At 36.3% G+C, this 60,875-nt stretch overlaps 5 protein-coding genes across 6 annotated transcripts; all 5 read right to left on the bottom strand.

Moving 5' to 3' along the window:
- Positions 1 to 9,645: 9,645 nt before the first annotated feature.
- Positions 9,646 to 10,605, bottom strand: LOC125146686 (putative olfactory receptor 56B2). Its single transcript, XM_047823422.1, has one exon. The coding sequence runs from the start codon at positions 10,603 to 10,605 to the stop codon at positions 9,646 to 9,648; it is 960 nt and encodes a 319-aa protein (XP_047679378.1).
- A 7,640-nt stretch (positions 10,606 to 18,245) lies between these two features.
- LOC125146496 (putative olfactory receptor 56B2) lies at positions 18,246 to 19,229 on the bottom strand. The gene has a single exon (XM_047823231.1). The coding sequence runs from the start codon at positions 19,227 to 19,229 to the stop codon at positions 18,246 to 18,248; it is 984 nt and encodes a 327-aa protein (XP_047679187.1).
- Positions 19,230 to 27,671: 8,442 nt separating this feature from the next.
- On the bottom strand, positions 27,672 to 28,631 carry LOC125146687 (putative olfactory receptor 56B2). The gene has a single exon (XM_047823423.1). The coding sequence runs from the start codon at positions 28,629 to 28,631 to the stop codon at positions 27,672 to 27,674; it is 960 nt and encodes a 319-aa protein (XP_047679379.1).
- A 7,750-nt stretch (positions 28,632 to 36,381) lies between these two features.
- LOC125146684 (putative olfactory receptor 56B2) lies at positions 36,382 to 37,534 on the bottom strand. 2 transcript variants are annotated; one of them, XM_047823421.1, is made up of 2 exons: positions 37,516 to 37,534; positions 36,382 to 37,319 (listed from the first exon to the last, which is right to left on the bottom strand). In XM_047823421.1, exons 1-2 carry the CDS (start codon positions 37,532 to 37,534, stop codon positions 36,382 to 36,384), a joined length of 957 nt encoding a protein of 318 aa, XP_047679377.1. The 2 variants fall into 2 exon arrangements, with proteins under 2 accessions (XP_047679377.1, XP_047679375.1); XM_047823419.1 differs by lacking the exon at positions 37,516 to 37,534 and having other exon boundaries at positions 36,382 to 37,338.
- Positions 37,535 to 48,163: 10,629 nt separating this feature from the next.
- LOC125177163 (olfactory receptor 52N4-like) lies at positions 48,164 to 49,129 on the bottom strand. The gene has a single exon (XM_047879250.1). It carries the CDS (start codon positions 49,127 to 49,129, stop codon positions 48,164 to 48,166), a length of 966 nt encoding a protein of 321 aa, XP_047735206.1.
- Between the last annotated feature and the right edge of the window lie 11,746 nt (positions 49,130 to 60,875).

The raw sequence follows: 60,875 nt of genomic DNA, 5'->3' as shown, positions 1-60,875 counted from the left end.
CCAATTTGCATTCCCACCAACAGTGCAAGAGGGTTCCCGTTTCTCCACATCCTCTCCAGCATCTATAGTCTCCGGATTTGTTCATTTTGGCCACTCTGACTGGCGTGAGGTGATACCTGAGTGTGGTTTTGATTTCTATTTCCCTGATAAGGAGCGACGCTGAACATCTTTTCATGTGCCTGTTGGCCATCCGGATGTCTTCTTTAGAGAAGTGTCTATTCATGTTTTCTGCCCATTTCTTCACTGGGTTATTTGTTTTTCGGGTGTGGAGTTTGGTGAGCTCTTTATAGATTTTGGATACTAGCCCTTTGTCCGATATGTCATTTGCGAATATCTTTTCCCATTCCGTTGGTTGCCTTTTAGTTTTGTTGGTTGTTTCCTTTGATGTGCAGAAGCTTTTTATCTTCATAAGGTCCCAGTAATTCACTTTTGCTTTTAATTCCCTTGCCTTTGGGGATGTGTCCAGTAAGAGATTGCTACGGCTCAGGTCAGAGAGGTCTTTTCCTGCTTTCTCCTCTAAGGTTTTGATGGTTTCCTGTCTCACATTTAGGTCCTTTATCCATTTTGAGTTTATTTTTGTGAATGGTGTGAGAAAGTGGTCTAGTTTCAACCTTCTGCATGTTGCTGTCCAGTTCTCCCAGCACCATTTGTTAAAGAGGCTGTCTTTTTTCCATTGGATGTTCTTTCCTGCTTTGTCAAAGATGAGTTGGCCATACGTTTGTGGGTCTAGTTCTGGGGTTTCTATTCTATTCCATTGGTCTATGTGTCTGTTTTGGTGCCAATACCATGCTGTCTTGATGATGACAGCTTTGTAGTAGAGGCTAAAGTCTGGGATTGTGATGCCTCCTGCTTTGGTCTTCTTCTTCAAAATTCCTTTGGCTATTCGGGGCCTTTTGTGGTTCCATATGAATTTTAGGATTGCTTGTTCTAGTTTCGAGAAGAATGCTGGTGCAATTTTGATTGGGATTGCATTGAATGTGTAGATAGCTTTGGGTAGTATTGACATTTTGACAATATTTATTTTTCCAATCCATGAGCAGGGAATGTCTTTCCATTTCTTTAAATCTTCTTCAATTTCCTTCATAAGCTTTCTATAATTTTCAGCATACAGATCCTTTACATCTTTGGTTAGATTTATTCCTAGGTATTTTATGCTTCTTGGTGCAATTGTGAATGGGATCAGTTTCTTTATTTGTCTTTCTGTTGCTTCATTGTTAGTGTATAAGAATGCAACTGATTTCTGTACATTGATTTTGTATCCTGCAACTTTGCTGAATTCATGTATCAGTTCTAGCAGACTTTTGGTGGAGTCTATCGGATTTTCCATGTACAATATCATGTCATCTGCAAAAAGCGAAAGCTTGACTTCATCTTTGCCAATTTTGATGCCTTTGATTTCCTTTTGTTGTCTGATTGCTGATGCTAGAACTTCCAGCACTATGTTAAACAGCAGCGGTGAGAGTGGGCATCCTTGTCGTGTTCCTGATCTCAGGGAAAAAGCTCTCAGTTTTTCCCCGTTGAGGATGATGTTAGCTGTGGGCTTTTCATAAATGGCTTTTATGATCTTTAAGTATGTTCCTTCTACCCCGACTTTCTCAAGGGTTTTTATTAAGAAAGGGTGCTGGATTTTGTCGAAGGCCTTTTCTGCATCGATTGACAGGATCATATGATTCTTCTCTTTTTTTTTGTTAATGTGATGTATCACGTTGATTGATTTGCGAATGTTGAACCAGCCCTGCATCCCAGGAATGAATCCCACTTGATCATGGTGAATAATTCTTTTTATATGCCGTTGAATTCGATTTGCTAGTACCTTATTGAGAATTTTTGCATCCATATTCATCAGGGATATTGGCCTGTAGTTCTCTTTTTTTACTGGGTCTCTGTCTGGTTTAGGAATCAAAGTAATACTGGCTTCATAGAATGAGTCTGGAAGTTTTCCTTCCCTTTCTATTTCTTGGAATAGCTTGAGAAGGATAGGTATTATCTCTGCTTTAAACGTCTGGTAGAACTCCCCTGGGAAGCCATCTGGTCCTGGACTCTTATTTGTTGGGAGATTTTTGATAACCAATTCAATTTCTTCGCTGGTTATGGGTCTGTTCAAGCTTTCTATTTCCTCCTGATTGAGTTTTGGAAGAGTGTGGTTGTTCAGGAATTTGTCCATTTCTTCCAGGTTGTCCAGTTTGTTGGCATATAATTTTTCATAGTATTCCCTGATAATTGTTTGTATCTCTGAGGGATTGGTTGTAATAATTCCATTTTCATTCATGATTTTATCTATTTGGGTCATCTCCCTTTTCTTTTTGAGAAGCCTGGCTAGAGGTTTGTCAATTTTGTTTATTTTTTCAAAAAACCAACTCTTGGTTTCGTTGATCTGCTCTACAGTTTTTTTAGTTTCTATATTGTTTATTTCTGCCCTGATCTTTATTATTTCTCTTCTTCTGCTGGGCTTAGGCTGCCTTTGCTGTTCTGCTTCTAGTTCCTTTAGGTGTGCTGTTAGATTTTGTATTTGGGATTTTTCTTGTTTCTTGAGATAGGCCTGGATTGCAATGTATTTTCCTCTCAGGACTGCCTTTGCTGCGTCCCAAAGCGTTTGGATTGTTGTATTTTCATTTTCATTTGTTTCCATATATTTTTTAATTTCTTCTCTAATTGCCTGGTTGACCCACTCATTCGTTAGTAGGGTGTTCTTTAACCTCCATGCTTTTGGAGGTTTTCCAGACTTTTTTCTGTGGTTGATTTCAAGCTTCATAGCATTGTGGTCTGAAAGTAAGCATGGTATAATTTCAATTCTTGTAAACTTATGAAGGGCTGTTTTGTGACCCAGTATATGATCTATCTTGGAGAATGTTCCATGTGCACTCGAGAAGAAAGTATATTCTGTTGCTTTGGGATGCAGAGTTCTAAATATATCTGTCAAGTCCATCTGATCCAATGTCTCATTCAGGGCCCTTGTTTCTTTATTGACCGTGTGTCTAGATGATCTATCCATTTCTGTAAGTGGTGTATTAAAGTCCCCTGCAATTACCACATTCTTATCAATAAGGTTGCTTATGTTTATGAGTAATTGTTTTATATATTTGGGGGCTCCGGTATTCGGTGCATAGACATTTATAATTGTTAGCTCTTCCTGATGGATAGACCCTGTAACTACTATATAATGTCCTTCTTCATCTCTTGTTACCGCCTTTAATTTAAAGTCTAGTTTGTCTGATATAAGTGTGGCTACTCCAGCTTTCTTTTGGCTTCCAGTAGCATGATAAATAGTTCTCCATCCCCTCACTCTCAATCTAAAGGTGTCCTCAGGTCTAAAATGAGTCTCTTGTAGACAGCAAATAGATGGGTCTTGTTTTTTTATCCATTCTGATACCCTATGTCTTTTGGTTGGCGCATTTAATCCATTTACATTCAGTGTTATTATAGAAAGATACGGGTTTAGAGTCATTGTGATGTCTGTATGTTTTATGCTTGTAGTGATGTCTCTGGGACTTTGTCTCACAGGGTCCCCCTTAGGATCTCTTGTAGGGCTGGTTTAGTGGTGACAAATTCCTTCAGTTTTTGTTTGTTTGGGAAGACCTTTATCTCTCCTTCTATTCTAAATGACAGACTTGCTGGATAAAGGATTCTCGGCTGCATATTTTTTCTGTCTAGCACCCTGAAAATCTCTTGCCAATTCTTTCTGGCCTGCCAAGTTTCAAAAGAGAGATCAGTCACGAGTCTTATAGGTCTCCCTTTATATGTGAGGGCACGTTTACCCCTTGCTGCTTTCAGAATTTTCTCTTTATCCTTGTATTTTGCCAGTTTCACTATGATATGTCGTGCAGAAGATCGATTCAAGTTACGTCTGAAGGGAGTTCTCTGTGCCTCTTGGATTTCAATGCCTTTTTCCTTCCCCAGTTCAGGGAAGTTCTCAGCTATTATTTCTTCAAGTACCCCTTCAGCACCTTTCCCTCTCTCTTCTTCCTCTGGGATACCAATTATGCGTATATTATTTCTTTTTAGTGTATCACTTAATTCTCTAATTTTCCCCTCATACTCCTGGATTTTTTTATCTCTCTTTTTCTCAGCTTCCTCTTTTTCCATAACTTTATCTTCTAGTTCACCTATTCTCTCCTCTGCCTCTTCAAGCCGAGCTGTGGTGGTTTCCATTTTGTTATGCATTTCGTTTAAAGCGTTTTTCAGCTCCTCGTGACTGTTCCTTAGTCCCTTGATCTCTGTAGCAAGAGATTCTCTGCTGTCCTGTATACTGTTTTCAAGCCCAGCGATTAATTTTATGACTATTATTCTAAATTCACTTTCTGTTATGTTATTTAAGTCCTTTTTGATCAGCTCATTAGCTGTTGTTATTTCCTGGAGATTCTTCTGAGGGGAATTCTTCCGCTTGGTCATTTTGGATAGTCCCTGGCGTGGTGAGGACCTGCAGGGCACTTCCCCTGTGCTGTGGTGTATAACTGGAGTTGGTGGGCGGGGCCGCAGTCAGACCGGATGTCTGCCCCCAGCCCACCGCTGGGGCCACAGTCAGACTGGTGTGTGCCTTCTCTTCCCCTCTCCTAGGGGCGGGATTCACTGTGGGGTGGTGTGGCTCGTCTGGGCTACTTGCACCGTGCCAGGCTTGTGATGCTGGGGATCTGGCGTATTAGCTGGGGTGGGTAGGCAAGGTGCTCGGGGGCAGGAGGGGCAGGCTTAGATCGCTTCTCCTTAGGTGATCCACTTCAGGAGGGGCCCTGTGGCAGCGGGAGGGAGTCAGATCCGCTGCCGGAGGTTTGGCTCCGCAGAAGCGCAGAGTTGGGTGTTTGCGCGGAGCGAGCAAGTTCCCTGGCAGGAACCAGTTCCCTTTGGGATTTCGGCTGGGGGATAGGCGGGGGAGATGGCGCTGGCGAGCGCCTTTGTTCCCCACCAAACTGAGCTCTGTTGTCAGGGGGCTCAGCAGCTCTCCCTCCCTTTGTCCTCCAGCCTTCCCGCTTTCCGAGCAGAGCTGTTAACTTATGACCTCCCAGACGCTAAGTCGCGCTTGTTGTGGGAACACAGTCCGTCAGGCCCCTCCGCTTTTGCAAGCCAGACTCGGGGGCTCTGCTTGGCCGCGAGCCGCCCCTCCCCCCCGGCTCCCTCCCGCCAGTCCGTGGAGCGCGCACTGCCTCGCCGCCCTTCCTACCCTCTTCCGTGGGCCTCTCGTCTGCGTTTGGCTCCGGCGACTCCGTTCTGCTAATCCTCTGGCGGTTTTCTGGGTTATTTAGGCAGATGTAGATGGAATCTAAGTGATCAGCAGGACGTGCGGTGAGCCCAGCATCCTTCTAAGCCGCCATCTTGCCGCCGACCCCCCCAAGGTCATTTTAAAGACATGTCTCAGTTTCTAGTCAGTGCAGATGAGAGTTTTTAATCTCTATCTTGTGAAAGTAAGAGACCTGCTTGGGGTGCCTGGGTGGCTCAGTCGGTTAAGCAACCAACTCTTAATAGTGGCTCAGGTTCTGATCTCATGCTAGTGAGATTGAGCCCCATGTCAGGCTCGCACTGGCAGCATTGAGCCTGTGTGGGATTCTCTCTCTCTCCCTCTTTCTCTCCTGCTCGTGTTCTCTCTCTCTCTCTCTTTCTCTCTTTCTTTCAAAGTAAATAAATAAATTAAAAGAAGGAGACCTGCTTACCCTCCAGATTTTTGCTAATTAATGAACCCAAACCTTTAACAGGAACACAAACCAAATAAATATTAATGAAAAAAAAAAACTTGCCTGAAGAGAATAAGGTATGTTTTATTTTACACTTCGATAGAAAATGAGCTATATCATATCAGATATACATTATTTTTAAGCTTCAGAAATTTATTTTACTGAGTGACATTTTTTAAAAACTTTATTTATTTTGAAATCAAGAATCCAAGGCTTAACTGCCTGAGCCACACGGGCACTCCTTACTGAGCAACATTTACATTATTTCCTTATCCTGTATCAAGGGTTCCAGTGTACAAACAGACATTTTTGTTTTGGTATTCACTACCCTAAGGTTCCTAGCAAGCTAAAACATACTACATTGATAATAGTAACTTATCGTTTGGATGTACATCATGCTGAACTTTACATTTGCAGTCTATCTCTCTTGCTGAAGTTAGACACAATTCTACAGCTCCATGTGTGTTAGACAGGATATAGAGGTAGACAGACCTGAAACTTCTCCAGGTGGCTCCATGAGGTTCAGTGAATCTCTTAGGTATAGTCCTACAACTCTCAAAGTTCTTCCATACTACTAATATCTTCTGGAGCAGCTGCAAATCTAACACATCACGATGAGCTGGGTATTATGCTAATTGTGATATAAATTATAAGTCAATGGCTGTTAAATTTAAAGTGAAGAAAATGTACTTGCTCAGTCAAAAGTATTCATTTATAACTTACAGTGTACATCTTACATTATATTAAATGCTATTGACACAGAGATGAATAAGTCATTAATCTTTTCATGGAATGTTTCGTCCAGAGGTCCAGACAGTTGTACAACTGGCACATATGCTATAATATGAACTGCTGTGTTGTGAAAATTAAGAAGGTTCTTAGATAATCAAATGAAAGATCTTTTGACTTGATCTAGGGCAAGCCTGTGCATATCATTTAACTAGTTGATTAACAAAAATAATTAAATATCCCTTAATTAACAGATTACACTAACAGATTACCCCTAATTCCTGCTAGTATTAGTGACTTTCAATACATTTTAAAGTCAAGATTTGTGATATTAACAAAGGATTGACTGAAGGACATCTGATTTCTTATATTCATTTATATATCCACAATTTAACACTTAAATGAAAAAGAATACGAGAGAACTTTATACCAGGATTGCAGTGAGGTCAACATTGTGCCCTTATGAAATTGCGTTTACTGAAACTTCTTTTCTTGTTATTCCTTAGTCCTATGAGGCACACTATATGAAACAACAAACAGGAAAAATCCATTATTTTTGTTATAGAGATGCTATTGGGAGTTCCATAAGTTATAAAACTGCTTATATGGATTAGAACTCATGCAAAATATCACCTCTCCCATCTCAATATCAGGAATGTTGAGCCCATCCAGAACAACTTGTTTTGATTAAGCTTTTGTGAAACTTATAATTTAGAACTTTCTTTTTGTAGCCAAAATGATTGAAGGAAAATTTAAATCCCAATTGTAGCAATTTTTAAGCAACATGATATAAATTTCTTTCTTTTTCTTTTGATTTTATAGTTTTAAGTTTTTATTTAAATTCCAGTTATCTAACATATAGTGTAGTATGAGTTTCAGAAATAGAATTTAGTGACTCATCACTTACATATAACACAACGTGCTCCTTACAAGTGCCCTCCTTAATACCCTTCACCCATTAAACCCACCACCCTTTTCCCCTCCGGCAACCCTCAGTTTGTTCTCCACACCTAAGAGTCTGTTTTATGGTTTGCTTCTCTCTTTTTTCCCCCATTGTTCATCTGTCTCATTTCTTAAATTTCTTAAATTTCACATTTGGGTGAAAGCATAACTATAAATTTCTGTTTGTGAATTTTGTAGTTAGATTATATTTTCTTATTCATATTTTGCTTATGCCATATTTCCACAAATTCCTATCTTTTTCCTATTTTATCACCAGCATTTTTGCAATCTATGTCAATTCAACAGTTAAATGGGTGGTGAGGTAAATATATAAACAATAAACAGCAAGTGAAAAAACAGATTTCAGTTGCCTCTAAGATGACTTAGAGAGATCCCCAAATAAGATTGGACTGAATAACAGGATGCCTTTAAGTGGATGAAGCCCCCCTGAAAAAAAAAGTGAGTAGCCTGGTATAGAAGAATAAAAGGCTTAAAAACAAAAAAAAAAATTATCTCAAACATGACCATGGTCTTTTGGTTATGATCATTGAGAAAAATTTTTAAGGGTAGTGTAACCATGGCATCGGCAATATTAGAAACAGTCCTGATACTTTTTCATTCATAATGTTTGCTATACATTTTATAAGCAGTGAAATTATGAGAGTGTATCTACACCTCAATGTAAATTACATTAAATGTTTTTTTTCATTTTGCGTCTTCAGTGCTTACTGTCCCCTGTAACATTCCTCCTCATTCTGGAAACTGCTCTTTCAACAATTTATCAACATGGAACCCATGAAAATCATGTTACAAATCCACAAGCCCCAAAGTAGTGTAGCAATTCTAGATGCCCTGAATTCAAAATAGGAAAATATGAAGATGCTTTAATTATATACAGTTGTTAAAGTCTTGCCAAGTTACAAAGACCTCTATTAGTGTTGATATTCATATAAAGTTATTTTCTAGACACTTAGATTGCAGTATTTTAATAATCCATTAACAGTGTGTTATTCTCATGATTTTTATTTCTTTTTTTAAATTGTTTCTTAATGTTTATTTATTTTTTTTTTAATTTTTTTTTCAACGTTTTTATTTATTTTTGGGACAGAGAGAGGCAGAGCATGAACGGGGGAGGGGCAGAGAGAGAGGGAGACACAGAATCGGAAACAGGCTCCAGGCCCTGAGCCATCAGCCCAGAGCCCGACGCGGGGCTCGAACTCACGGACTGCGAGATCGTGACCTGGCTGAAGTCGGATGCTTAACCGACTGCGCCACCCAGGCGCCCCAATGTTTATTTATTTTTGAGAGACAGAACGTGAGCAGGTGAGGGGCAGAGAGAGGGAGACACAGAACCCAAAGCAGGCTCCAGGCTCTGAGCTGTCAGCACAGAGCTCGATGTGGGGCTCGAACCCACAAACTGTGAGATCATGACCTGAGCGAAGTTGGGCGCTCAACCGACTGAGCCACCCAGGCGCCCCTCATGATTTTTATTTCTTGTTACTTTGGTATCCAAGGACATTATTTAGTTTGTAACTGAGTGATGCATGAAGGGTATGGATCTTGGATAATGGTTAATTATTTCAGAAAGGATTTCCCAAAATAAATATGAACAATCAGAATGCTTCCCTGGACATTTGTAATGGGAAAAAATATTCCAATTGATACTGAAATGTATTGAACGAATAAATATGATTAATTTGGACAATCAGTATTTTCTTCCTTGTGAATTGAGAAATGGAGAAAGACATTTTTTTAAGTTTATTTATTTATTTTTATAGAGAACGAACAGGGAGGAGCAGGGAGAGACAGAGAGAGAGAGAATCACAAGCAGGGATTCCAACTTGGGGCTTGAACTCCTGAACTATGAGACGAACCATTAAATGAACCCTGAGATCATGACCCCAACCAAATCAAGGGATATTTAACTGACTAAGCCACCCAGGCACACCGCTGGAGAAAGACATTCTTAAACAAGAAAAAAAGAGTGTGAAATATGCAAAGAAAAGATAAACCTCATCAGAGAGGTCTGAGGAAGGTCAAGTAGTATATTTCACTTGTCTTTCCCTAGAATCCCTGGGAATGGAAGAATCGGAATGGTCCCCTTTTCAAGTAAGATGTTTGCTTGAAACCCAAACATTTCAAAACTAATTGTCACCTGGTTGTTTTTTAAGTTCATTTGTTACCACTAATTTGTTACATTAACTGAAAAACTGCCACAGTGCCCTTTTTCCATAGTACTTCTGTCATGCATAATGATTGGAAAAACATAAGGATAAATATTTGGGAAATTACCTAAGTGAGCCCCTTCTCCATGTTAGTTGCTTTTGATGTTCAACTTAAGAGCTTTATATAAGCCATGCCTGAGTTCCTTATTCTTGAGTGCATACACTATGGGGTTGAGGGCGGGAGGAATGACATTGTGTAGTACATTGAGTAGAACTGGGACAAGGGGAAACGTGATTGCTGCACTATGGGTGATGGAAATGACAACAATGACTGTGTAAAAGAACAAAATGAGGATGAGGTGGGAAGTGCAGGTACTTAGGGCTTTGGAAGCAGCTTCTGCTGAGTTCAGTTTCAGTACTGAGTGAAGTATCAAAACATACGATAAAAAAATCAAAGCCAGGTCACTCCCCATCAGTGTCCATGCCAGAAGTAGCTGGTAGATGCTGTTGATTGTCCTGTCATCACAGGATAAGCTAGTGACTCCAAGATTAGAGCACAGGCAGTGCTCAATTTGGTTCTGTGAGCAGTAGTGTCTCTGAGCAGCCAACACAGGCACTGGGATGGTAGCCAGGCTGTTTCTAAGTGCCATGAACACAGTTGCCTTGACCACAAAAGAATCAGTAACTATTGCTGGATAGCGTAGTGGTTTGCAAATGGCTACATATCTATCTATAGCCATGCAGACAAAGATACCTGACTCCATAACCACAAAACAATGTATGACATACATCTGAGCAAAACACTCAGGGAGACTGATGGCCTTGGCACTGAACCATAAGATGGCCAAAATCTTGGGCATGATGGTGGTAGCCAGTCCCATGTCTACCACAGCCAGGATGCCCAGGAAATGGTACATAGGTTGGTGCAGTGTGGCCTCCTGATTGATGATGATCAGGATAAGGATGTTGGCAGTGAGAGCTAAGAGGTAGAGCAGAGCCAGGGGCAGGGAGAGCCAGTGCTGCCAGGTGTGAATGCCTGGGAATCCCATCAGAATGAACTCAGAGACCTGGAACTTAGAGATGTTGGAATGTGTGAGATCCTGGAACATCCTCCACTAAGAGAAAAGCATATACAAAGTTAAAATTCTTAGTATTCTCTCTGACAGTATTTTTTTTAATATATGAAATTTATTGTCAAATTGGTTTCCATACAACACCCAGTGCTCATCCCAAAAGGTGCCCTCCTCAATACCCATCACCCACCCTCCCCTCCCTCCCACCCCCCATCAACCCTCAGTTTGTTCTCAGTTTCTCTGACAGTATTTTAAAAGATGTTACCCACCTTCATTGTTTTGAAATGCAGGAGTCTTCATTATTCTGATCCTGCCACTAACATTTATCAGACATTTCTTTTTTTTTAACGTTTTATTTATTTTTGAGACAGAGAGAGACAGAGCATGAACGGGGGAGGGGCAGAGAGAGAGGGAGGCACAGAATCAGAAGCAGGCTCCAGGCTCTGAGCCACCAGCCCAGAGCCTGACGAGGGGCTTGGACTCACTGACCGCGAGATGGTGACCTGAGCTGAAGTCGGACGCTTAACGACTGAGCAACCCAGGCGCCCCAATCGGACATTTCTAATGACACGAACCATGATAGCACATTCCATGTTTAACTCTGTTAATCATCACAAAATCTCCATAAGGCAGGTCACATTATTTCCACCTTCTTACAAATGAAGAATAAGGACATTGGAGTTACCAGAACCTTGGTCATTACCTTCCATCTTATAAGTTATGGAGACTGACAAGATGAAAGCAATCGGGTAACACAGCCTGGCCTCTTAAGCTTTATTTTGACAGAGTTGGTTTTTTTAGGAACCAAAGGTATAGATTCAGAGTAGAGGTTTTTATGCAGAGAAACCTTTTGGTAACAGATTAGGTGAAAGAATATAAGAATTATCCTTTTTTAAAAGTTCAAGTACTCAAAAATTTGTGAAATAATCATGAATATTATGTCATTATAATATATGAGGTAATTTAGTATATCCATTTTAAACAGGAAAACTGATATCTAAAAATGCAAACAAGCTGTCTAAAGCCAAGTTACTCTAAAAGAAATATACCTGGAAACTCAGTAGTTTGTGTCCACTTGATTCTGGCTTTGAGTGACTTTCCCCTAGTGGGACATACTTTTGCATCTTAAAGCTGTCCAGCCAGTCACACTATAATGAATAAAGCAGATGGGAAAAAAATAGAGTTTAAGATAAATGATTTGACAGAAGTGTTGCTATAATCAAATTACACTGTAACATTCTTATTTTAATCATTTATAATATTTTAATTAAAAACTGAAAGCAGATTTTCATTATCTGTTTTTACCAAAGATGTTCTATTTATTATTGTTTTCAGTGTTTCAAATATCAAGGGCATAATAAAACACAATAATTAATGTTAATGTAGACTGGTGGATATACTAATCTCAAACCATGTAATGACATGCTGTGTGCTTATAACATAGTGAAGAAAAATAAACTAAGTTATGTATTTGTATTAATATACCTATTCTGCTTCATATCTATTGTTTTTATAACTTCTAAGGTTGAATCATATTTTTGCTAGCTTGCTTATCTTTTAACTTTAGTTTGGGAACTATTCCTCAAATGTTATGCAACATTTGACTATTAACTTACACTTAATACAGAAGAGCCTTTGAAGGCTTACTTGAGATTCCAGGTGATGAGTACATATCATCAGTTGGTATCTTTTCCTTTGAGAGCTCTTATAGGGACTACTGCTTCTTTGTAGACATTCTTAGTGATCAGTGTTATATGTCTTTTCTCAGGGACTCTGAATTTGTTCAGAAAATAACCCACCAACTTACTTCCTGCAGGAATATATGACTGGTTTCTAGTTTGGAGTTGAGTAGTAGATGAACACTGGGTTTCTCACATTTAGTGTGAATATTGAATTCTACCCTCTCATTTTTTATGATGCCTCATCCTTGGCTTTCATCATATATATATATATATATATATAGTATTTGTTAAGATTTCTTCTCAAAATAAACTTCCAGTCTTCCAGTCATCATAAGGGAATACTTAATATTAAGGATAGCGGATGGATTAAAAATATCAAATTTTTTTTTGGTTTGCCAAAAAATCATGTTATTACATGTTTAAAGTTCACGTTAAAAAAACAAAACAAAACAAAATCTTTCCAGGGAAACTAGAACCAGAATTTGGAGGTGCTGTCCCCTGACCCCTTGGCCAAACCCCGCTCCATTAACTTAGTTTTATGCAATCAAATTCCCCAACAAGATTTGCATCTGTGCCTTGGAGATTAGTTTTTCCACCTACATTTCTCTTTTATCTTTATTCTCATGGAAGAATGAAAGATTAGATGCTTCAAAAAGCAACATTTTTTGGAAGTAGCAAAGCAGCACAAGGCAAACTAATTAATAAGAATGCTCCTTGAAGATGATTCTGGTGTCATCACAGATCAGGCAAAACTAGAGGGAAAGGGCAACTAAGCCAACTTTTTGTGGAGATCAGGAAAGTTTTCAAAGAGGAAAAGACAAATGCTCTTAGACCTGAAGCATGATTAGGATTCTGCCAGATCAGCTATCTGTTCTATTGCTGTTTGCTCTTTCCTACTCAGCTCACACTGGTAATTTTGGCATTTGATTTGGCACCCCTCCAATCTATTTTGTGTCCTCCCACCACCGAATCCAGCTGCAATCATCACCTTCTTCAGAAGAACAACTGTTTCTCAGAAAGGAGAGAGACCCACCCCTTAAATGTTCTTAATATCAAATAATTGGAAAAGTGGCAGGCTTTGTAGGTAAGGAGTATATCTCCTGATGGACCAATCTCTTTTTTCTATTCTAACATCATGGTATTGTAAGAGCCTACTGACGTTCTTGAATCAGCCAGAATTTAACCAAACCCTTAATATTTGTACATATTGTATTTACATTTGTATTTGCAGTGTCTAGCAAAGCATCATGCACATATTAGATATTACAGATGTTTTTGAGTAAATAAACAGATGAATGAAAATGATTTAAATTTCCTAATAGACTTTAAGAATTAGTATGCTGTTGTCCAAATATTATTCTTTGAAAAGCACAAAAGGAACCACCAGAAGAAACAGAACTACTTCTTATGAAAGAAACTTAAAATTGTAAAAAATTAAAAATCCTTTTTCATAAAATAGATTAAACAAAGGAAATCCCAAAAAAAGCAAAGAAAAAAATAAAGCAGAGAAAAAAACATGCATTTAGGATTGGGCAGTAAAGGTCAATTAAACTACACTATTAATTGGCCATATTACCTAGTGATTTTATATACACATATGCAATAAAAATATACATATATAATTTACATATGCATATATATATATATATATATATATAAAGCAATACACAAATTATGCACAGATATTTTGGGGAAACAAATATATACTAACACATCAAACACATAAAACAAAATTTGGCTGGAAATATTAACGTCACACAAAATAGAAAACAAAAACGGAAGTGGGATAAATGTCATCTTTGAGAAATAACAGATGGCATGCAATTAAAGTTGATTGTACCAAATTATTTAATCATCAAAGGTTTAATACATTTTTCTACACAGAAAATACTGACAATATCGTTTTCACTTTATTAGTAGATGTTAGAAAATTTTTGTTTTTATTTTTTTAAGTTTATTTATGTATTTTGAGAGAGAGAGAGAGAGAGAGAGAGAGTGCAAGTGGCAAAGGGGCAGACAGAGACAGAGAGAGGGAGAATCCCAAGCAGGCTTCAGACCACTAGTGCAGAGCCGGGTGCCAGGCTTGACCTCATGAACTGTGAGATCATGACCTGAGCCAAAGTCAGACGCTTAACTGACTGAGCCATCTAGGCGCCCTGAGGTAGAAATTTTTTAAAAGAGGAATTCGCTTAAATATTTAACAACTTTTTGGTTGTTTTTCAATTTCCTGTTTGGCAACACTGGTGTAGACTAGAAGCTAATCACTGAAAGACTAACAAAAGCCTTGTAATTTGTGTTAATGACAAAATAATAACATGAGTTTGCAGTATAAGAATCTGGATTTTTTTCATACCAATATTGTCATCAAGTTTCTGTCCAGCTTATACATTTCTACTTAATGTTTGTATACCACATTATGTCTTTCACTTTTTTTGAAATTATCATTAAGGAATAGAAGTATTACAATTCATATATGGGTACAGATACATAATTACCTACCCATAAAAATAAGTGATTACTATGAAAATAAGATAGACTTAGAAATGTATTATTGATAGATATTTCACTAGGGTGTACAAATTGTTAAAACTGTTGAAAAAATTGGATCATTCCTCATTTCTCCCTCTCAGTATTTTTAACCAGTCAGTTGTTGACATTATGTTTTCATGCAGCTGAAGAAAGTAGAAAAATTGGGGAAAGCTAGATACCCATAAATTAAGAATAGGAAGTATGTCTGAGATTAATTTTGCTCCTTTCTAAAGAATATGTTTCCTATATGTGATATAAATATCCTAGTTATGTTCCTCGTGTCTCTCTTTGATAGTTCTAGTGTTGGTTACTAAAACTGGTTTTATTTTTATGAGACATTTAGGTCCATCTTCAATACATTTGCAAAACTTTTGGTTAAAGATACTGGTTAACACCATGTAATATGGTATTAATGACAAATTATATCAGACTTTTTCCAAAACAAGATTAAATGATTTAAATATATTGTACTTTAATTTTTCTGCAAGAGAAACGGACTGATATCATGCTAAGGGTGGGTGGGCAGGGGTATTCAAGTAGTAACATTAACAAAGGAGTATTACCACTACTAAAGTACAATTTTATATGGTCTCTTGTCTGTTCTCTTTTCCAAACCCTATAAAGAGTAAGGTTGTTTTCTCACTCTGTGTAATCTCATGTCACTGTGTCAATATGACAGTGAGTTCCTTCAAGTAGGTTTTGCTATCTAGAATGGAAGAAACACAGTCACAAATAAATCTCTCTAGAAATGAAGCAAGTAAATTAGAATCTCATTCTGAGACAACAGGAGGGCAGGTAAAAAGCAAGAGTATTTTGACCAGGACTGAAAAATATTCTCTAGTTATTCTATTTCTTCTTGTCATGAAGGTAATTCATATGGGACTTCTAGAACCAATAATTCCTATTTATTTAGGAAAATAGCATAGATATTCATAATCATGTTGCAAATTTACACTAAATTGCAATGTGAGAATTGAGGAAATAAAAATTTTCAAGAAAACCCAATATTTTACAACACCTCTGCCTTCACATGGGTGGATGCAATCAAACCTGTGTTTCTGAGAATATAATAATCAATTCATAGGCACTCAAATCCTGTCTCTTCTTTATGAGAGCTTCCCTCAGTTCAACTTAGAACTAAGAAGAACAGCAAAAATCCTATTACTAGTCCCACTTTTTATATTCTTTTAATACCTTACTTTCTGGACAGCAAAAACAATGAGCTGAATGCAATCTGGTCTAGATGTTGAGGGTATTGGTAAAAAAAAATGACAATTCTACAATATATGTATATGTACAGCTCTAAACCTCTAAATCCCTTGATATCTATGCTGTTGAACTGAATCCTTAAAGAAAAAAAAAGGTGTGTTATATATCCCAAGGGGCTATTTTGCCACATTAGAGCATAGGTGCTCTATGAGACTCTGATATGGTGCTGATATGAGACTCTAGTCAAACCTTATCTGAGGAGGAAAATTAATGGAAACTTTACCTTCTTGTCACCTATAAGATGATATATAAATAAGAGAGTAATTTTATGTGCATGTATTTGTATCTGCTTGTGTAAGAGAATTATATATGGGGAAGATTGGAATAAACACAGCAACATCTACTGAATGCTACCAATTTTAATATTGATTGAAGAGTTGTGTTTCTTTCTCTGTTGGACCAGTAGGATGCATTTGACAGTATTTACAATGTGTCAGAATGTTGTAATCACTCTCATACACGTTCATTCATATGTTTATTTAATTTAAAAAAAAAATAAGGTTGATGATGAATATTTTGGCATTGTAGAAATTCATCAAAAGTCCCAGTTAACTAGCTGATATATTAAGTTAGAAATATTTAGGTGCCCAAATTTTGAGATAATAATGATGAAGGAGATAACTTGAACTCAAATTAAAAAGACTACAGGTAACTTCTTATACATTTCTTAATAAACATTTGTTATATACATTTTTGAAAAAAATTAGACACTATCATTTTAAAATATAAATCTTGCAATTTTCAATTGACATTATATAATAAGCAACTCAAACAAGATTATTCAGTAATATTATAATTAAATAAAAGTATTATCATACATAATTAAATGGTTTGTTTATCCATTTTTCTATTCTTAGACATATATGTTCTTTATATTACAGGATTGAAACAATAAGCACATATGTAGAGAACACTTTTGACAGTTTTATTTTATTTTATTTTTTATTGGGTGAAATCCACATACCATAAAATTAACCATTTTACCATTTGAAATGTAAATTAAATCGCTCTGAAACCATCAGCACTATATAATTCCAGAACATTTCATTACCTCAGAAGGAAACTCAATAAGCATTAATTGTCCTGTCTCTCCTACCCTGGGAAATAACCAATTTGCTTTCTAATTCAGTAGACTTACCTGTTCTGAACACTTCACATAAATGGAATCATACAAGATGTAGTCTTTTGTGTCTGGCTTTTTCACTTAGAATGTTTTCAAAGTTAATATCTATAACATCATGTATCAGTACTTTATACTAATAGATGATTAATTTTCTTGTGTGACTACATCTAATTCTCTTTTTCCATTTAAAAGCTGATGGACATTTGGGTTATTCTCATTTTTTTGGCAAATAATGCTACTGGGAACATTCATGTACAAAATTTATAGTAATACCTACTTTTAAGTAGTCTGTGTATATACTTAGGAGTTGCATTTTTGAATTATATGGTAAGTGTACTTAACTTTTTGTCTATTTTCCTGAGCTGTTTGCCACATCTCTTGCATGATTTTACATTCCCACCAGCAATACACAAGGATTCCACTGTAGCCACAAAATCCAACACTTGCTTACTTGATTAAGAAAAAGAAATTACAGCTATTTGAAAGGATGTAGGATGTCGTATAATATCACTCATCATCAGGGAAATACAAATCATGGTTTTGAATTGAATTTGTCCAATGACTAATGATATTGAACATTTCTTTATGTGCTTGATGGCACTTACACATCTTTAAAAAAATGTCTACTCAAGTATTTTGTTCATTTAAAAATATATAAGGCACATATAAAAGCAAATAGACAAATGGCAGGAATAAGTCCGATGTTTCAGTAAGCAAATAAATGTGCATGGATTAAACTCTCCAATTAAAAAGAAGAGAGTGGCAGTATCTGCTCTAACCACTTCCACTCAACACTGTCTAGAAATTGTAGCCAAGCAACTAGCATGGAAAATGAGATGCATATTCTACTTGTCCCTTCCTTGCATTCCTTGAGATAAGTGGCATCATTGTGTTATGATGAAGATCCTTCCTGACTTATAAGATTTGAAATATTAGTTTCACCCTCTTTTTGAAAGCTTCATTTACAAAAGAGATTCCTAAACACTAACTGAAGTAGCCACAATGCCCATGTATCCTACTTCTTCAACCACGTATAATGATTGGAAAAGATAATGGATAAATATGTGGGAAAATTACCTAAGTGAGCCTCTTCCACGTTCGTTGCCTTTGATGTTCAGCTTCAGAAGCTTATAAAAGCCCTGCCTGAGCTCCTTGTTCTTGAGTGCATATACCATGGGGTTGAGTGCAGGAGGAATGACATTGTGTAGTACATTGAGTAGAACTGGGACAAGGGGAAACGTCATTGTTGCTTTATGGGTGATAGAAATGACAATGACAACTGTGTAGAAGAACAGGATTAGGATGAGGTGGGAAGTGCAGGTACTTAGGGCTTTGGAAGCAGCTTCTGCTGAGTTCAGCTTCAGCACTGAGTGAAGTATCAAAACATATGATAAAAAAATCAAAGCCAGGTCACTCCCCATCAGTGTCCATGCCAGAAGTAGCTGGTAGATGCTGTTGATTGTCCTGTCATCACAGGATAAGCTAGTGACTCCAAGATTAGAGCACAGGCAGTGCTCAATTTGGTTCTGTGAGCAGTAGTGTCTCTGAGCAGCCAACACAGGCACTGGGATGGTAGTTAGGGTATTTCGGAGGGCCATGAGCACAGTTGCTTTGACCACAAAAGATTCAGTGATTATTGACGGATAGTGTAGTGGTTTACAAATGGCTACATATCTATCTATAGCCATGCAGACAAAGATACCTGACTCCATGCCCACGAAGCAATGTATGACATACATCTGAGCAAAACACTCAGGGAGACTGATGGCCTTGGCACTGAACCATAAGATGGCCAAAATCTTGGGCATGATGGTGGTAGCCAGTCCCATGTCTACCACAGCCAGGATGCCCAGGAAATGGTACATAGGTTGGTGCAGTGTGGCCTCCTGATTGATGATGATCAGGATAAGGATGTTGGCAGTGAGAGCTAAGAGGTAGAGCAGAGCCAGGGGCAGGGAGAGCCAGTGCTGCCAGGTGTGAATGCCTGGGAATCCCATCAGAATGAACTCAGAGACCTGGAACTTAGAGATGTTGGAATGTGTGAGATCCTGGAACATCCTTCCCTAAGAAGGAAAGTATTCAGGGTCATTATTCTTAATAACCTCTCTAATTATTTTTGAAAAGAAGGCACCAAGGTTTAAGTTTTAGAAATGGAGAAGTCTTCATCTTAATTATTCTGATACTGCCACTATCATTTATTGGAAATTCTAGCAAAACAGTAAACATGGTAGTGCATTCTACATGTTGCCTCAGCCAATGATCCTAAAAGCTCCATAGGCAGGACACATTATTTACATCTTCTCATAATTGAAGAATTGCACATTAGAATTGTCAGGACTTGTGTCATTATCTTCTGTCTGGTAAATCATGGAACCTGGAGAAGTGGAAAGTGCTCTGATACTTTCTCTAGACACCTAACATACAGAGGGAAAATAGAGATGTTTATGTGTTGAGACACTTAAGTCACAGATCAGAATATAGATTACTGAAGAGAACTCTGTTTTTATTCAAGTGCATGAGAATATTTTAAGTATTCATGAATACTATTTAATTTTATTTCTTTTTAACATTTATTTATTATTGAGTGACAGAGAGAGAAGGGCATGAGCATGGGAAGGCAGAGAAAGGAAGAAATATAGAATCCAAAGCAGGCTCCAGGCTCTGAGCTGTTAGCAGAGAGCCTGACGTGGTTCTTGAAGTCATAAACCGTGAGATATGACCTGACCTGAAGTCAGACACTCAACCAACTGAGCCGCCCAGGCGCCCCTGAATACTATTTAATTTTAATTAAAATGTGTGAAGTAAGTTACCCTTTTTTTTTAGTGAGGAAACTGATGTCCAGAATTGTGAATGACATGCTCAAATGAAAGTAATTATAACAGAGAGAAATATGTTTCAGGTATCTCAGTATTCTTTAAATCCAGTTGTTTCTATTTTCCTCTCTTTAACATATTTTTTTCTTCTTAGAGATGTACAGCTACTCACACTATAATAATTAAAGTGAGTCTTTAATGAACATGAGTTTGAGATAAATGGATAAATGTTTTTAAAACAAATGAATAAATTATTACCACATATCTAAGCAAATTCTTATATTTAAGCCTTTATTTTATTTTTATTTATTTATTTATTTTTTTATTTATTTATTTATTTTTTTTTTAAATTTTTTTTTCCAACGTTTATTTATTTTTGGGACAGAGAGAGACAGAGCATGAACGGGGGAGGGGCAGAGAGAGAGGGAGACACAGAATCGGAAATAGGCTACAGGCTCCGAGCCATCAGCCCAGAGCCCGACGCGGGGCTCGAACTCACGGACCGCGAGATCGTGACCTGGCTGAAGTCGGACGCTCAACCGACTGCGCCACCCAGGCGCCCCTTAAGCCTTTATTTTAATGTAAAAACTGAAACAAATTTTCATGAAGTAATTCTACCAAATACGTGTAATTTATTATTTATTTCCTTGCAACAGTGGAAATATTAAGGACTTAATAGAAACAGAGAATATTTTAAAAATAATCTGTTCAAAATTATAGTAGAGGATCAGTGTGGATTAGACTTGATGGATAAACTCACTGTAACTCCTGTAAAAACTTTCCTTTACACTTATAGTGAAGAAAGGTAAATTAAAGGTAAAATTATATATACAAAGACATATATAAAGACATATATATATATATATATATTCTGCTTTATATCTGTTATTTTCATAAGATATTACTTTCAATTTTTTTAATTTTTATACCTTGATCTTTTATCTTTAATTTTGGATCTATTTGTCAAATATCTTGGAATCTTTGAGCATGAATTCACAGTTAATAAAAAGTCTTTGAAGCTGATGTGAAACTCCAGGTGATGATTGAGTCTCAGCAATTGGTAGGATTTACTTTGGTCCTCCTGGGGACCTCTTTGCTCCATTGTTGACATCCTTAATTATCAGTGTTTATAGGTGTTTACTCAGAGACTTTTTTAAGAAAAGAATCCACATGGTTAATTCCTGGAGGAATATGTGATGGACATCCAGTGTTCTTGGACACTCTGGGCCCCACACTTAAATATGAATATTGAATTCAGCCCTTTCATTCCCCCTTGCTCACATCGCAGTGGATGCATCTGCATGTATAGTACATGTTAATGTTTCCTCCCAGAATGACCAGGCATCATAAGATGATAATTAATGTTGTGTTGCATAGTGGATGAGTCAGAGATGTCAAGGTGTTCTTTATGCACTTTTCCAACCTACATTTCTCCTTTATCTTTATTCTCATAGAAGAAAGAAAGAATAGATACTTCAAAAAGCAACACCTTTTGGAAGTAGCAAAGCAACATAAGGCAAACTAATTAATAAGAAAGCTCCTTGAAGATGGTTCTGGTGTCACCACAGATCAGGCAAAACTAGAGGGAAAGGGCAACTAAGCTAACTTTTGGTGGAGATCAGGAAGGTTTTCAAAGAGGAAAAGACAAATGCTCTTAGACCTGAAACATGATTAGGATTCTGCCAGGTCAGCTATCTGTTGTAATGCTGTTTGCTCTTTCCTACTCAGCTCACACTGGTAATTTTGGTGTTTGATTTGGCACGCCTCCAATCTATTTTGTGTCCTCCTACCACCGCATCCAGCTGCAATCATCACCTTCTTCAGAAGAACAACTGTTTCTCACAGAGGAGAGAGACCCACCCCTTAAATGTTCTTAATATCAAATAATTGGGAAAGTGGCAGGCTTTGTAGGTGAGGAGTGTATTTGCCAATGGATCAATCTCTTTTTTCTATTCTAACATGATGGTATTGTAAAAACCTACTGATGTTCTTGAGTCAGTCAGCTTAACCAAACCCTTTATACATTAAATACATATTATATTTATATTTATTTTTATTTTTATATTTGTATTTGCAGTGTCTAGCAAGACATTGTGCATGTGTTAGATGTCAAAAGGGGTTTGTGAGTGAGTGAATGACTAATGTAAAAATAACTCAAACTTCATAGTAGACTTTGAGTATTCTTATAGGCAGTCAAAATACTATTTTTTGTAGAGTATAATTTTTTGGAGAACAGTATAGGAAGCTGAACTATAATGTGTACTTCATAAATTTATAGAAAACCTAAATTTCAAGAAAAGTCCCCATCATAAAATAGATAAATCAGAAGAAACATAAAAAAGCAGAGAAATAATAAGGCAGCAAGAAAAACGAATGTTTTGGATTGGGAAATAAGGGTCAATTAAGTAACATATACTACATTTGGTTCACAACTCATAGTGATTTTATATGCAAACTTATGCTATAAAATTATATGCATATATATAAATAAAAATATTTTTGAACAAGATGTGCAAAGCAAACCATACACAAAGTATGCACAAAGACTTTTGGTTAACAAAAGCCATACATACACACTAAATGCATACCCCAAAACTAGTCCAGAGATATTAATGCCAGACAAGAATGAGACCAAACAAGCAAATTTTGGATCAAGATCACTTTTGAGAGAAAAGATTACATGCTTGACACAGTTCTATTCTCTATGATTCTACAAAGTGTTTCATTTGCAGTTATGAAATGATTTTCCATTTACAAAATAATAGAAAACTCTGAAATAACATTTTTCACTTTATTAAGCCACAGTGGAAAATTCAAAAGTGGAGAAATTCACTTAAATATATTGAAACTCATTAGCTAATCTTCAGTTTCTTGTATAGCAATCATCTGCCATTTCTTGTATAGATTTAAATTGCATTTAAGCTCATAATTGCAACACTAACAAAAGCCTTGTAATGTACAGTACAGATAGAATAATAACATGAGTTTACAGTATTAGCATCTTCCCTTACCCACCAATATTGTCATCATTACTTTTGTCAGTCTTGTAAATTTCTACTTGTTTGTATACATTATATTTTTCATATTTCATTTCAAAATTATTATTAAGAAACAAAATTATAATAATTCATATGTGTATGTATATATACATATATATATGTGTGTGTGTAACTAATTACTATGGAAATGCAATAGACTTTGAAATGCATTGACTGATGTAATTTAACCAGTGTCAAAGATGTTGAAAAAAATAGGATTATTTCTCATTTCTCCCTCTCAATACTTTTGAATAGTCAACTCTTGGCACCAGGTGTTCATGCAACAGGAGAATGTAGAATACTCATAGAGTGAGAACAGGAATTATGTCTCTTAGATTACGTGTACTCCATTCTTAAGAACATATTTTTATATCTGAGATAAATATCCTTTTTATGTTCCTTGTGTTTCCTTTGGATAATTCTACTGTGATTACTATAACTGGTATTATTGTCATATGAGTCATTTAGGTTAATCTTCAATGCATTTTTAAAATCTCAGCTAAAGGGACGCCTGGGTGGCTCAGTCGGTTAGGCATCCGACTTCAGCTCAGGTCACAATCTCGCGGTCCGTGAGTCTGCGCCCCACTTCGGGCTCTGGGCTGATGGCTCAGAGCCTGGAGCCTGCTTCTGATTCTGTGTCTCCCTCTCTCTCTGCCCCTCCCCCGTTCATGCTCTGTCTCTCTCTGTCTCAAAAATAAATAAAAACGGTAAAATAAAATAAAATAAAACCTCAGCTAAAGATCCGAATTAACTGAGTAATATAGTATTAACCACCAATTATATTAGAATTTTTCTAAAACAAATTTAAGTAATTTCAATACATTATAATTTAATTTTTCTCTAAGGAAAATGGACTCATATTATGCTATGGGTGGGCAAATATGTAGAAGTAGTAACATCAACACAGGAATATCACCACTTATAAAGTACAATTTTACATCATCTATTGTCTACTCTCTTTCCCAAACCCCATAAACAGTACATTTGTTTCCTCACTAGACTGTCCTCAGGGTAACCTCATGCTCTTCTTTCAGTATGACAGTGGGTTCCTCCAAGTAGGTTTTGTTATATAAAATGGAAGATACACATCACAAATAAATCTCTCTAGAAATGTAGCAAGTTGGATTACCATTCTGAGAACAAGGAGAAGGCAGGTAAAGAGCAAGAGTGTTCTGACCATGACTGAGAACTATTCTCTAGCTCGCCACCATTTCCTCGTATCATATGGGGTGATTCATACCTAACTTCTGCAGAACAGGACAGTGATTCCTATTTGGTTAGGAAGATAAAAGATATTCATTGCACTAAATTGTAACCTGAGAATTGGGGAAATAAACATTTTTAAGAAAACCCAACCTTTGACAACATTTATGCCTTCAAATGGGTGGATGGAATCAAACCTGTAATTCTGAAATAGAAATCAATTCAATTCATATACCCTCAAAGACTCTCCCTAATTTATCTCAGTACTAACAAAAACAACAAGAATTTTGTCAGTTCCACTTTTGTGCTTTCTTTAATACCTTAGTTTCTGAACAGCAAAAACAGTGAGTAGAATGCAATCTGGTCCAGGTGTTCAGGGTATGGGTCAAAAACATTATGATTCTACCATATATGTACATTCACAGCCTGAAAACTCTAAATCCCTTGATATCTGTACCATTGAACTGAATCTTTAGAGAAATATATGTGTTATTTATCCCAAAGGAATATTGCACAACATTGGAGATACAGGTTCTGGTATTGGAGTCAAGTAAGAGTGGAAGCTTTACATTTTCTTAAGTAAAATAAATCTTTAAATTGTTATTAATATCCATTTTACTTAAACATCGTGTAAATTAAGGTGTATAATATGATAATTTGGTACATTTATACGTCGTAATATGATGGTCAAGGTAGCAATAATTAGCACCTATATGATGTTACATAATTATTCTTTCTTTTCACTGGTATAACTAAGTTGTAGTCCCTTAGCCAGTCTGTTAATTTTAAATACTGTAAATCAAGGGGAGAGAAAAAAGTAACAACTTAGGCTGTCATGATTCTGACATTACGTAAGCTTTACATTCGTACTGTCTGTAAGGTCATATACAAATAAAATAATAATTTTACATGCGTATACCTATATCTCTGTACTTGTGTGAGAAAAGTATTGGGTGGGGGATGGAAATGAAGGTAATTTCAATAAATATTAGCAATTTTAATATTTATTGAGAATTTTGTTTCTTTCTGTGAAAGACGTTAGGACCACAGTTGAAAGCACTTAAAATGTTTCAGAAAGTTTGATATACTCTCACATACATTCATGTCTTTTTTATTGGTCTATTTTCTTTGTTTCTAAGTGAGGCTGATGATAAATATTATGGCACTGTAGAAATTCATTCAAAGATCAGGCTTGTTATGCATACATATTAAGTAAGAATATTTAGACACCCAAATTTTGAGATAATAATGATGATGGTGATGATAGCAACATATCTGATTTTAGTTATTAATAATGTTAATTAGATAATAAGATTCATTCCTGTATATTTGTATTCATTGGAAAAAGAAAATTATTTGGGAGGAAGATAAATAGAACTCTCAAATTCCACAATTTAGGGGTAAATTTTGATTTCTCTTAATAAATATTTACTATATGTTTTGGAAAAAAGGTTTGGGTAATACAATATTAACATATAAGTTCTGCCATTTTCAGTGGACATGTAATAAGCATTAACAGGATTATTCAGTAGTACTATGACGACATAAAAGTACATCACATGTACTTATACCATTCCTTTAACCATTTTCCACTTTTAATCATATTTAATTTTTTTTTAAATTTTTGTTTTTCAACGTTTATTTATTTTTTTGGGACAGAGAGAGACAGAGCATGAACGGGGGAGGGGCAGAGAGAGAGGGAGACACAGAATCGGAAACAGGCTCCAGGCTCTGAGCCATCAGCCCAGAGCCTGATGCGGGGCTCGAACTCACGGACCGCGAGATCGTGACCTGGCCGAAGTCGGACGCTTAACCGACTGCGCCACCCAGGCGCCCCATCATATTTAATTTTTTTATTTCACAAGCTATGTTACAACAAATATATATGGATATAACACTTTTTGCACTGTTTTAGACTTTATAGTTTTATTTTATTGAGGTAAAATTCACATATCATCTATTACCCATTTAAATCAATTAATGTGCATAATTAAGTGGCTTTTCGTACATTTCCAATGCTGTGTTACCATCAGAAATATATAACTCCAGAAAGGATTCAGTCCCAAACAAAACCAGAAAACAAAACAAAACAAAAAAACCTTCATAGTCATTAATCAGTACTCCATATTGACTCATCCTTCCAGTCCTGTGCAACAAATAATTTGCTTTCTAGTTCAATGGACTTACTTATTCTGGACATACCAAATAAATGGAATTTTGCATACATGTACAACTGGTAGCTTTTTGTGTCTGGCTTTTTTCACTCAACACAGTGCTTACAGAGTTCAGCCATGTAACAGCATGGATTAGTACTTTATCCTATTTATGGATGAATAATAATGCCTTGTATGAATATGCCTCAACCTGTTTGTCTATTAGGCTGCTGATAGACATTTCCATTCTTTCCCTTTTTTGGCTAATATTGCTATTATGAGCATTTGTGTATAAGTTGGTGTTATAATATTAGTTGTCATTCATTTGGGTATATACTTAGAGGTTGAACTGCTGAGTCATATGGTAATTGCGTTCAAATTTCTGGATAAATATCAAACTGCTTTCCACATCTCATGCGTGATTTTATATTCTCACTAACAATGTATGAGGATTGTAATATTTACACAAAATCTCCAACACTGGCTAATTTAAAAAATTACAGCCATTTTAGGGGCACCTGGGTGGCTCAGTCACTTGAGCGTCCGACTTCAGCTCAGGTCATGATCTCAAGGTTGACGAGTTCGAGCCTTTTGGCTCTGTGCTGACAGCTCAGAGCCTGGAGCCTGCTTCGGATCTGTGTCTCCCCGTCTCTCGGCCCCTCCCCACTCATGCTCTGTCTCTCTCTCAAAAATAAACTTAAAAAAAATTACAGCCATTTTAGGGGATATATGGGGTCTATTGTGGTTTCATTTGAATTTGTCTAATGACAAGCAAGATGAGCATGTCTTTATGTGCTTGATGGCAATTGCACATCTTCTTTAGAGAAATGTCTATTCAAGTACTTTTGTCCACTTAAAAATATATATGACACATTAGAAAGCAAAAGACAAATGGCAGTATCAGTATCAGTATCACTACTTACACCAGTGCACATCAATTAAACTCAAATTTAAAAAAGATTGGCAGATATCTGTTCTAACTACCTCAATTACACATTATCTAGAAGTTTTAGCTAGGGAAACCAGGTAAAAAAGTGAGATGCATATTCTATTCATCCCTCCCTTGGATTCCTTGAGATAATAAGCATCATTTTGTTCATCTGGAAATCATTCTTGACAACCAATGTTTCAAATGTAGTTATCACTTTATATTTTGAAGTTTCATTTTCACCAGATTTCTTATACTGAGTAGTTGCCTGATTTTATGTTCCTTAGTTCTTTCTGCAATATGCAGTGTTTGAGAATATATCGGTGAATTAATATGAAAATTAAAAGTGAGCCTCATGGTCATGTTAGTTGTCCTTAGTGTCTAGCTTTAGAAACTTATGCAAGCCCTGTCTCAGCTCCTTATTCTTGAGTGCATACACCATAGGGTTGAGGGCAGGAGGAATGGTATTTTGAAGTACATTGAGAAGAACTGGGACAAGGGGAAGCGTGATTGCTTCACTATGGGTGATGGAAATGACAATGACAACTGTGTAGAAGAATAAGATTAGGATGAAGTGGGAAGTGCAGGTACTTAGGGCTTTGGAAGCAGCTTCTGCTGAGTTCAGCTTCAGCACTGAGTGAAGTATCAAAACATATGATAAAAAAATCAAAGCCAGGTCACTCCCCATCAGTGTCCATGCCAGAAGTAGCTGGTAGATGCTGTTAATTGTCCTGTCATCACAGGATAAGCTAGTGACTCCAAGATTAGAGCACAGGCAGTGCTCAATTTGGTTCTGTGAGCAGTAGTGTCTCTGAGCAGCCAACACAGGCACTGGGATGGTAGTTAGGGTATTTCGGAGGGCCATGAGCACAGTTGCTTTGACCACAAAAGATTCAGTGATTATTGATGGATAGTGTAGTGGTTTACAAATGGCTACATATCTATCTATAGCCATGCAGACAAAGATACCTGACTCCATGCCCATAAAGCAATGTATAGCATACATCTGCACAAAGCACTCAGGGAGACTGATGGCCTTAGCGTTGAACCATAAAATAGCCAAAATTTTGGGCACGATGTTGGTACCCAGACCCATGTCTACTACCGCCAGGACCCCTAGGAAATAGTACATAGGCTGATGCAGTGTGTCCTCCTGATTGATGATGATCAGGATAAGGATGTTGGCAGTGAGAGCTAAGAGGTAGAGCAGAGCCAGGGGCAGGGAGAGCCAGTGCTGCCAGGTGTGAATGCCTGGGAATCCCATCAGAATGAACTCAGAGACCTGGAACTTAGAGATGTTGGAATCTCCGGGATGCTGGAACATCCTTCCCTAAGAGGGAAAATATTCAGTCATTATTCTTTTAAGTGTTTATGTGTTTTTGAAAGAGAGAGAGACAGAGACAAGGAGAGAGAGAGAGAGAGAGAGAGAGGACAATTGAGGAAGAGACAGAGAGGGAAACACAGAATCCAAAACAAGCTTCAAACTCCAAGCTGTCAGCACAGAGCCCAAGGGAGGTCAAACCCATGAACCACTAGGTCATGACCTAAGCCAAGTCGGACATTTAACTGAGCCACCAGGGGCCCCAGGGTCATTATTTTTAATAACCTCCCTGATTACATTTGGAAAAGAAGTTATCCGTGTTTAAGATGTTGAAGTTGAGGATTCTTCATCTTCATTATTCTCATCCTGCCATTAATATTTATGGACACTTGTAGTGAAATGAAAACTGTGATAGCACTTTCTATGTGTTAAGTCAGTTAATCATCCTAAAAGCTCCATAAGACAGAACATATTATTTACACCCTTCCATAATTGAAGAATTGCACAGTAGAATTTTCAGGACCTTGGTCATTATCTTCTGTCTGGTAAATCATGGAGCCTGAATAAGAGAAAAGTGACCTGATACCACAAGCTGGCCTCTTCACTTTGATTTTGCTATGGGGTTACTTTCTTTACAGACTGTTTGACTCATCCTTCCAGCTCTGGGCAGCAAATAATTTGCAGGTATAGAATGAGAGTACAGAATGAGAGTAGAGATGTTTAGGCATTGAGAGAGTACAGAATGAGAATAGAATGATCAGGCATTAAGACACTTAGGTCATGGATCAGGTTATAGATTTTGAAAATTACTGCTTTTACTCAGGTACATGGGATTTTTTGAGGTATTCATGAATATTATTTAGTTTTAATGAAAATGCATGGAGTAAATTAGTATACTCAATTTTTTTGTGAAGAAACAAATTTCCAAAATTTCTAATTACTTACCCAAATCCAAGTAACTAGAACAGAGAGAAATGTGTTTCAGGAATCTCAGTGCTCTTTAAATCCAATTGATTCAAGTTTTGGGTAACTTTATCCTATTTCTACATACTTTTCCTCTTGGAGCCAACTAGATCCTCTCACTGTAATGACTAATACATGTTTTTGAGAAAATGAGTTTGAGATAAGTGTTTTAAATCATATTAATGAATTACTGTATATCTAAACAATTCCTTAATTCAATAATTTCTTCATTAAGAGGTAAAAGTGAAACAGAATTTTATGATGTACTTCTACCAAATATGTGCTATTTATTATTATTTCCCTTAAAACTGGACATATTAAGAACTTAATATAAAAACAGAATATTTGGAAGATATTGTGGTTCAAATTATAGTATCTACAGAAGAGCAGTGTATACATAGACATGACACGTATATTCTTCCTCAGCCAAGTAAACACATTCTATTATATATATATATATATATATATATATATATATATCATAACGAAGAGTTGTATATTAAGAAGATATGTATTTATGTAAATATACCTATTCTGTTTTATATCTGTTATTTTCATAAGATACTACTTTCAATTTTTTTTAATTTTTATACCTTGATCTTTTATCTTTAATTTCGGATCTATTTGTCAAATATCTTGGAATCTTTGAGCATGAATTCACAGTTAATAAAAAGTCTTTGAAGCTGATGTGAAACTCCAGGTGATGATTGAGTCTCAGCAATTGGTAGGATTTACTTTGGTCCTCCTGGGGACCTCTTTGCTCCATTGTTGACATCCTTAGTTATCAGTGTTTATAGGTCTTTACTCAGAGACTTTTTTAAGAAAAGAATCCACATGGTTAATTCCTGGAGGAATATGTGATGGACATCCAGTGTTCTTGGACACTCTGGGCCTCACACTTAAATATGAATATTGAATTCAGCCCTTTCATTCCCCCTTGCCCACATCGCAGTGGATGCATCTGCATGTATAGTACATGTTAATGTTTCCTCCCAGAATGACCAGGCATCATAAGATGATAATTAATGTTGTATTGCATAGTGGATGAGTCAGAGATGTCAAGGTGTTCTTTATGCACTTTCCAACCTACATTTCTCTTTTACGTTATTTCTTATAGGAGAATGAAAGATTAGATACTTCAAAAAGCAACACTTTTTGGAAGTAGCAAAGCAACATAAGGCAAACTAATTAATAAGAATGCTCCTTGAATACTGACCTGGTGTCATCACAGATCAGTCAAGACTAGAGGGATGATATGGTTTTCCACTCACAAATTAATAGAAAACTCTGAAGTAATATTTTTCAATTTATTCATCCAAGGTGGAAAATGCAAAGTGGGGAATTCACTGAAATATGTTGCAACTCATTAGCTAATCTGCAATATCTTGTATAGCGATATTAATGTGCATGTAAGCTAATAATTGCAAGACTCTCAAAAGCCTTATAATTTGTATTATAGATAAAGGATAGTAGGAGTTTGCAATATTAAAATTTTATTTGTTACATACTAAAATTGTCACAAGTCTCTTTCTGTGAGGGCTGTAAATTTCTCCTTAGTATTTACAGATAATTATATTTCATGTTTCTTTTAAAAATTATTGAGGTACAAATCTGCAACAACTTATATCCATGTATATATACTATGTATTTGCACACACATAACATTTGATTACTGCATATGTATGATAGATTTGAAATGTATTATTTATTAGTATTTGATGAGTGTTACTAGTTGTCAAGATGTTGAAAATAGGATCATTTCATTTATTTCTCTGTTTTTTGAATAGTCAATTCTTGACTCAATGCAAGAAAAGAAAGTAGAAAATGAGCAAAAGCATACAAACCCATAAATTGAGTTTAACAAATCTGTCTCTGATATTACTTGTGCTCCATTCTTAAGAATATATTTCTTCTATGAGATAAATATTTATTTTCCTTGTGTTTCCTTTTGATAGTTCTAGTGGTTATTACTCTAATGGTTTTAATATTACCTGAGAGATTTCAGTCCACCTTCAATACATTTGCCAAATTCTCAGTAAAAGCTTCAAGTTAATACCATGTAATATAGTAATAACCACAAATCATAGCACATCTTTTCCATAACAATTTAAATGATTTCAATACATTATAACTTAATTTTTCTGCAAGGAAAATGTACAGGTATATTGAAGTAGTAGCATTAACACACAAATATAGCTGTTTATAAGGTAAACTTTTTTATCATCTATTGTCTGTTTTCATTTTCAAACTCCATAGACAATAAGCATGTTTCCTCACTGGATGGTCCTTATTTTACAACCCTGAGTGTTCTCTCACTATGACAGAGGTTTCCTCCAAGTAGGTTTTGCTATCTAGAATGGAAGAAGCATAGTGACAAATCTCTCTAGGAATGAAGCAAGTAAATTAGATTCTCAGTCCAAGACAATGGGATGACAGGTGAAAAGCAAGAATATTCTGACCATGACTGAAAACTAGTCTCTAGCTCTTCATTTCTTCTGGTCATGGGGATGATTCATATCTCACTTCTGCTACAACAGGGCCAGTGATTCCTGTTTGGTTAGGGAGATAACATACATATTCATAATCGTGAGGGAAAATTACACTGAATGGTACTCTGAGAATTGAGGAAATGAACATTGTAAAGAAAATCCAATCATTTATGGTATTAATGCCTTCAAATTGATGAATGGAACCAAACCTGTGTTTGTGAATTTATAATAATCAATTCATATATCCTCAAAGCCTGGCTCCTATTTATCTCAGTACTGACAAGTTTATTAAATCCTGTCACTAGTCTCACTTTTGATGTCCTTTAGTACCTTAGTTTCTCTGTAGAAGACAGATGAATGAAATCTGGTCCAAGTGTTGAGGTAAAAAACGTCCTGATGCTATGTATATGCGCAAGCCTCCACCTCTAAATCTCTTGATGTCTGTACTACTGAATTGAATCTTTAAATAACAATGTTGTTATGTCTCCCAAGGGTATATTGCACCATAGTAGAGACACAGACGCTGGTATAGGAGTCAAACTAACCCTTACTGAAGTAGAAAAAGAGAAGCTTTACATTCTTACCACTTATGAGATGGTGCACAAATAAGAGAATAATTTAATATGCATGTGTATTGGTGTACTTGTGTGTGAAGAATTATGCATGGGGGGTGAGAATGAGACAGGAAATTTTAATGAAAGTTAGTGATTTTAATATTCATTGAGAATTTCGTTTCTTTTAGTGTCAAGTTCTTCAGGACACAAGTTGAAAGCATTTAAATTTTTCACAAAGTTTCAATCACCATCACACACATTTATGTGTTCTTTAATTTTTTATTTCACCTTAAAGTGACAATGTTAATGAATATTATGACATGTAGAAATTCAGGCTCAGGTTTATTACGCCTACATATTAGGACAAGAATATTTTGATGCTGCAATAAATAATAAAAATTTGAGATACTAATGATGGTGATAATAGCAATTATAAAAAGTAATATCTGATTTTATTTTTATGACTTTTATTAGATAATGAGTAATGCTTATATATTTTTATTGATGGGAAAAACTAAAATGAGTTTGGAATAGATAAACAAAACTCATATTCTATAATGTAGAGGTAACTTCTAATACATTTCTTAATACACTTTTGCTATATATGTTTTTGAAAAAAGTTTGGATAATACCATATTAAAATAAATTCTGCCATTTTCAATTGACATTATATAAGAATCACATTCAAAATAGGATTATTCATTAATATTATGATTATATAACATTACATAATATGTATTTACATAATTTTAAACCATTTCCTACTCTTAGACATACATATTTCTTTATTTTGCTGGAAATGATCAACAAATACATATGTAGAGAACATTTTTAGCACTTTTTTCATTTAATCTTTTCTTTTTGAGGGGCGAAATTCACATACCATAAAATTACCCAGTTAAACTGTTTGAAAATGTACAATTGGGTGGATTAAAGTACATTCTCAATGCTGTGCAAGCATTAGCACTTTATAATTACAAAATATTTCTGTTACCTCAGAAGAAAATCCCATAACCATTAGTCATTCCCTATTCTCCTGTCTCTCTTGCCCCTGACAATAACTAATACGCTTTATGATTCAATAGATCACCTATTTTGGACATCCAATAACTGTAGTCATGAAACATGTAACTTTTATGTTTAACTTTTTTCATGTAGCATAATGTTTTCAAAGTTCATCTCTATAATTGCATGTATCAGTATTTCATCCTTTTTATGGATAAATAATAATGCCTTGTGGATGAATATGTCTCAGCCAGTTCATTCATTAGGCAGCTGATGAACATTTGGGTTCTTTTGATACTAAGGGTTTGAACTGATTAGTCATATGGTAGTTGTTTTCAACTTTTTGAGTAATTTTTGAACTGTCTTAACATCTCCTGTATGATTTTATATTCCCATTAGCAATGTGTGAGTACACCAATATTTCCACAAAATCTCTGACACTGACTAATTGAAAAGAATTAAAGCCATTTTTGTGAGAACAAACTGAGGGCTGATGGGGGGTGGGAGGGAGGGGAGGGTGGGTGATGGGTATTGAAGAGGGCATCTTTTGGGATGAGCACTGGGTGTTGTATAGAAACCAATTTGACAATAAATTTCATATATTTTTAAAAAATAAAGCCATTTTTGATCAGATTATTTATTGTTTTGGTGTTGAGTTATATAAGTTCTTTATACATTTTAGATATTACCCTGATTTATATATCATTTGAAAATATTTTTTCCCATTCAATGGGTTGCCTTTTTGTTTTGTTGATGGTTTTCTTTAGTCTGTGAAAGACTATTTTGGTTCATTTGTGGTTTTGTTTCACTTGCTTAAGAACATATCTAGAAAAAAAGTTGCTAAGACCAATGCCAAAGAAATTACTGAATATGTTTTCTTCTAGAAGTTTTATGATTTCAGGTCTCACAGTTAGGTCTTTAATCCATTTTAAGTTTATTGTGTGTAGGGTATAAGATAGTGGTCCAGTTTTATTCTTTTGCATGTAGCTGTCCAGTTTTCCAAACACCATCTTTTGAAGAGACTATATTTTCCCCATTGAATATTCTTGCCTTCTCTGTTATAGATTCATTGGCCATATAAGCATGGGTTACATTCTGGGTTCTCTATTCTGTTCCATTGATCCCTGTGTCTATTTTTGTGCCAGTGCCATATTGTTTTGATTACTACAGCTTTGTAGCATATCCTGAAATCTGATACCTCCAGCTTTGTTCTGCCTTCTCAAAATTACTTTGTTAGCTTAGGTCCTTTGTGGTTTCATACAAATTTTAGGATTATTTGTTCTAGTTCTGTGAAAAATGTTGGTATTTTGATAGGCATTGGATTGAATCTATAGATTGCTTTGGGTAGTGTGGACATTTTAACAATATTGGTTCTTCCAAACTATAAGTATGGAATATCTTTCCATTTGTTTGTATCATCTTCAATTTCTTTCATCAGTGTCTTATAATTTTCAAAGTACAAGATACTAAAAAAAAAACCTCTGGTGGGAATGCAAATTGGTACAGCCACTGGGGAAAACACTATGGTGGTTCCTCAAAAAATTAAAAATAGAATTACCATATATTCAGTAATTCCACGTCTAAGTATTTACTCAAAGAAAATGAAAACACAAATTCAAAAACATATATATGCACCGCTGTGTCTTTTTGCCATAATATTTACAATGGCCAAGATATGGAAGCAACCCAAGTGTTCATAGATGAATGGAGAAAGAACATGTAGTATATATATACAATGAAATCTTACTTGCCATAAAAAAGAATGAGCTCTTTCAATTTGCAACAACATGGACGGACCTAGAGGGTATAATGTTAAGAGCAATGTCAGCCAGAGAAAAATAAATACCATATGATTTCACTTATATGTGGAATTTAAGAAACAAAACAAATGAACTAATGAAGAAAATGGAGACAAGCAAGCAAACAAACAAACAAAAATCCAGACTCTTAAATACGGAGAACAAATTGTTTGCCAGAGGAAGGTAAGGGAGGAGGGGGGAGGGGAAATAGATAAAGGAGATTAAGAGTGCACTTATCGTGATGATAACTGAATAATGTGTTCAATCATTATATTGTACACCTGAGACTAATATAACACTGTATGTTAATTATACTTCAACAACAACAATAACAACAACAAAGAATTAAGGCCAATTTAGAGGATATAGTGCTATCTTGTGGTTTTGATTTGAATTCGTCTAATGACTAATGATGTTGAGCATTCCTTCATGTGCTTGAAAGAAATTGCACATCTTCTTTACAGAAATGTCTATTCAAGTCCTTTGCTAATTTTAAAAAATATAAGACACATTAGAAAGCATATATACAAACGGCAGAAATTGGTACTATGTTATTACTAAGCAAATTAATATGCATGGACTAAACTCTTCCATTAAAAATAAGAGACTGGCATGTATCTGCCTTAGCCACCTCTACTCAACATTGTCTAGAAGTTCTAGCCAGGGCAAATAGGTAGGAAAATGAGATGCATATTTCACTTGTCCCTTGGAATCCTTGAGACAATCAGCATCATTGTGTTATGGCGAAAAACTTTTCTGACTACCAAGATTTCAAATATTAGTATCACCCCTTTTTGTGAAGTTTCACTTTCACCACAGTTTCCTTATACTAACTGAAAGTTGCCAGTGTACATGTTCCTTGGTTCTTCTGCCATGTGTAATGATTGGGTAATATGATGGATAAATATGTGGGAGAATTATCTAAGTGAGCCCATTCTCAGGGTTAGTTCTCCTTGTCCATCTTCAGAACCTTATACAAGCCCTGCCTAAGCTCCCTGTTCTTGAGTGCATACACCATGGGGTTGAGGGCAGGAGGAATGACATTGTGTAATACATTGAGGAGAACTGGGACAAGGGGAAGCGTCATTGCTGCATTATGGGTGATGGAAATGACAACAATGACTGTGTAAAAGAACAAAATGAGGATGAGGTGGGAAGTGCAGGTACTTAGGGCTTTGGAAGCAGCTTCTGCTGAGTTCAGCTTTAGCACCGAGTGAAGTATCAAAGCATATGATAAAAAAATCAAAGCCAGGTCACTCCCCATCAGTGTCCATGCCAGAAGTAGCTGGTAGATGCTGTTGATTGTTCTGTCATCACAGGATAAGCTAGTGACTCCAAGATTAGAGCACAGGCAGTGCTCAATTTTGTTCTGTGAGCAGTAGTGTCTCTGAGCAGCCAACACAGGCACTGGGATGGTAGCCAGGCTATTTCTAAGTGCCATGAACACAGTTGCCTTGACCACAAAAGAATCAGTAACTATTGCTGGATAGCGTAGTGGTTTGCAAATGGCTACATATCTATCTATAGCCATGCAGACAAAGATACCTGATTCCATGGCTACAAAACAATGTATGACATACATCTGAGCAAAACACTCAGGGAGACTGATGGCCTTGGCACTGAACCATAAGATGGCCAAAATCTTGGGCATGATGGTGGTAGCCAGTCCCATGTCTACTACCGCCAGGACCCCTAGGAAATAGTACATAGGCTGATGCAGTGTGGCCTCCTGACTGATGATGATCAGGATAAGGATGTTGGCAGTGAGAGCTAAGAGGTAGAGCAGCGCCAGGGGCAGGGAGAGCCAGTGCTGCCAGGTGTGAATGCCTGGGAATCCCATCAGAATGAACTCAGAGACCTGGAACTTAGAGATGTTGGAATCTCCGGGATGCTGGAACATCCTTCATTAAGGGAAGAAAACATTCAAAGTTACTGTACTTAATATCACAAACACTGTTAGTATTTGAAAAGGAGTTACCTGGGTTCATGATATTAAAAGGGGTATTCATCTTCATTATTCTCATTTCAGTACTAACATTTGTGTGATATTATTACAAAACTGGAATGTTGGTAACACATTTCAAATTAGGAGTCATTCAATCATCACAAATACTCTATAAGGCAAGTTGTAAGATTTCAACTTTCTGATAATTGAGGAATAGAACAGTACAGCAATAGGGTCTTGCTTATTATCTTCCATATTATGTCATGGAAGCTTGATAAAAAGAAAACCATCTCATGTCATAGTCTGGTCTTTAAGTTTGACTTTGCTGGTGGATTGCTTTCTTTGTAGTCCAAATGCAAGTCTCAGAGTAGAGATTTTCATGCATGGAGTCTTCTCAGATGACAGATAAGGTTATAGAATATTATTTATATGTCATTAAAATATATGAGTTCAGTTAGCATATCAATTTTATAAGCAGTAAAGTGATGTCCAGTATGCTACTTACCTAAGTCCATGCAACTATAAAAGAGATAACATGGGTTGGAAATCTCAGTATTTTCAAATCAGTTCTTTCTGGTTTTGTGTAACTTTCCCCTTTTGGACATAGTTTTGCTTCTTAAGTAGTCCAGACAGTAATATTATACTTGATAAAGTAGAAGTGAAAACAAAAACAAAACTGACAAACTAATGAGTATGGGATCAATATTTTATTCAGAAGTTCTGATAAGATCAAATTACTCTCTATATAAGACATTTCTTTGATATAGTATTTTACTAATATTTTGTATTTAAAATGAAAGGAGATTACATTGTGTGTTCTTTCAAAATGTGTACTATTTATTTATTTCTTCTTAAGGATTGCATATATTAAGGATACAATATAAATAAAGAGTATTTAAAAATAATTGTGCTTTAAAATGATAGTACGTACAGAAAGGCAGTGTTAATATAGTCTTGGTGGATATATTCACCTAATCCAGATAATGGCATTCTATACTCTTTACAACATAATGAACTAATTAAATGAAATAAGATGTAACTATTAATTTTTAATTTTTAAGAAAACATAGCAATATTTTTAACAAATATGCCAAATTTCAAGTTAAGAACTAAAAATACTTGAGATCGAAATGAAGAGATAAATGTAATCAAAGTTTTTAAAATTTCAAACTGATGCTATAGTAGTTTAGATATATACTATATAGGTTAAAAGTTCTAGTGTTTATGGTTTGGCATTTTGACACCCAAACCTGAACAGTGAAATAGCTTTGGGCATGCTATTTTGGGTACTGACAGTGAGATTCCTTCATCAGTTCAGAGCAATGGAATAATTTCAACTTCACTTAAAAGAACAAACAGAAAGACTGTTACTAACTTCCCAAAGAAGGAGCAATAATGCGTGTCAGTGTCTAGTTCATTAAGTTAATATACATATCTCCCAAAGAAAGCAAAAGCAAGGGGTGGCTTAGTCGGTTAAGCATTTCACTTTGGCTCAGGTCATGATCTCATGGTTGATGAGCTCGAACTTTGCGACGGGCTCTGTGCTGACAGCTCAGAACCTGGAGCCTGCTTCAGATTCTGTCTCCCTCTCTCTCTGCCCCCCCCCCCGCTCGTGCTCTGTCTCTCTCTGTCTCTCTCTCTCTCTCAAAAAAAAAATAATAAACATTAATTTAAAAAAAAAGAAAGCAAAGACATGGTATTTGTGTAATTTATATCATTTATAATGCCTGGCATTTAATATACACTCAGTACATATTTGTTATATGAAAGAATACTGGAGGAGGATTAAGCAGTTTATATGCCCATGATTCTTGAATTATTCGTGAGGAGGTTTGAGCTGTTAACAGACATAGTGACATATTCACGTATGTTAAAAATGTAAAGGAATGATGTAAGGGAAAATGTAATGGAGAATGTTAAAAAATGTAAGGGAGAAGCAAATCAAAACAATATAGAGTTAGAAAAGAATAATGGATATTTTATCAAAACAAAAATAAAATAATGGATATTGGCATGAAAAAGACAATTCATATACATCAGTAAATACAATAATTATTAGAGTACATTTTCAGATTACAGGAGGAATTTTCAAATTAATTTTTTAAAAAAAACTTGTATTATTTCTAAGGGGCACTAAAAGTACAAAGTTGGAAAGTAAATGTATAGAAAGAATCAAGTATTCTTAAACAAAACAATATAATAACATCAGTATCAGCTATTTTTAAAGCATTAATGGAGTTAAAAATAACAATTATGCAGTGATGTATGGGACAATTTATAGGATAATATAATATTTGTGACTCACCTGAATCTGAACACTGAACCATAACTTGTAAGAAATTCAAGTAGAAAATTACAAATTTAAAGTTAGGGTGAGAAATGTGAAAATATATTTCTTGAAACAAATATGTAAACAATAATTAGTAATGATATAAGTCTGATAACAGTATTAACAATTTTGTACCCAAGGGTTTAATTATAAACCTACATGCAAAAATAGGAGATTACAGACTATTTTAAGTACACAATATACATCATGTTATGGGCCATAAGTGAGAAATAACAAAAAATTCTTATAGAGACAAAATAATACATACACTTGGAAATATTTAGGAACAGTATGAACTTATAAATGTAACAAATATAATATAATAATAGAAATTGTAAAAAGGAAAGAATAGAAAAATAATGATGAACTTAAACCTTTGGGAATATGGTTAATACATTTGTAAATTTAATAAGCATTAATAAATCTGTAACTTCAAATGTATACATTACAAAACAAAAAAGTGTCTACGAAGTGATAAAGCAATCATATAATACAAGGCATTACAGCAACTAATTTCAGATTAAACAAAAAAAAAACAATAAAAATAAGAGAGCAAAGTAGTGGAACTGGAAAAATGTAGTAAGAAGTCTCAAAAAATGAAAGCTATTATTTAAAGAGTGTCGTAAAATAGACACAATCTTGGGCATAGGGGAAGGGGAGGGGAAATATAGGCTTCCAGTTATGGAATGAGTAAGTCACAGGGATGAAAAGCACACTACAGGAAAACTATTCAGTGGTGTTGTAATCGTGTCATATGGTGACAGATGGTAGCTAGCTACACTTGTGTGAACACAACATAACATAAAGACTTTCAAATCACTTTGTTGTACCCCTGAAACTAATGTAACATGTATGTTAACTATATTTTAATTAAAAATAGACACAATCTGGGTTACCTGGATGGTTCAGTCAGTTAAGCATCTGACTTCCGCTCAGGTCACAATCTTGTGGTTTATGAGTTCGAGCCCCGAGTCAGGCTCTGTGCTGACAGTTCAGAGCCTGGAGCCTGCTTCGGATTCTGTGTCTCCCTCTCTCTCTCTCTCTCTGTCCCTAACTCTACTTGTGCTCTCTCACTTTCAAAAATAAATAAAAACATTTAAAAAATAAACACAATCTAAGAAATTATTCAACAGAAAACAAAAACTCAAAGTTGAGACATAGCATTTGGAAAAACTGTTTTCAAATATTAAAGAATATAGTGGTATACTTTATGAATCAAAACTGGACATTCAGGAACTGTGCAATATTTTAAAGAGCGTAAAACTTACTATAATTGACTGAACAGATAAATAAATTGAAACAGAAGTTGGAAATGTGTAAAATATCAGAATAATATGCCAAAGGATCTAATATTAACTCTTAAATTATATCTTAAAATTTACTTCTTAGAAGATATAATTACTATCCTCTTCAGTTATTCAAGGAATTATAAAAAGAGGAAAACTTTAAAGCTGCTAGAATAAGACAATTTCAAACCGGAAAATACCTTGCAAAAAGAAATGTTTTAGGACTATTTTGATTATAAATTTCTAATATTTGCAAATCTAATTATGCAACATGTAAAATATATCTATCATACACAACCAAATATAGTTTATCATTAGAGATATATTATTTATAATTCATGACATTAAAACATATTATTTTAGAAATGTATGTACAGGGGCAGGGAATATATAGGATATATCTGTACACCTTCTGCTCAATTTTCTTTTATTGTGGTGTAACCCAAATTACATGAAATTTATTATCTTAACTATTTTTAAGTGTACAGTTCAATGACATTAAATACATTCCCATTGTGTGCAACTATCACCACTACCCGTTCCCATAATTCTTTTCATCTTGTAAAATTGATATTCTATAACTATTAAACATTCTCTCTTCCCTCAATCGCCTGGCCACCACCATTACCCTGTCTTTATTGTTTTTGACTACTGAGTATCTCATATAAGTAGAATCAAACAGTATTTGTCTTTTTCTGACTGGTTTATTTCATTCAAAATAATGTCCTCAAGGTCAATCCATATTGTAGCCTATTGCAGAATTTCCTCCCTTTTTAAGGTTGAGTAATATTCCATCACACACACACACACATACACACACACCACATTTTGTTTATCCATTCACTGGTTGATGGCCTCTTGGGTTGCTTCTATATTTTAGCTATTGTGCATAATTCTGCTATATACATGGATTTATAAATATGTCTGAGACCTTACTTTCAATTTGATTAAGTATATATCCAGAAGTGGAATTGCTGGATCATATGGTAATTCTTTTTTTTTTTTTTAATTTCTTTTTGACCCACTGCCTTCTGCTCAATTTTGCTTTGAACCTAGTTGGTCTAAAACATAAATGCTATTAATGTTTTTAAAAATTAAAGGAAAATAAATATGGGTCAGGTAGGTCAGAGAAGTATTTGATTTTATCTATTTATAATTTAAAAAAATCAACTTCAACTTAACAGGTATTTAAAAAAGAACTTTTGGGGCGCCTGGGTGGCGCAGTCGGTTAAGTGTCCGACTTTAGCCAGGTCACGATCTCGCAGTCTGTGAGTTCGAGCCCCGCCAGGCTCTGGGCTGATGGCTCAGAGCCTGGAGCCTGTTTCGGATTCTGTGTCTCCCTCTCTGCCCCTCCCCCCGTTCATGCTCTGTCTCTCTCTGTCCCAAAAATAAATAAAACGTTGAAAAAATAAATAAATAAAAAAGAAGAACTTTTGTAATATGGTATTGTCTAACAAAGATCATTTATTTAATCAACAGGACAGAGATGCCCACTATCTCAGTTCACATTCATCAATATATTAGAGATCCAAAGGCTAATGTGTTAGTAAAACACAAAAAATTACTTTGAAGAAAAACTGAGTAATGTATTCTTTTTTTTTTTTTTTTGCATTTGCATTGACTTGGTGGGTTTAAGTTTTTATTTTAATTCCAGTCAGTGAACACACAGTGTAATGTGTTCTTGCCGTGGATTATGTTTATTTATTTACTGACTTGTGCTAAAACTTAATATTTCTGGCCAGACATTTAAGAATAGCTGAGTGTCTTTTCAGTTACAGGGCTTCCTACTGAAAGCTACACACCCGAATGTATTGTTCTTAGAGTTCAGAAAACCTTCAAATATTTTGAGTGAAATGTAGCTCTATGTGGCCCCAATGAACTTGGAAAATTACCTTAGCCTCTAGGATTCTCTCTTCTAACCATGAAATAAGATAATTCATTTCTAGCTCCTGGGTTTGTATTAACAATTAAATTCTGTTAAAATCCTTGCAAAATAGAAGGAGAATTAATATTTATGAGGTCAGTTTAAATGAGGCCGTTGGATGGCTCTTTCCTTACTCAGGACAGTAGCCATCAAGGCTTAATTCCATGATTATTAGGAGACTGAAAGCTAAGAGAAACAGGAGTATAAATATGTTACAGAAACCCAAAGGAAAGTGATGACTTCTGATACAGCCAACTAAATCTTGAGTTTGGAAAATTTTCTGAAGAATCGTAAGATACATAACATCTAATAAAAGAAAATTGACAAAACAGTGAATATGATTCTAAACAATGTCAGTACTAATATACTATAATATATATTTTTTTACATATTACAGCATAGTGGTTATGGAAATTCCATCATTTTGTCCTATCAAGTTTGGTTAAATTTTCCAGGATTTATGCTAATTTGGCACCAAGTGATTTCATGATTTCTATAGAATCACTGGAGATTATTATACAGTTATGCTTATCACAGATGGGTCCTTCTTTTCTATAGAAGACATCCCCATATCTCTGCAGAAGATGAAAAGATTGGCTTTGTCCCCAACTATGTACTTACTGTGGGTGTGCTGTATTTGACTTATCTTAAGTAATGGCCTTCAGGATAACCAGAGATGGGATACCAGTACTGAAGATGAACTTCAGGGTTTTATGATCAGTGGAGAGAAACTCAGTGGCCTGTTCTGTGGCGAGAAAGCCAATTCCCTAGGGCTGGTAAGTCCCAAGTCAGTCTGAAGTCAGTCAAATCCAGCAATGTAATTAGGAACAAGTATTGAAATCACATCATTTAACCAACACCCTAATCTGGGTTTGATGCAGCTAAGCTTTTATTACATACAGGCATAAATGTATTTAAATATCTACATTTTAGCATAGCTTTCTCTTTAAAGGAAGCCTTTTGTAAGTTTTTTTTCCTTCATGCAAGCCAGTATCAGAACTACTTTATCTATTTCACAAAAAAAATAGCAAACACTTGTCTAGTACTTCTTGTATGCCACAAGATATTCTAAACATGTTACATATATTAAAAAATTAATTCTCGGGGGCGCCTGGGTGGCGCAGTCGGTTAAGCGTCCGACTTCAGCCAGGTCACGATCTCACGGTCCGGGAGTTCGAGCCCCGCGTCAGGCTCTGGGCTGATGGCTCAGAGCCTAGAGCCTGTTTCCAATTCTGTGTCTCCCTCTCTCTCTGCCCCTCCCCCATTCATGCTCTGTCTCTCTCTGTCCCAAAAATAAAATAAACGTTGAAAAAAAATTAATTCTCATAAGACCTCCATGAAGTTCATTACTATTATTTGCCCACTGTATACATGAGTAAACTGATGTGCATAAATGTGAAGAAACTGGCCTGTCGTCATACAGTTAGAATGTGGTGGAACTAAACTTGGAATCCAAGTGCTCATTACTTCCCATTCATCCTGTATACACAAAAAACAACCCCAACACTAGATTAAAATCTCTATTAGTCATTTTCACCTATTCTCAGGCCTATTCCAATTCTATTTTTATATCAGAATGTTTCTTTAACCACGAGCATATTTCCCTTCTTAACAAAACCAGCAGTACTAAATTTTAAGACATTTCCCCCTTTATCATCAGCGCATCCTCTTCATAGTTGTACAATTTCTGAGTACAAATGCTTATCTTATCCAAATCTGTGCCTTGAATATGGAGCCAGATATGTGATACTTTGTAGATTTTGACTTTATAGGTTTTCAAAAAAGTCCATGTGCTCTTGCAAAATTGAATATTCTATTGTTGTGATTATGTATAAAATGTAAGTATAGACGATCCATTCATTTACTTACAAAAGTACCCACATTTAATGAGTATTTAGAAACTTTAACCATGTTCAGACATTTTCATTTGCTGGAAATTTTAAGCAATGAACCAAAGATCTTGAGTTTGAAGAAATTATTGTCTATCAAAGGTGAAAGTCACATTATTAATATAGTATAATAATATAATAACCTATATAACACAACACAATTAATATAGTATTATGTACATTTCTGTATTATAAAAGAGCATGTAGAAGCAAGCAATTATAGAAGCATCAATTATACATGTGATAAATAATAAAAAAGGCAGAATGCATAAATTTTGAGGTGGACTTTGGAGGGTGAGCAGGAGCACTCCAAAAAGGTAAAAGAGAAAAATAAGCATATTTCAAACACAAGGAATTGCGTATTCAGGAAGTAGGGTAAGATACACAGTGGTAATATGCAAGTTTGGTTAAGACACAGGGGAACTTTCAAATTAAGTTTCTGGGCAAGATGTTAGTGTTATTTTCTCGAGATGATACCAGTTAAGAGTTAAATTAAAAAAAAAACTAATAAGTATATAAGATAATGAGAAGAATGCTACATTTTAGAAGGTGTTCTACAAATAAACCAGAGGGTGAGAGGGGAGAAAGAAGAAGACAACATTTTCTGTAAATTAAACTGACTTCTTACCGAAGTCACAAGCACGGCCCGTTTTTCACCCCTCTCCACCAGTCCGCCTGCCCTAGCGGAAGAGATTGCTCCTCTTCCTGCTATTGCCTCCAGTTGTGCTCCTGGTCTCAGATACTTATCTCAGTATCTCAGATACTCACTTTTTATTGTTTATTTTTTGCCTTTGGGGGTCTGCATTTCAACTTTTACTGCTTTCTCCCTCAAACATTTAAATATGTTTAATTCTCAATCATTAGGAAGAAACTAATAGTCTCATTTGCTTCATAGATAATATTTTTATAAGTGTTGTTGTTTTCTTCTCTTTGTACCTATTGTTAAATATTTGTTCTACTGTAATACAGCTTTTTGTCATTAAACTTCCTTACTAATGAAATCCTCATAGAGACCGCAGCTAATGGTCTGTCAATATTCACACTCTTAGACCTATAAATTTGTACAGTCGCCTGTCTAATATCTTGGGCTCTCTTGCTTTGGTCAATGGGACAGTAGAAAACTAGATATAATTATAGGCTTGCAAAAATGCATATACTTTTCACCTCCTCTCTTGGAACCTGACCAGTAACATGTTACAAATGAAGGAGCTTTCCAGCTTGAAAGGATTTATGACCCATGTGGTAGAAGTGAGTCTCAAATGAGGCTGTCCCCCAGTCAGTCTCAACTCATCCAGCCAGCTGACTGCTGGATACATGAACAAACCCAGCTAGGATCAGCAAGATAATTCTAATGTAAATTAACACAAGTTTCCAGGTGAGTCCTTGGCTCATGGACAAAGATGCATACAAACAACCCCAGCTTGTATCATATTCAACAGAGACTCCATGCTACTAACATCAAGAACTACTACTGAGTTTTCACATCAGCAAATACGAATAAGGTATTTTATCAATTTCAGTAAACTCAGTCATCTGGAACACATTTCTTGTAGTGTGATGTTTCATTTGTGACCTGTGGTAATAAAATAAGCACTCTGTTTGTATGGAAAAAAAAAAGAGCAAGGCAAAGATATCCTATGTCACCCCATGAAACTAGCGGTTGTAAAGAGTGTTCAGCAAAAGTGGAGAAAAACATGACATTTTTAATGATTCTGAAATTAAAAATATATATATTTCAAAACAGCAGGAATAAATAAATTAAATATATATATATATTTGGGAGGTAAATGAGAATTTATATGGGACCAAAGAATTGCAATTCAGGGAGCACAGATTCAGGTAGAAACCCAAATAGTGTTCCTGCTTGTAGAGTAAAAGCAAGAAGTTTTTTATGGGGGGAAAAAAAGGGAGCAAATACATGAATTGAAGAACAGAAAGAAAAGCTTTTCCAAGGGTGTGAACAAGTTAAGCTACTCTGGGGTATACACATACAATATTTCTGAGAGGTAATGTTAAATGAGATTACAGAATGACCTATTCAATTTACTTTGGAAGGCAATGATAAAATCACCAAAACTAATTCCAGGTGATGGTTAGAAAGACAAACTATAGGGAAAGTGGTTTTGAGAAGAGAAAGTGAATGTTGACAATTTCTTTTATAGAAGGCTTGCTGTTACAGTGAGAAGTGAAAAGATGATACATGGAGAATAATTATATTTTGAGGGGTGGGGCAGATGTTTTGCAGGATTTTATAATGGGAGTAGTATAGGAAACCTGACATAATAAAACTTAATGAGTACCCATAAATTGAATCACTGGAAGAAATGTGTATTCTTGTTACTTGGATAGGGAGAAATTAAATTAATGAATTTACTCTGCATTATATTTAATTGGCATTATTTCTGTGAAATTCATGTAAAATTACTACTTTTTGGTCTATCCACTAGTTATTAATTTGTAAGAACATGAAGATGAAAAACAGTGTGAATTTTATTTCACGAATTTCATTCTTGAATGGAAAGAAGACAAAATAAGTACCTTTTGTTCTTTCCTAATCCTGTGCTCATAAAATAATGCATACCATTAGCCTTCTTAATTTGGCTAACAGGTATTTCCACCTCTCCACACTATTATTGAAGCCCATTTTGAAAAGAACTGCATATCCCACCAGTCTGTAAGGAAACAGTTTTGTTTGGGACACGCTAGGAGAGATGTGGTTAGGTGCCTAACTTATTTCCAAACTAAAAAATGTAGAGGCTGAAACCTCATTAAACTAATGACCTTATGAACATTTCATAGATTCTCTGTCAGGAAAACAACATTGAGAAAATAGAGGAATTTTGGTAATGATGACAAAAATACAGCAATTCATTTAAAATATAGCAAATAAAGTAACAATATATTTTCAAACTGGAAATTCCAATCACTATTTGGAAATTGGACAAACTGGCATCTGGTTGTAGATGATTGCCTTCCATCAAACATCCATCAAAGCTGATTTCATGTCCCTCAGTTGTCTCATTATGTTTTTGTTTGTGGAAACCTGATTAATGATGAGACCAGTCCTTCACAGAGGAAGATGAAAACACATAGAAAATGTTGTGGGCATGACAGTGATATTAGGATTCTGAAGACACTGAGTGAGAATGAGATACTCAGCACCCTCCGTTTTCTTGGCCCAAATGGTACTTTCAGGAAGGCATTATTAGATCCTGACAAAGCAACCAACAGAAGTATTTCTTTTATTCTATTTCCTCCTGTAGACTCCCTTCCCTTTCTCTTCTCTTCCTTTTTTCCCCCCTTTGCTTCTCTTCTACTTCACTCCTCCTTCCTTCCCTTACAAATATCCCTTTCATATGCTGTGGGATTTTATGTCCTTAGAACTTGAAAAGATCTTTATGACACAGTCTCGTATCTGTTTGGTTTTCACTCCATAGACAATAGGGTTCATAGTGGGAGGCAGGAGCAGATAAATATTGGCCACAATGATGTGGCAAGAAGGAGGGATTGTGTGGCCCCCAAAGCGGTGGGAAAAGAAACAGAAGAAGGCTGGACTGTAGGAGAAAACGATGGCACAGATGTGGGCAGTGCAGGTGCTGAAGGCCTTCTGCCGAGCATCTGCTGAGGAGAGGTTGACTACTGCCCGGAGGATCATGGTATAGGAGATTGTTATGCACAGGATGTCAAAGCCCCCAATCAGGAGGGCAACCATCAGACCATAGATGACATTGACCTTGATATTTCCACAGGATAACTTGGCTACAGACATATGGTCACAGTAGGTATGGTGTAGTATATTCCCTCTACAGTAGGGTAGCCTCTTGATGATGAAAGTCAAAGGAATGACAACCAGCACCACTCTCAGGAAAGTAGCAAGCCCAACCTTTGCAATGACAGGATTGGTAAGGATAGTTGAGTAGCGCAGAGGGTAGCAGATGGCCACATAACGGTCCAGCGCCATAAGCATGAGTACCCCAGATTCCATCCCTGTTGAGGTATAGATGAAGAACATCTGGACTAGGCATTCATTAAAACTGATTTCCTTAAGGTGGAACCAGAAGATGCAGAGAGCTTTAGGGATTGTAGTAGTGCACATGACAAGATCAGTTAGGGAAAGCATAGCCAAGAAATAGTACATGGTCCTGTGCAGGGAGTCCTCATAGTGGATGAGGTAGAGGAGCCCACAATTCCCTACCACTGCCACAGCATACATGGAGCAGAATGGGAAGGAAATCCACATATGCACATCCTCCAGTCCTGGGATCCCATTAAGAATGAATGAGGCTGGGGTCAGGTCTGTTTGGTTTAACATTAGCATGATCACGTTACTGTAATCATTAAACAGCTTATAGATTTTTGTGCATTTCTGTTTTTTTTTGTTTGCTGATCCTCCAAGATAGGGGAAAAATTCTTTTAAAAAAGAAGAGAAATTTTAGCCATACTTTCTCTCTCACTCTCCCTTTCTCTTTCTGTCAAGTGTGCATTTTAATATCAACCAAATATTGCCAACATGAGAGAATACTGAAACATAGTTCAAACCCAGAGTGTGTTTGTCATTAATTCATTAATTTAATGATACATTCAAAATGAATATTTAGCACTCACTGGTTTCCAGATTTTGTGACATATATTGTGTCTTCACTATTTTGAAACAAAAAGGAATAGATTCAATATTCATAAATTCAATACTCAAATTTATAATGAATGATAATTATATTATGATCTTTCTCATGATGTTTTGTTAGCATATGTTATTTAAATGTTAGTTACTATGCATATCTCCCTTTGAGTGTTTTCTTAGGGAGAAGTTCATTGATCATTTCTCCAATGAACTAACAGATATGGTAACAATGTTTTTGTTGTTGTCATTACCCTTATTGGTTATATTTATGCTATACTAAATACTATTCCAAGAACTTCACAAATATTAACTCATTTAATCCTCACTACAAGTCCAGGATGTATTTTTATTAATCTGCACTTTACAGTTGAATACATTGAGGCACTATTTAGATGATGCTTCTTCATGTCTGAGTTGCTGGCATGCAATATCAAATTCCTTTTGATAATACTTTATTGTCTATGGCCATACCACCCTGAATATGCCCAATCTTGTCTGATAATACTTTATTTTTCTTAATATTTGATGTAGATATCTCAAAAAATTTAACTTATTTTCAGAATTGTAAAACATTTTACTATCATTACTTGATAGTTAAACACTATCAATGCCAGTTCATCCCACACCATCTGTCTGTTTCTGGGAAGTCTTTGTCCTGCTTCACTGAAATAGTTTTTTTCTCAGTTAGACACATAATTCTCATCTAGAAATTCCTCTTCACCTACTGTTTGTGTCATATTGCTATTTGTAAATCTGATTTTTCTTCTTTCTATTTCCTGGACTGCATAAAAAACTTTTTTGGAGGAGTATCAATGTCTGAATATGGTTTAGTCTATTCATCATTTTGCTGGATTTGAAATGAATTAAATGCTATTTCCCCCCACCCCCAGTTTTTCTAAAAACATTTCTATATGGATCTCCTAGCTTCTAGTGAGATATTAAGAGGTGCATTCCAGTTCTTGATCTTGTACATGAACTATTTCCCGCTGGCATTTTTTAAAAATTATTTTTATGTTTTGGGGCCCTGAATTACTTAAGAACATATAAAATTTTTGTGCTTTGAAGTTAAATGGTGATGATAGAAGGGTATTGTGCTTGTGTATGTCTAATTGTCGAGGCATTTAATGGGGTTTCTGACACTAGAAATCTAACACCTTTGACTTTTGAAATTTACTTAACTTCTAATAATTTATTCCCAATATTTTTTCCTGTTATTTTCTACACATTTTTTAGTCAGATATTGGTTCTTCTGAATTTATTCTTTTTTTTCTTTCTTTTTTCTTTTTTTGCTAATTAAAATTGTTCAGGCTGAATCTACTTAATCCACTTTCTAAAAGTGTTCTGGAAGTGTTATATAGCCCAAATATATTGTTTTGGTTGTTGTTGTATAATAGTACAAATTTCCAACTTCCTATTTTTCTCTGATTAGTGTGAATGTATAAAAATTATGTACATATATATACATAAACATATGTATACTAACATATATTAAAATTATATATGTATACAGATATATGCATATTTATTTTACTTCTCATCTATTTCTGTAACCTTTAAGTTTAATAAATTATTTTTATAGCCTACTTCATTTTTTATCTTTCATTTTGGAAGTGTTTCTCAATTGTCTTAAATTTTGACTTAATTCACACTTAATATGGAGTCTTTAGAAAGCTGATTTGAAACTCCAGGTGATAATTGAGTGTCAGAAATTGGTAATATTTATTTTGAATCTTATGTAAGGACCTCTTTGCTTCATTGTTGACATCCTTAGTTGTCATTGTTTATAGGTCTTTTCTCAGGGACTTGTAATATTTCTAAAAGAATCTATCAATCTACTTCCTGGAATGAAAATTTTATTGTTTGCCAGCGTTCTTGGAGTTGAATAGAAGGACACTGCAGACGTCACACTTAAATATGAATGTTGGATTAAACCCTCACATATTTTATAATGCTGCAGCCTTGGACTTCATCACACCTCACATATATGCATTGATAGGACTTGTTATTTTCTTCCCAGAATAAACTTCTGGTCATCCTAAAAGGATAGCTAACACTCCTTAGTATAGTGGATAAATCAGAGATATCAAGTTGTTCCTTACCTACACCCCTGTTTAATCTTTATTTATTCACACTGAATGATGAGAGATTAGGTACTGCAAAAAGGAACTTCCTTTTTTAGAAATAGCAAAGCAATCTAGGATGAGTATGTTATTGAGTGTTTTACCTCATTTGATTATTATAGATATAAGATAACCTTTATATATATAGATGATATAGATATAGATATATGTTTTTATTTAAACTCCAGGTAGTTAGCATATAATGTAATATTAGTTTGAGTAGAATTTAGTGATTCATCACTTACATACAATACCCAGTGCTCATCACAAGTACCCTCCGTAGTACCCATTACCTGTTTAACTCATCCCCCCGGCCCCTTCCCCTCTGGTATCCATCTATAGTTAAGAGTCTGTTTCTTGGTTTTCCTCTCTCTTCCCCCCTACCGTGTTCATCTGTTTTGTTTCTTAAATTCCACATATGAGTGAAATCATATTGTATTTGTCTTCCTCAGACTGACTTATTTCACTTATTTGACCAGTATATGTCAAATTATCACAAGTTGTTGAAAAATAAGATCACTACTTGTTTATTCATATAATACATTTGAACAGTAAACTCTTAATTCTATGTATACATGCAGTAGAAGCAAGTAGAAAATTTAGGGAAAGCACACATACCCATAAACTGGGAATAGGAATTATATCTCAGAGATCACTTGTGCTCTATTTTTAAGAATATATATCCTAAATATGAGGTAAATACCATATTTATGGCCCTTGTGTTTCCTTTTTATAACTCTAGTGTCAATTAATAAAACTAGCTTTATTATTACATGAGAAGTTAGGGTACTATCTTCTACACATTTTCAAAACTCTGAAAGATCCATCAAGTTTTTGCCAAGTAATGGTATTAACCACAAATTAAATTACTTCTCCCAAATAAATTTAACATTATTTTCATACATTATGACTTAATTTTTCTGAAAGGAAAATGGGCTCCTATTATGCTATAGATGGGCAGGTTATACTGAAGTAGTAACATCAACACAAGAATATTGCCACTTGTAAAGTACATTTTTATATCATCTGTTGCCTATTTTCATTCCCCAAACCCATAGATAATAAGTTAATTCCCTCACTATACTTTTCTCAATTTAAATAAAACAAGTTTTTCTCTCAATATGATGGAGGGTTCCTCCAAATATGTTTTTCTATCTGGAATGGAAGAACAATAATTACAAGTAAATCTCTTTAAAAATGAAGCAAGGAAATTAGGATCTCATTCTGAGAACAAGGGGAGGGCAGGTAAACAGCAAGAGTGTTCTGATCATGGATGAGAACTGTTCTCTTACTCTCTGCCATTTCTTCTTGTCATGGGGGTGATTCATACCTGAAGAGGACCAGTGATCCCTATTTGGTGAGGAAGATAACACACATATTCATAATCATGATGGAAAGTTACACTGAATTGCAACCTGAGAAATGGAGAAATAAACATTTTTCCAAGAAAACCTAATCTTTCACAACAGTTCTGCCTTCAGATGGGTAGATGGAATCAAACCTGTGTTTCTGAGAGTATAATAATCAATTGTTATATATGTAAAGACTCTCTCCTCTTTATTGTACTGCCTATAAAATAAAAAATCCTATCTCTAGTCCACTTTTGTATGTTCTTTAATACCTGGTTTCTGACAGCAAAGCAATAACCTGAATGCAGTCTGTTCCAGGTGTTCTGGATGTTGGTCACAAAACATCACTATTCTACAATATATGTACATGTATAGCCCTTAACCTCTAAATCCCTTGATGTCTATAATATTTAACTGAGCATTTAAAGAATCATTGCATTTTTCTCAAAGGGAGAAAATTATGTATATCTCCAGAGGATATTTTAGAACGTTAAAGACACAGGTGCAGGTGTAATGATCATGCTTAGCCCTTCGGGAGGATGAAAGACAGTGGAATATTTTCATGTTTAATAACTATATAATATTACACAAATAAGTGAATAATTTCATATGTTGTGTGTTTGTGAGTGTGTATATATGGGAGGAAATGAGAATAACATAAACTTTTAAAAATGAATATTAGTGATTTTAATATTTGTTGCAGAGCTGTTTCTTTCTATGTAGAACCTTGTAGGACACAAGTTGAAACCACTTAAGATCAGAATGTTTCAGTCATTCACACATCCATCCACTTCTCTTATTTGTTTATATTTTTGTGTGTCTAATTGAATAGCATCATTGAATATTTAGCACTCCCCAAGTCAGGCTAACAGCTATGAAAAAAGAATCAGATACGATCTGCCCTAGGTTTTTTTTAAAATTTTTTAGTTTATTTATTTATTTGAGAGAGGGAGAGAGAGTGGGCAGGGAAAGGGCAGAGAGAGAGAGGGAGAGAGAGAATCCCAAGCAGACTCTGCACTGTCAGCACAGAACCCGATCCAGGGCTTGAACCCACAACCCATGAAATCATGATCTAAGCCCAAACCAAGAGTCGGACACAACGGACTGAGCCACCCACATGCCCCAGATCTGCCCTAGTTTTAAAGAAATTTACTTCCTCCTAACATAGATGATGAATATTATGGCATTGGAGAAAGTTCAGGCTTGTTATGCATACATATTACGTTAGGAATAATTAGACGCTGGGGAGGAACTAAGATGGCAGAATAGTAGGAAAACCCTATGCTTGCTTGCTTTATTCCTCAAACACAGCTAGATAAATATCAAATCATTCTCAATACCCAAGAAGTCAATCTGAGGACTGACAGAACAAACTGCACAACTAGACGGAAAGAAAAGGACACATCATGGAAGGTAGGATATGCACAGCTGTGATTTGGAGGAGAAACAGGTCATAGGTGTTGTAGAGGAGAGGAAGCCCTTGTCACAGAGAAAGGGAGAGAGAGAGAGAGAGAGAGAGAGGAAGAGAACCACACAGGGGATCACACAAGGAAAACTCTTCCCCAAAGACATTGACTGGGAAAACTAGAGGGCCTGAGTTTCTTGAGATTTTACAACCAGTGGGACTCAAAGACTGGAGTTGTAGTGATCCATGGCATGGCTGGTGTGGAGTCCAGGGGACACTGCAGTGCTCCTGTGGAGAAGGATGCAGAAAGCCTGGGAGCACATGGCATGATGTGAGGATCCCCTGGGACACATTGAGAGAGATGTTTTCCCCTTTTTTGGAGTACATTTGAGAGGGGTGGCATTGCCTCTCTGGGACAAAAGAGCTGGCAGGTGCCATTACCTCCCCTGCACCTCAACATTGGAGCAACTAAGGTCAGCTAACCTGGACACTGGCTCTTTGCTGCAATTACTCCAAACTCCACACACTTGTGCTTTTGTGCCACTGCCCTTCTTGGACAAACTTGCATCAGTCCCAGTGTGGCAAGACCCTCTCCAGAGGACCAGCACAATTCCCTACCATGCCAAGTCCGTAAAGTTTGGAATTTTAAAACTCAGCCAGCTTTCCTGGAATAGAACACAGGTGCATTATATTGCTAGGTGGACAGACAGCCTGGACACAGGGTGAAGGCATGGATCTGAGTGATGCCTGGGACACCCGAGGGGAGATTGTTCACTCTTCTGAGAGAGCTTCCAGGACAATGGCAGACATGAACCCCCTTCTCTGGGGATGAGGGAGGGGGCTGGTACCATTTCTTTCCCCTGTCCCTTAGGATAAACTAACTTCAGTAAGCAGCACAGTGCCAACATTGATGACCTGAACTGCTGAAACCAACTCTGCCACCCTGTGCTCTGCAGGTGCTTCTTTATTAGGGCAAGTGTACCTGAGAACCAGAGCAGTGGGCCCCTCCCCCAAAACACTAACACAGTCACTCTCCCCACTGCATTGCACCAAGTCTACTGATCATAGAGTGCTGCAAAGCTTTAGATCTAGGGGAATAGTATTGGGCCTCTTTTAACAAGCAGACCAGAGCACACCTAGTTAAAACTCACCACTGAACAAGGTCCAAACACCCCACTGTAGGCAAGGAGAAACTCTGTAGAGGACTGACCTGAGAAAAAGAACAGCTAAAACAAAGCAGCAGAATGCACACAACATACACCAGAAACACTTCCTGAAGTGCCAGGCTCTAGACAGTATATGACCCCTTCTTAATAAAACCATCACTTTCAGGAGCAGGAAATATAACAATATAACAGAGACCTAGACAAAAGGCCAAAATGGAGGAATTCATCCCAAAAGAAGGGACAAGAAAAGGTCACAGACAGGGATCTAATAAATCAATTATAAATAATATGCCTCACTAGGATTTAAAGCAACAATCATAAGTTTACCAGCTAGGCTTGAGAAAACCAAAGGGAGTCCTTTACCACAGAGATTTTTGAAAAAACCTAAAAACTCATCAGGCCAAAATGAAAAATGCAATAACCAAGATTCAAACTGAATGGTTATAATGACCACAGGATGGAAGACACAGAGGAACAAATAAGTGATATGAAAGATTAAATTATGGAAAAGAGTGAAGCTTAAAAGAAGAGGGAAAGAAAAAGATTAGATCATGAATGTAGACTTAGGGTACTCATTTACTCCATAAAGTGTAATAACATTTGTATCATAGGAGTTCCAGGATGAAGAAGAGAGGGAAAAGGGGACAGAAGTTTTATTTGAAGAAATTCTAGCTGAAAACTTGCCTAATCTGGGGAAATAAATAGATATCCAAATCCAGGAGGCATAGAAAACTCCCATAAAAATAAGCAAAATCAGGCCCAGACCAAGACATATTGTGATGTGCAATATGCATATCTTAAATTTGCAAAATATAGAGATAAGAAAAAATCCTAAACACAGCAAGACAAAAGAAGTCCCTAGCTTGCAAAGGAAGAAAAATAAGGTTAGCAGCAAATGACTCACAGAAACTTGACAGGCCAGAAGAGAGTGGCATGATTCAATGTACTGAATGGGAAAACTATATCCAGCAAGGTTATCATTCAGGATAGAAGGAAAGATAAAGACTTTCCCAGACAAAGTTCATGAACAGTAAACCAGCCCTGCAAAAAATATGAAATGGAACTCTTAGAATAGAAAAGAAAGACCAAAAGCAACACAGACTAGAAAAGAACAGAAACAATCTCCAGAAACAATGACTTTATGGGTAATACAATGGTACTGAATTAATATCTATCAATAATCACTCCAAATGGAAATAGACTAAATGCTCCAGTAAAAAGACATAGGTTGTCAGAATGATTAAAAAAAAAAACAAGACCCAAAAGAGGCAAGATGGCGGCTTAGGAGGATGCTGGGCTCACCGCACGTCCTGCTGATCACTTAGATTCCATCTACACCTGCCTAAATAACCCAGAAAACCGCCAGAGGATTAGCAGAACAGAGTCGCCGGAGCCAAACTCAGACGAGAGGCCCACGGAAGAGGGTAGGAAGGGCGGCGAGGCCGTGCGCGCTCCACGGACTGGCGGGAGGGAGCCGGGGCGGAGGGGCGGCTCGCCGGCCAAGCACAGCCCCCGAGTCTGGCTTGCAAAAGCGGAGGGGCCTGACGGACTGTGTTCCCACAACAAGCGCGACTTAGCGTCTGGGAGGTCATAAGTTAACAGCTCTGCTCAGAAAGCGGGAAGGCTGGAGGACAAAGGGAGGGAGAGCTGCTGAGCCCCCTGACAACAGAGCTCAGTTTGGTGGGGAACAAAGGCGCTCGCCAGCGCCATCTCCCCCGCCCATCCCCCAGCCAAAATCCCAAAGAGAACCAGTTCATGCCAGGGAACTTGCTCGCTCCGCGCAAACACCCAACTCTGCGCTTCTGAGGAGCCAAACCTCCGGCAGCGGATCTGACTCCCTCCTGCTGCCACAGGGCCCCTCCTGAAGTGGATCACCTAAGGAGAAGCGATCTAAGCCTGCCCCTCCTGCCCCCGTGCACCTTGCCTACCCACCCCAGCTAATACGCCAGATCCCCAGCATCACAAGCCTGGCAGGGTGCAAGTAGCCCAGACGGGCCACACCACCCCACAGTGAATCCCGCCCCTAGGAGAGGGGAAGAGAAGGCACACACCAGTCTGACTGTGGCCCCAGCGGTGGACTGGGGGCAGACATCAGGTCTGACTGCGGCCCCGCCTACCAACTCCAGTTATACACCACAGCACAGGGGAAGTGCCCTGCAGGTCCTCACCACGCCAGGGGCTATCCAAAATGACCAAGCGGAAGAATTCCCCTCAGAAGAATCTCCAGGAAATAACAACAGCTAATGAGCTGATCAAAAAGGATTTAAATAATATAACAGAAAGTGAATTCAGAATAATAGTCATAAAATTAATCGCTGGGCTTGAAAACAGTATACAGGACAGCAGAGAATCTCTTGCTACAGAGATCAAGGGACTAAGGAACAGTCATGAGGAGCTGAAAAACGCTTTAAACGAAATGCATAACAAAATGGAAACCACCACAGCTCGGCTTGAAGACGCAGAGGAGAGAATAGGTGAACTAGAATATAAAGTTATGGAAAAAGAGGAAGCTGAGAAAAAGAGAGATAAAAAAATCCAGGAGTATGAGGGGAAAATTAGAGAACTAAGTGATACACTAAAAAGAAATAATATACGCATAATTGGTATCCCAGAGGAGGAAGAGAGAGGGAAAGGGGCTGAAGGGGTACTTGAAGAAGTAATAGCTGAGAACTTCCCTGAACTGGGGAAGGAAAAAGGCATTGAAATCCAAGAGGCACAGAGAACTCCCTTCAGACGTAGCTTGAATCGATCTTCTGCACGACATATCATAGTGAAACTGGCAAAATACAAGGATAAAGAGAAAATTCTGAAAGCAGCAAGGGGTAAACATGCCCTCACATATAAAGGGAGACCTATAAGACTCGTGACTGATCTCTCTTTTGAAACTTGGCAGGCCAGAAAGAATTGGCACGAGATTTTCAGGGTTCTAGACAGAAAAAATATGTAGCCAAGAATCCTTTAACCAGCAAGTCTGTCATTTAGAATAGAAGGAGAGATAAAGGTCTTCCCAAACAAACAAAAACTGAAGGAATTTGTCACCACTAAACCAGCCCTACAAGAGATCCTAAGGGGGACCCTGTGAGACAAAGTCCCAGAGACATCACTACAAGCATAAAACATACAGACATCACAATGACTCTAAACCCATATCTTTCTATAATAACACTGAATGTAAATGGATTAAATGCACCAACCAAAAGACATAGGGTATCAGAATGGATAAAAAAACAAGACCCATCTATTTGCTGTCTACAAGAGACTCATTTTAGACCTGAGGACACCTTTAGATTGAGTGAGGGGATGGAGAACTATTTATCATGCGACTGGAAGCCAAAAGAAAGCTGGAGTAGCCATACTTATATCAGACAAACTAGACTTTAAATTAAAGGCTGTAACAAGAGATGAAGAAGGGCATTATATAATAATTACAGGGTCTATCCATCAGGAAGAGCTAACAATTATAAATGTCTATGCGCCAAATACCGGAGCCCCCAAATATATAAAACAATTACTCATAAACATAAGCAACCTTATTGATAAGAATGTGGTAATTGCAGGGGACTTTAACACCCCACTTACAGAAATGGATAGATCATCTAGACACACGGTCAATAAAGAAACAAGGGCCCTGAATGAGACATTGGATCAGATGGACTTGACAGATATATTTAGAACTCTTCATCCCAAAGCAACAGAATATACTTTCTTCTCGAGTGCACATGGAACATTCTCCAAGATAGATCATATACTGGGTCACAAAACAGCCCTTCATAAGTTCACAAAAATTGAAATTATACCATGCTTACTTTCAGACCACAATGCTATGAAGCTTGAAATCAACCACAGAAAAAAGTCTGGAAAACTTCCAAAAGCATGGAGGTTAAAGAACACCCTACTAACGAATGAGTGGGTCAACCAGGCAATTAGAGAAGAAATTAAAAAAATGTATGGAAACAAACGAAAAGGAAAATTCAAGAATCCAAACGCTTTGGGACGCAGCAAAGGCAGTCCTGAGAGGAAAATACATTGCAATCCAGGCCTATCTCAAGAAACAAGAAAAATCCCAAATACAAAATCTAACAGCACACCTAAAGGAACTAGAAGCAGAACAGCAAAGGCAGCTTAAACCCAGAAGAAGAAGAGAAATAATAAAGATCAGAGCAGAAATAAACAATATAGAATCTAAAAAAAACTGTAGAGCAGATCAACGAAACCAAGAGTTGGTTTTTTGAAAAAATAAACAAAATTGACAAACCTCTAGCCAGGCTTCTCAAAAAGAAAAGGGAGATGACCCAAATAGATAAAATCATGAATGAAAATGGAATTATTACAACCAATCCCTCAGAGATACAAACAATTATCAAGGAATACTATGAAAAATTATATGCCAACAAATTGGACAACCTGGAAGAAATGGACAAATTCCTGAACACCCACACTCTTCCAAAACTCACTCAGGAGGAAATAGAAAGCTTGAACAGACCCATAACCAGCGAAGAAATTGAATTGGTTATCAAAAATCTCCCAACAAATAAGAGTCCAGGACCAGATGGCTTCCCAGGGGAGTTCTACCAGACGTTTAAAGCAGAGATAATACCTATCCTTCTCAAGCTATTCCAAGAAATAGAAAGGGAAGGAAATCTTCCAGACTCATTCTATGAAGCCAGTATTACTTTGATTCCTAAACCAGACAGAGACCCAGTAAACAAAGAGAACTACAGGCCAATATCCCTGATGAATATGGATGCAAAAATTCTCAATAAGATACTAGCAAATCGAATTCAACGGCATATAAAAAGAATTATTCACCATGATCAAGTGGGATTCATTCCTGGGATGCAGGGCTGGTTCAACATTCGCAAATCTATCAACGTGATACATCACATTAACAAAAAAAAAGAGAAGAACCATATGATCCTGTCAATCGATGCAGAAAAGGCCTTCGACAAAATCCAGCACCCTTTCTTAATAAAAACCCTTGAAAAAATCGGGATAGAAGGAACATACTTAAAGATCATAGAGCCATTTATGAAAAGCCCACAGCTAACATCATCCTCAACGGGGAAAAACTGAGAGCTTTTTCCCTGAGATCAGGAACACGACAAGGATGCCCACTCTCACCGCTGTTGTTTAACATAGTGCTGGAAGTTCTAGCATCAGCAATCAGACAACAAAAGGAAATCAAAGGCATCAAAATTGGCAAAGATGAAGTCAAGCTTTCGCTTTTTGCAGATGACATGATATTGTACATGGAAAATCCGATAGACTCCACCAAAAGTCTGCTAGAACTGATACAGGAATTCAGCAAAGTTGCAGGATACAAAATCAATGTACAGAAATCAGTTGCATTCTTATACACTAACAATGAAGCAACAGAAAGACAAATAAAGAAACTGATCCCAT

This window comes from Prionailurus viverrinus, chromosome D1, assembly GCF_022837055.1.
Source record: "Prionailurus viverrinus isolate Anna chromosome D1, UM_Priviv_1.0, whole genome shotgun sequence".
Lineage (NCBI taxonomy): Eukaryota > Metazoa > Chordata > Mammalia > Carnivora > Felidae > Prionailurus > Prionailurus viverrinus.
The sequence above is the reverse complement of the archived record's forward strand: the minus strand, read 5'-3'. Positions and strand labels throughout refer to the sequence as shown.

Bases quoted from the DNA above. Each gene is read 5' to 3' on its own strand.
- LOC125146686 (XM_047823422.1), bottom strand. From the start codon at position 10,605: ATGTTCCAGGATCTCACACATTCCAACATCTCTAAGTTCCAGGTCTCT.
- LOC125146496 (XM_047823231.1), bottom strand. From the start codon at position 19,229: ATGTTCCAGGATCTCACACATTCCAACATCTCTAAGTTCCAGGTCTCT.
- LOC125146687 (XM_047823423.1), bottom strand. From the start codon at position 28,631: ATGTTCCAGCATCCCGGAGATTCCAACATCTCTAAGTTCCAGGTCTCT.
- LOC125177163 (XM_047879250.1), bottom strand. From the start codon at position 49,129: ATGCTAATGTTAAACCAAACAGACCTGACCCCAGCCTCATTCATTCTT.